The 72,089-nt window shown below is 31.3% G+C and overlaps 3 protein-coding genes across 4 annotated transcripts; 1 reads left to right on the top strand and 2 right to left on the bottom strand.

The window, feature by feature from the left end:
* Positions 1-13,375: 13,375 nt before the first annotated feature.
* LOC124920980 (cycloeucalenol cycloisomerase) lies at positions 13,376-19,084 on the top strand. Its single transcript, XM_047461572.1, has 8 exons — positions 13,376-13,454; positions 13,530-13,657; positions 15,055-15,138; positions 15,652-15,693; positions 16,660-16,770; positions 16,872-17,063; positions 17,767-17,864; positions 18,661-19,084. The coding sequence occupies exons 1-8, from the start codon at positions 13,448-13,450 to the stop codon at positions 18,842-18,844; spliced, it is 846 nt and encodes a 281-aa protein (XP_047317528.1). The 5' UTR covers positions 13,376-13,447; the 3' UTR covers positions 18,845-19,084.
* A 3,798-nt stretch (positions 19,085-22,882) lies between these two features.
* Positions 22,883-27,447, bottom strand: LOC124913839. Its single transcript, XM_047454272.1, has 6 exons — positions 27,236-27,447; positions 26,061-26,106; positions 24,437-24,563; positions 24,253-24,332; positions 23,442-23,551; positions 22,883-23,231 (listed from the first exon to the last, which is right to left on the bottom strand). Exons 1-6 carry the CDS (start codon positions 27,347-27,349, stop codon positions 23,190-23,192), a joined length of 519 nt encoding a protein of 172 aa, XP_047310228.1. The 5' UTR covers positions 27,350-27,447; the 3' UTR covers positions 22,883-23,189.
* Positions 27,448-49,670: 22,223 nt separating this feature from the next.
* LOC124913974 (probable inactive purple acid phosphatase 27) lies at positions 49,671-54,296 on the bottom strand. 2 transcript variants are annotated; one of them, XM_047454437.1, is made up of 13 exons: positions 54,173-54,296; positions 53,840-54,074; positions 53,643-53,734; positions 53,484-53,553; positions 53,257-53,379; positions 53,075-53,167; positions 52,670-52,799; positions 51,833-51,914; positions 51,621-51,753; positions 50,927-51,132; positions 50,708-50,833; positions 50,292-50,601; positions 49,671-50,138 (listed from the first exon to the last, which is right to left on the bottom strand). In XM_047454437.1, the coding sequence occupies exons 2-13, from the start codon at positions 54,041-54,043 to the stop codon at positions 49,833-49,835; spliced, it is 1,875 nt and encodes a 624-aa protein (XP_047310393.1). In that variant the 5' UTR covers positions 54,044-54,074; positions 54,173-54,296; the 3' UTR covers positions 49,671-49,832. The 2 variants fall into 2 exon arrangements, with proteins under 2 accessions (XP_047310393.1, XP_047310384.1); XM_047454428.1 differs by lacking the exon at positions 54,173-54,296 and having other exon boundaries at positions 53,840-54,094.
* Between the last annotated feature and the right edge of the window lie 17,793 nt (positions 54,297-72,089).

The following is a 72,089-nucleotide window of genomic DNA, read 5'->3' on the forward strand; positions in this document are numbered from 1 at the left end:
TACCATCTAGGTTTAGGGCTTGTGTTATGCTCGTGCTAGTGGTAGAAATACAATGAGAACTGATCAACTGAAGAAGATGATTGGAGGAGTTGGAGAAAATGATTGATGAAAAGAAGAAGGCATTGATAGAAGAAGGTGAAGAGAGAAGAAGGCCAGAAAATGAAGATGAAATGGAAAGGAATGAAAATTGGATAACCCCCAAATGAGAGAGGATTAACTGAATCCTTAGAATAACGGAATGATTTTACTATTCCAAACATCACCTATTATTTATATATTATTACCAAACATCACCTATTATTCTTTTTCCCATTACCTAATACAAAACCCTCAAACAAGCTTACCCTTACTAGCTAGAATTTGAGTCGATCTAGCCTAGTATCACACGGGTCGAGTTTCAGCCTGTGACATGTTGTATCAGAGCAAGGTTGTGCTTCCGCATTCAAGCTGCAAGAGATGGATTTAAGTGTTGTTACCATCACTAAGGTTTCGACCGACAAACATAAGGACAAGGGATCCAAGAGGGATAAGTCTGTCGAGAGAGGTGCTTCCATGGAAGCGTGGGTGACCCGACTTGAAGAAGGCACAATGAGCACTAAGAAGCTCTCGAAGCGTTTAGCGTGGTGGTTGCAATGTTCTAAACGGCGGTAGACGGTGGCGGTGCAGTTAGTGACTGCCTATTGTCTCGGGTGCCTAGGCGGTTGAATATATAATATAAATAAATATAAATGTAATAAAGATGTTTTATAATTATCATTTTACCAAAAATCCAAATTCATATTCTCTAGCATAGTAACATTTAAAAAAAAATAAGTATGTAAGCATAATTAATCTTCTAAATCTTCAATGTATGCACCATCAGCTACATTCATAATTCTCTCATCATCGGACTCAAAATCAATATTTTCTTCATGTTCCTGATCTGATGTATCTAAATTCTCGTCAAGTTCTCTAATAGTGATTCTCCTTTCACTCCTCCTTGGTCTAAGTACTTCATCTGCCCCTAAAGCCTCTGCCACCATCTTCCAAGTAAGTCCTGAACCTGGCTCGACCTCATCTTCATCACCACCCTCAACAAGCCAATCTTGAGCTTCACTAGCTTGAGAACATAAAAGCAAATCTCCACCTATTTCTATTTTACTTTTCTTCTTCATAAGATTGGCGTTGAATTTGACATATACTAGATCATTCAACCTTGATGTCTCAAGTCTATTCTTCTTCTTAGTATGTATCTAATCAATTATTAAATTATAAATAAAAATAATAATAGTTAATGAATAGTAAAACTATAATTTATAAAAAATACCTATCCCTTCAAATTAGCTCCAATTTCTTTCATACCCCAATGAACTACTAGTCAATGAAAGAAATCTCATTGCCATTCTTTGCAAATTTAGAGTGTCACCATCATAATTGGACCACCATCCAACTTAAAAAATAAAGAGGAAAAAAATAAATGGTAAAAGTGACCTATATGTTAAGTGTTAATGGATAATAATAAGGATAAGAGATTTACCCGGATCAAAATCATGATACACATTCACCTTCTCATATGCTGCAATCGCCATTTTCCTACTAAAATTTCTAGATTTGTTCTTATACTTCAACAATTCTACATTGGAAATGATAGATTGCATATTCGTATAGGTAGAAAAAACTTTCTCAACACAATTCAAGAACTCATTCATAACATTGACATCATTATGTATACTTGAATCTTTAAAGTAAAAAATTGGATTCAATAAATAAGTAGTGTAATGCAAAGGGCTATCAAGTCTACTCTTGGGCTTTGTATCAACAATCTTCAAAATAGGGATGGCATTTTCTTCTTTTTTGAAGTTTTTTTACCTCTTCCTTGGCTTGTTTAAGTGCTCCAAATAAAAATCTCATTGATGGTTTTTTGTCACCATCAACAAGACGTAGAACTTTCACTAAAAGGGTGAAAACATTCAAAGCCAAATAAACCCCATTCCAAAATGAAATGCTTGTTACTGTAGCCTCCGCCGCTTTACCTTTCACAGTAGTCCGTAATTTTGTTTTGCTCCACTCATCAGATGTAAACATAAGTCTCAATTGATCTTTATTTCTTTTGAGACTTTCCAATGTCAAAAAGGAGGTGGCAAATCTAGTCACCCCAAGCCTCACAATATCCCTTTTCTTAGTATATTTCCTCATAATTGCCAAAGTTCTATGATGTGCATACATAAATATTGTTAGAGCTTTTGCTTTCTCTAGCACTCCACTAAACTTTGATAGTTTTCCTATTGCTTCAAGCATGAGATTAATTGTATGAGTCGTACAAGAAGTCCAAAATATGTGAGGTTGTTTTACCTTCAAAAGCTCAGCTGCTGCCATATTGTTTGTGGCGTTGTCCGTCACTACTTGAACAACGTGTTGAGGTCCAATTTCATTGATATATTTTTCCATATACTCAAAGATGTAAATCCCAGTGTGAGCTTCCATAGATTCTTCAATAGAACCCAAAAGTGAAGTGCCTAATTTGCAATTGACACATAAGCTCATAATACTTCTTCTCTCACGGTCCGTCTATGCATCGGTCATTATTGAACACCCATTTCTCAACCACTATTCTTCATGTATTTTTAGAGATAACTTAGTGTTCTTAACTTCTTGCTTCAAAAGTGGCTCTCTTAGAAGATACTGACTTGGAGTTTTGTAGCCTGGGCCAAATTGTCCAACCGCTTCTACAAATTGTCGAAAATTGAATTGTCAATTGAATGGAAGGGAACCCCTGCCTCATAAACCCATCTAGCAAGATATGCATGCACATCATTTGTAAATTTCAACTTAAGTGCATCATTTATACTTTGTTGCCTTACTTTTGTTGGATCAATGGTGGACGTCCACTTATCAATAGGCCCAAGATGCTTAGACTTTTTCCTTACAAAATTTTTCTCTATTGCCAAATTATCTTCAACATCTATATTAACTTCATCTCTCTCTTCTTTTAGCTCTTCAGTATTTGCACGTTTTTTATCCTTAGTCTTTTCAAGAAAATCTTTGACTCTCCTTTTGTCTTCATCGGATGCTTTAGGACATGCTTCAGCCTGTCCAACAATGCCAACAATATGGTGCTTCATTCTATGAACACCTCCTTTAATAAGTTTTTTACATAACTTGCAACTGATCCAATCCCGCTTCTCTTTGGAAAATAACACTCCATAATCCCAAGCGATATCCTTAGAGTTTCTCTTCAATTCCACTTGAACACTTTCTAACTATTTATCTTTTTCCGCCATTCAAATAACCTAATATAAAGCAAAATCTAGATAAACAAGTATACTACACATATATTCAAATAATTAATAAAATGAAGAAGAGATATTGACCTGAAAAGAGGTAGACAAGCTGAAGAAGAGATAGACTTCCTGAAGAAGAGATAGACGAGTTGAAGAAGAGGTAGACGGGCTGAAGAAGAGATAGATGAGCTGCTGAAGAAGAGATAGACAGGCTGAAGAAGAGATAGATGATTGAAGAAGATGCAAATGATCAAGTGAGGTGAAGAAGACAAGAAACGGAAAAGAAGAAGAGAAATGAATTGGAAATGGTAAAGAAGAGAAATGAATAAGATAAATGAATTGGAATGTAAAGAATCATTTCAAAATTTAAACAAATATTTGGAGTTAAAGAGTTTTTTTATTAAATTCATATATATATATATTAATATTAGTAATTAATTAATTAAAAATAATAAATAATTAAATAATTAAATTATCAGACCGCCTCATGTAAAAGAGGAGCGGTGTTGGACCGCCTACCGCCTAGGCACCGTCTAGGCGGCCGCCTCGGCCGCCATTTATAACACTAGGTGGTTGGTAGAGTGATAGTGTTGGATGAGGTATGTGAAAAGTTGATGAATGAGGTCATGGGGATCATTAACAATTCGAATCATAGCATTGGTGACGAAATACTAGGATCAAATCAAGGGAAGATTAATGATATCCGAAAGGAAGTACTCGAGACAATCCGAGGAGAAGCCCATGCGATGATCAACGCTCTCCAAAGGGAAATGATGGGGAGGTTCGATGCGATGGAAGGTCAGATTGGGTGGAATGGAGGGGAACTTCGAGGTGCGACACCTCATCGAATGGATGTTCTCAAGCCAACTCCGTTCAAAGGCTTAAGGAGTGCAAGGGAAGTTGAGTACTTCCTTTGGAACATGGAACAATATTTTCGGACATCAAGCATACTTAATGATCGTACCAAGTTGTAGACAACCCTTTCTTCCTAATAGAGATAGCGCTATTTTGGTGGAGAAGGAGTGAAACAGACATTGAACGAAGTATGTTGAGGATGGAAACATGGGAAGACTTCAAGACTGAGTTCAAGCACCAATTTTTCCCAAAGAATGCCGACTTTGAGGCACATAAGCGGCTAAGTCAACTTGTGCACAATAGGACCATCAAGGAGCATGTGAAGGAGTTCCAAGAATTGATGCTCAAGTTACCTAGTCTCACATAACAGGAGGCACTGTTCGCATTTGTTAACGGCCTAAAGACATGGGCATAGTTAGAACTACAAAGGGCTAAGATACAGAATGTCTCCGAGGCAATTGCGGTTGCGGAAAGACTAATTGAGCTAAAAGTGTCTATGGATAGACCGAAGTTCAATAGAGACAACAATGAGAAAGGTGGGGGAGACCGCCTACCTAAGAAGTGGCAACCAAACAACAATTCAGAAAGACAAACTGACGAAACGGGTAAGTCAAGAACTTGTCACATTTGTGGTGCTACCAACCACATAAAGTTCATGTGCCCGTTCAAAGGTAAAAATGTTGCAGAAATTTGAGAAACTAAGTCCTCCAATGAGGAAGAAGGGGCTCAACTGGGATCCCTAAAACTTTTTAATGATGTTAAGGCTAGTATCGTTGGGTCAATCAAGGGAACAAAAAGGGGCTCAATGTTCATGGAGGCCTTGATCGGGGGAAAGCATGTCAAAGCACTAGTCGATATTGGAGTTACCCACAACTTCATACCTGAAGGAATGGCTAATGCATTGGGTCTCAGCATCAACCCAATAAGGGGAACTATCAAGTCCGTGAATACGGTAGCCAAACCGATGGTTGGGGAGACTAGAAAGGAAGGGTCTCATTTTCGATAGTCCATTTGGATGATTATGATGTAGTGTTGGGTCTACGATGAATAAATTAGGTACACACTTGTATAATTCCCTATTCTAATTTGCTAGTCATTTGGATCACGAAAAGACTAACGCAATATTAGTAAGAAGGGAACTAGAGGGAATGGGCATGCTCTCGGCAATACAATTCAGTAGAGGCCTCTAGCGTGGTGAAGAGACATTTGTCGCTTTCCCTATGATGGATGATGAGGACAGTTCCAAAGGGGAAAGAGAAGTTCCCCAAGGAAGTCCAAGAATTATTGGAGGAATTTAAAGATATGATGCTCAATGAACTCTTAAAAAGATTGTCGCCAAAACGGGACATGGACCACAAAATCAAGTTGGTGACAGATGCTTTACCACCCTCTCGCACACCCTATAGAATGGCACCACCCGAGCTAAAGGAGTTGTAGAAGCAATTGAAAGTGTTGCTTGATGCTAGAATGAACCAGCCATCCAAATCGCCCTATGGTGCCTCAATTCTTTTCCAAAAGAAGCATGATGGGTCATTAAGGATGTGTGTGGACTATCGAGCGCTGAACAAGATGACAATTCGGAATAAATACTTAATCCCAATCGTTGGTGAGCTATTCGATCAACTTAGAAGAGACAAGTGGTTCTCAAAGATAGACTCGCGGCCCGGATATTGGCAAGTGAGAATAGCAAAAGGGGATGAGTCAGAAACCACCATGGTCACAAGGTATGGGTCTTACAAATTCCTTGTCATGCCTTTTGGCCTTACTAATGTATCGACCACATTTTTCACCCTCATGAACAAGGTTTTTCACCCCTACCTAGATAAATTTGTGGTAGTTTATCTTGATGATATTGTTGTATACTCATTCACGTTGCATGAGCATGTTGAATATTTAAGATTAATTCTTCAAGCTTTGCGGGAGAATGTGTTGTACGCAAAGTGGGAAAAGTGTTCATTTGTCCAAGATTGAGTGATGTTTCTTGGCCATCAAGTGAAGTCTGAATGCCTTATGATGGATGAGGCCAAGGTTAAGGCTATTCGAGAATGGGAACCACCTAAAAATGTGCCTCAACTCCGATCATTTCTTGGTTTAGTAAACTACTACCGGAAGTTAATCACATGGTACTCAAAAATAGCTACTTCCCTAACCAATCTCTTGAAGAAAGATCGATCATGGAAGTGGGATGAAAAGTGTGTGGAGGCCTTTGAGGGGTTTAAGGCCAAAGTTACCGAACAACTAGTATTAGCACTACCGGACCATACCAAGGAGTACGAGGTGCAGACTGATGCATTTAACTTTGTCATCGGAGGTGTGTTGATGCAATATGGACACCCTATTACATACGAAAGTCGAAAGTTAAATGATACGGAACGAAGATACACAATCCATGAGAAAAAGATGATAGCGGTCGTGCATTACCTACGCACATGAATGCATTACTTGCTTGGGAGCAGGATCATGGTTCGGACAGACAACGTAGCCACTATCTACTTCCAAACACAAAAAAGTTAACTCCTAAGTATGCTAGGTGGCAAGAATTCCTAGCTGAGTTCGACTACACATTGGAATACAAGCCGAGGGTTACCAATTGTGTAGCCGACGCATTAAGCTGTAAGGCAAAGCTGGCCGCCATTAGTCAATTAGAGATCAACCTAAGGGAACGCATTTGGGAGGGCCTAGAGAAGGATCCCAATGCACTGAGCCTGATGGAGTTTGCTCGAAGCGGCAAGACTCGAAGGTTTTGGTCGAAGACGGGTTACTCATGACAAAAGGAAATCGAGTGTTCGTACCCAAGTGGGGAAGCTTACGACGAGACGTCTTGAAGGAAAGTCATGATTCAAAATGGGCAGGCCACCTAGGAATGCATCGCACCATGGCGCTGATTGAGGATTCATATTATTGGCCCATAATGTGAGATGAACTGAAAGCTTATGTGCGGACATGTCTTATTTGCCAACAAGACAAGATCGAGCAATAACAACTAGACAGTTTTCTCCAACCATTACTAGTGTCGGAACATCCATTTGAAAGCATCTCGATGGATTACATCACAACACTACCAAAGTCTGAGGGGTACGGGTCGATCATATTGGTGGTTGATCGTTTCTCAAAGTATAACACTTTTTAAGTGGGACCACTCGACGTTACGAGCGTCGATACAACCAAGTTGTTCTTGAAGAACATCATGAATCATTAGGGAGTCCCAAAGACAATTGTGAGTTATAGAGATCCTCGGTTCACCGGAAATTTTTTATTTGAATTGTTCAAATTGATCGGGACCAATCTAGCATTCTCAATGAGCTTCCATCCAAAAACCGATGGGCAGACAGAAAGGATCAATGCCTTGCTAGAGTTATATCTGAGACACTATGTGAGCGACAACCAAAGAGACTAGAGTAGACTTTTAGACACGGCGCAGTTCTCACTTGTAGAGGAGCGAATCGACTGGGCGGAGTTCGTTCGAACTAGCGATATGGAGACAACTAGTGACTCCGCAAAGTTTGGCTACTAGTCACGTTGGACAAAGTCCGTTCGCCTACACTTTTGCCAAATCTTTAGAAGAGGAGGTAGATTTTGCTCGAGCGTCCTTAGACAAAGTCACCAAGAAGATGGAGAAATGAGCAGATCTAAAGAGGCATGCAATCGAGTTCAAGGAATGGGACAAAGTAATGATGAAATTACACCAACAAAAATTCAAATCTCTACGATCTATGCACAAGGGGCTTGTACGTAGATACGAGGGATCGTTTAAAATCGAGCGGCATGTGGGGAATGTCTCATATCAGTTGGAGTTGCCACCCAAACTCAAGATTCATCTAGTATTCCACGTAAGTAAACTTAAGTTGTTTCACGAAGATGTGGAGGATGCGGAAATGGGACAATCCAGTCGGGCAACAACTACCGTCACGACCTCCTTCGGCAAAGACATAACAGAAATCATATCTCATAGGGAGACTAAAAAAAGAGGTGTTTCCCCTTTTACTGAATACTTCGTATGATTGTAAGGTCTACCGATGTCGAGAATAACTGGGAAAGAGAGGATCACTTGTGGCAATTCAGGCAAGAGATTGAAAAGTACGGGTCCAAGGTCGAGCCGAGAACGACCATGACTTAGGTGGTGGAGAATGTTATGACCCATTAGTCAGTGCACTAATCTTCCTAGCCAAGAGGGATGTTCACCCATCTAAAGCAGGTCAACCCAAAGAATCTTCTAAAATCATTGGTAAAAGGCATGCCCTAGAATATTGTATCATTAATGAGGTAGTTTGGAGAATATCATTAATGGGGTAATTGAGCATTATATCATTAATATGGTAGTTGGTTGGTATCATAAATGTAGTAGTTGTAATTAGCCCTAAAAATACCTCAAAAGTATTAGATTGAAAACATCAAGTATTCATTCAATATAATTATTATTGGGAAGAATGTCAATTTTACACACCAAGTTATAAGAAAGTGTCAAATTTACTTATTAAGTATCAAAATTCTATTTATACCTATTAACTTGTAAAAAAGTGTCAAATTTATTTAAAATAACGGAAATGTTAAACACCGTCAATTTTTTTGTCACGTGTAATATTCACTTTTTTTTTTTTAAATTGAGGTTACTTTAATTATTTTTCAATTTAAATAAAACATTAAATATTTTTTTATCCATTTTTTTCTCTCTCTTTATCTCACAATTATCCATTTTCTTCTAACTTTTCTCTCTCCATCTCCATCTGGATCGACTGATTATTTTTCCTAAAATAAACTAATTAATGAAATTGAGGTTTATCTACCTCTATCATATTATCCACTTTTAATTCAAATGGAAAGAGAGATAAATACAATCTCAAAGTAAATTTTTGTCACCCATAATTCATTTTGAATCATGTAATATCATTTTAGTTAAACTTATTGTAGTTCAATTATTAATTTTATAGTTTTTTTGGATAGTTATAAAGACTTAATTTAATATAAATTATTTTTGATTTATAATATAAAGAGATTCTGTTTATATCTTTTTTTTTGGGGGGGGGGGAAACGACTTAGCGTCATTTCATTAAAAATTCCCAAAAACGGGAAAAAAAACCACGAGTTTAAGAGATCATTCTAAACAGGCCTAGAATGATTTTGAAGTCGTAACATTCTGAATAAAAGCTAAAAAGCTAAAAACGTAAATGAATTATTTGTTTACAATGCTTTCAATTTTAGTGAGTTTAAAAAACGGTAAATTCCAGTTCCTGCAGATATTCCAGTTCTGCTCCGTGCTTGGAATTCTTCTCCACGTTCCCGCGAGGGCGCTGCAATCCGATACAATATCTTTCCATAACTCGTCAATGCTCCTGCAGGTTCTGTCATATACCCTTGCATTCCGTTCTTGCCAAATGTTATACACCACTGCTCCAAAACCACACTTGAACACGCTTGTTGCAAATTTATTTCCCTTGGCTTTGAGTAGTGCTGCTTCTTTGATTTTATTCCATTCGCTCGGGAAACTGGTCAGCTCCAGGCTTTTATAGAATCTGTCCCAAAGCTCCGAAACAATACAGCAGCTCCCGAATAGGTGATCTATGGTTTCTTCATTTAATACTCGTATCAGAAGGGACTGCGCAAAAGCGAAAATCAGAGACATCAAAGACGGGAATTAGAATTTGCTCTTGAGAAGAATTTCAGAAGGAAAGAGGATACTTGATCATATAAGTAACATACAACTACACGACATACCGGATATTCATGAATGGAAAGCTGAGGATAATGGGAAGCTGGTATTGAAGAAAATATGGGAGGTAATCCGGGAAAAAGCGCAGAAAGTAGAATGGGCTCCTCTTGTATGGTCAACGAAGATTATCCCTCGACACCAGTTCATTCTATGGCTCGCCTTCTGGGAAAGACTCAGCACTCGTGATCGTATCAGTAAGTATATGAGCATCCCGGACGCGAGCTGTCTTCTATGCATAGGAGATTCTGTTTATATCTTCATTTGAATTAAATTAGGGATAGAAGTTGAATGATCTTATTACAAGGATATGGCTTCAATTTCATTTTAGGAAGGGACTTGTCAATGCAATCCTTATGCATATTAGAGAGGAGATGAAGATATTAAAGAGGAGATGAAGAGGGAAAAATTAAGAAGAAAAATGGATAATTGTGGGATAAAAGAGAGAAAGAATAGATAAAGACAATTTTTAATGTTTTGTTTGAATGAAAAAATAATCAAAGTAATGACAATATAAAAATAAATAAATAAAATATGTGGATATTACATGTGGCAAAAATTTTGACGGTGTTTAACATTTCTGTTATTTCAAATAAATTTGACATTTTTTTACAAGTTAATAGGTATAAATAGAATTTTGATACTTAATAAGTAAATTTGACACCTTCTTACAACTTGGTGGGTAAAATTGGCATTCTTCTCAATTATTATTCTCAAGCTCTCTCTCTAAATTCTTCTTACATTGTCTAAAAGGCTTACTAGCTAGAATTTGAATCGATCTAGCCTAGTGTCACACGGATCGAGTTTCAACCCGTGACAAGATGCTCTTTCATTCAATAAATGTATTGATGAAATAATCCAAGGGGTGACTATGACCAAAACTAAAGAAGGAAATAAGTTCAAGGGTGGTAATAGAAAGAGGTACAAAATAGACAAAGCAGAAAAAAGAAAAGGAAACAAATAGTTTCTTCATCGGGTAATTGTGGTGCCTCCACGTGGTAGCTCCTGGGCCTTTCGATCAAGGTTTAATCAACTATCGTAATAGATTCCTCATCGCAAACGATCGTGGGAGTCCTTTAGATCGCGCAGAAAGGTGTTTGTGGTCGCTTTTGAGCGCAAACGGGCTATGAAGACGTTGAGCGTCTGGTTAGATCGTGCATGTATAATTCATGTTGAAGTTGAATCATGGGCCTCCATTTTATTCATTATAAGTACCTTCTTGGGCTTTGTGGATTTATTTATTAAATATCTTGGCCCATGAGCCTCCATCACACTTGTTTTAGTCTAGTGACATTTCTCCTTAGGTTTTTGTTTGATTTCTTCTTGTTTATCTAGTTGACTAGGTATTTAACTTTGTTGATTAGTTGCTTTATTATTATTTTTTTTAATTCGTATAAAATAAATAAACCAACATTAATTAATAATAGAAAGATAGTTTTCTAATTTATTTATTTTGTTTGATTTATTTAATTTGTCTATTTATCTATATTTTTTTATATTTTATTTAAATGGTTCGTAATTTAATTATTTTAAAATTTGGTTGATACATCACCGTTTTTTAAATTAATTATTTATTTTAATCTCATACAATTAGTCCACATAGAAATTTTGAAAATTAATTTAATTGGCTCAAAATTGTTTTAAAATTATAAATTGGATAAAAATGAGTGTCTACAATATTTTTTATTTTTCTTTATATATATATATATATATATATATTTATATATACTTTATAATTAAAAATTAGTTAATTGATTTCTTCTGTTTATTATTTATTTACAAATTATATAAATAAATTAGTTAATATAAATTATATAAATATATATTTTTAAATTAATAGAAAAAATATAAAAGAGAAACTTAATAGAGGAAAAATGGAAAAAATAATATTTTTAATTTTTAATTAAAATATTAAAAAATTAATATAAAAAAACAAAGAAAGGAGAACATTAGTACAAGTGCCAACTTATTTGATGCAAATGTTGATTCTATCAATATTTTACAAAATTATTCAATGTATAAATTATAAAATAAAAAATTATATTTTTAGAAAATACCAAATATATATTATAAGAAAACTTGTTTGGAGTTATTCAATCAATAAAATATAGAAACTAATAATAAGGTTTTCAGGTTTTAACACAGACTGACACATTATATTATTCCCTCTATCATTTATTGCGGTTGTTTATGATTTGTTTATTAAAATTTATATACTTACCCCCTATCATTTCTTGTGGTTTATGATTTGTTTATTAAAAATTATATATTTACCTCAGTCAAAATAAAATTATTAGTGAGAACCTTTTTAAAAGTTTAATAAATAATTTAACCCTTATAAAAAAAGTAAGTAAATAAAATGAACTTTTTACTTATTATAATCAACTTGTAATAAACAAGTCTCCACTCCCAAAATATGAGATATTTATTTAAATAGATACTGGATCTCTATCATCTGATTTATCATTTAAAAATAGTTGAACAAAAAAAAAGCCCTTAAATTTCATTAGAAGAGCAAATAAACTCTAAACTGTAAGAAATGAATACCTTATAACCTTATTATAAAATAGTTTTTTTGTGTGTATTATAATCATTTAAATTAGAATGTATACTACCAAGTGAAATTGTCACTATAAATTTATTAATGTATTATAAATTGAGTTTAATTTAATTATTAGTATGACTCTCAAGTTTTATTTGTACATACGAAATCAAAACACAATTGTTATAATAAAATATTAATTATTTTTTATAAAATTACTTTTATACAATCTAAATATATTTAGATATTTATATAATTTATTTTAATTATTAATTATAGAATGTCCGGTTCTATCTTAATTTTATTATTTTGTTAAACTCATACATATTCGTATAATAAATAATCTTGATATATAAAGTAAAATAAGTTATTTAAAAAAAAACTGAATTATAAAATAAAAAACAATCTTATATGAAAATAAAAAATTTTGCTAAATTAGGTGTGAACGAGGAAAATTGAGATTTCACAAATATTTTTTCAAATCTTACCATTTGAAATTTTTTATTGTTAAAATTATACTAAACACGATTTTTTCCTTAACGCCTTTAACCTATTATTTAGGTGACATTTATAAATAAATAAAAATTTATTTAACTCGTTTAACTACTGAATTTCAGCTAATTGAGAATATTAACTGCCAATTTTTTAAATTTTTTTAATTTTTTAAATTCGGCCGTCAAAATTTTTAATTCGCTGAGTTCGGTAATTAAATTATAAATTCGAAAAAAATGTCTGAAATTCCAATTAACCCGATAAAGAGCCTGACAATTCGATAATACAAAACATTTGTTTCAATTTTAAATATGGAGATTTACTGATATGGCCTCGTGTAAATTAGATCATGATATTTAAAATTTAAAGGAATTTGCATTTTTCTACATACTTTATTTAGCTTGTATTTTGTAAAGTATTAGAACAAATGTAATTTTTAGATAAAGTTAAAGGTCTAATTTATGATTTACTTGTTCTTTGGTTTCTTTCCATAATTCCATTAACATAAAACTGTCAAACCAGTCCAAGCAATACACTCTCTCTCACGAGATCCATCCAGCGAAGAAGAAGACGACGAGAGCTTCCATTTGCGAAATGAACGGTGAGTTCATCAATCAAATCTCTCTTATCGATATTCAGAATAATCTATCTTTCAACATTCGCATCAACTTCACAGGTTCTAGTTCGAATCTATGGCTGGCTTCAAATCCGAGTAAAAGATGGGGAGAAGTGTTTTTCCTTCTCTATACTCCATTCTGGCTTACTCTCTGCCTCGGAATTGTCGTACCGTATAAGCTTTATGAGGTAACCGTAATTATTTCTTAATTAATCATAAAAACTTGAATCCAAATATTGTATGATGTCCTTAAGCGAATCATTTATTACAATGCTTTGGAAATGCTAACTGCCTGCTTGTTCACTTCGCGGTTTCAAATTGTCTCTGTTTTTTTTGTTTTTTTTGCATTCAGATTTGGTTCAGCTGTGTTTGCTTGCTCTTCATTCTTTTGGCATTGATTTGTTTGATTGATTGTAATATGAATAAGAAGATGAATGTATGAAAGATTACAGTAATTATTGGATTACAAGAGAAGTTTATGATTTTGGAACTATTTACTCTAGTTAATTGTGCAAGGCAGTTCACTTGCTGCACAGGACAAGTCATAAAGTAGTATTTGTCTGACAGGTTCTTGTAAAAACCTGTTCTTCAGATATGAAAATGAGTTCTCAACTGCAGTTGATTTACATACTAATAACTATTGCCTCAAAATGCATTGTTTAGATGTGTGTTTATAAGAAAAACAACCACTGGAAGCAAGAAGGGCAAGCTTACACAAATTTTGTTAAGATTTAACTAGCTTGATTGATATCCTTTATTGATGTTTCATTTACTGACCTACCACAAGAACTGTGCAAAAGTGATGTAATTTTAGTTTGGGCTTTGTCCAACTTCTGGTACTGTTCTTTGTACTTTTTGATGATGACTGCTAGATTGACATCCTTTTAATAAGGTTAAAGTTTATTTGGGAATTTAAATTAGGTTATTTTGCTTCTGTTGGGTTGTTTTGGTATGCATTTTTTATGATCTGGAAAAATCTACCTTTATTTTTTCCAAAAACCATAATGATCTAGAAAATAGTTTGGATCATGATTTAGAAAAAAAAAATCTGTATAACAATTGAAGCAAAAGTTCACACTATAATCTGGATCATGATCCAAGCAATAATTTGGATCATTACTATCATCCTTCTTTGGCTGTTAACCTACTGTTATATCAGGTTGTAGTTTGCTTATACTAGCTTGATATCCTTTATTGATGTTTCATTTACTGACCTACCACAATAAGTATGCAAAAGTCATATAATTTTATCTCAGGCTTTTTCCAACCTCTTGTAAGGTTCTTTGTACTTTTTGGCGATGATAGCTAGATTGACACCTTTAACGAGGTTAACGTTTTGCTTCTATATTCTTCCATGGGGCATTGTTTTAAATTGATGATACAAATAGCAAAGATACCATCTTTTCTCGGACACCAATATGTCTATGCAAGAAAATGCACAAAAATGAAGCCATATGCACATGCATAACCTTGAGTTTGTTCGCTCTATAATGCTAAGAACTCATGCACGGATTTATTGAAATGCTTTCCTGTTTTCCTTATATGTCAATTGTTGTTCATCACTATTTCTTCTGGAAAATGGCAGAATTTCACAGAATTGGAATACTTACTTTTGGGATTAATTTCAGCAGTTCCAACTTTCTTGGTACCAATGGTGTTGGTTGGGAAGGTACTTTCCTAAATTTATATGTTTTCTTTTCAAGCATCCTTGTCTTACCACAAGATAATTTTTTTTTACCAACAATGGGTCCATAACACTAACAACCCAAGGGATGTAAATTATCATTTTCATAGTGTGACAATGTGTAAGATCAGTATGCATCTTCTTTTCATTCCTGAAAATTTTCTTTAGATTGGAGTTACTATCTAACAGCATAAGAAATGGTAGGGGTCTAGAGGCACATAAGTGAAGTGTTATTTGGTTATTATATAAGGCAGTAGATTTGATTGGAAATGACCATATTTACTGTTTTATATTTCTCCTTACTTGAGCTATAGTATTCAGTTTAGCCATGTTTTTGGCCTTAATTCTAGTGTAAGGTCAGATTTCTGCACCAAACCTAGGGGAAAAAAGGAAAGAAGAAAATGATTATATGAGTATGGGTTATTAACTTATTTTACAGTTGCTTATGAACTTCTGTAGTATCCCATTGGTGACATGCTAATCCTGGGGTTTTTGTAGGCTGATAGAAGCTTACCTTGGAAGGACCGTTATTGGGTGAAGGCAAGGACTCTCTATTCATCTCAACCACTTTTCAATTGGGAAAGCTATTTCAATTACAAATTCAACGATCCATGTTACTTTCTATTTCCTAGTCAACTATAATACTCAGCACTGGCATTTGTTTTTGCTAAATTAAGCACTGATTTGCATTGTTCTGAATACCCATTGAATAATGACTTGGTTCTGCAAAAGAAACTAATTTTGGCAACTGGCAAGTATGTATTGCAAAGACCATTTGGATGGGATACTTATCATGCAAATCTGAAAAATGACGAACTTTGCAATTTGATCATTAAATTAAGTAGGTCTTTAAAGTTGCTATTAGAACATTCAGTAGCAAGTTTCATTTGAAAAAACAACAAACAGTTGCAATTTGACTTTTTTCTACAGAAAATATATATGATATTTTCCTGTACTTGCAGTAAATGATTTGTTTTTAATTTGACATCAGACTACGTATCATATGGCACCTTCATGGCATTGTAAAGTCCCAGACTAAAATTAAAGCATAGAAAAGTCTGCTAATATAAGTAACTTTTTCTGTGGTCTTTGGATGTATACAATCTTTAACTTCCTCGTTGCCGCTTTCAACTGGACTCCTAAATTTTATATAGTGTTGTCATTGAGTTGTCTTCAGTAGATGATTAGGATATTTGAAGTTTTTTTCTTTCTTTCTTTTTGCTAGTTGTGTCATATAGATTAAAGAACCTCCCTTCATTACGAGGAAATACCAAGTCTTGAACACGTGATCTGAACATTGTTAATTGAACAACTCAACGTCATGCTATGTTGAATTGGTACATTGGGCTATTATCTGATTTTTTTTTACTGATATTGGTTAGTACTACTAGACTATGTAATTGCAATGGCTAGAGAATGATTTTTATTGCACATGAAAAGAATGGTTCACTGTTATTTCTTAACTTTCTTTTGTTTATCTCTGACTATTAGCCTTGATGGTACCAGGCCAATCTGTGGATACTAATTTTCAGCTACGTCGGAAATTACTTTTGGACACATTATTTCTTCACAGTTTTGGGTGCGTCATATACTTTCCCATCGTGGAAAATGAACAATGTAAGAGCCTGTTAGTCATGCTTAGACAAGCACTACTCTTTAACTTACCCCCAAATTTCTCTTCTTCTTATTTATCATCTGATCATTTGCTTAACATCTAGGTACCACATACGACTTTCCTGCTCACACATGTTTGCTTCCTGTTCTATCACGTTGCATCAAACATGACCCTACGCAGATTGCAACACTTTGTAGCTGACTTGCCAGAAAACACTCAGTGGCTTTTCAAGGCTGCATGGATTCTAGCTCTCTCATATTTTATAGCTTATTTGGAGACTATAGCTATTTCCAATGTAAGTAAAAATAGTCATCACTCCTCTTCTACCTTCCGTACCTTGACATTCCTCTAAACATGACTCATTTGGAAACACTTTTTGTTTCTGTATCTGAATCCGAATTCAGATGAGAAACTATTTATAAATTTCTCAATCTGTGTATGACTAATACTAAGTCTTGTTTCTAAATATGATCTCATTTGGATCCCATCCACATTAGATATATTTTACAAGAAAAGTGTTTCCAAATGATTTAATAACTATTTCTAGAGAATGAAAGATAACAACATTTGACATGGATCACACATGCCAAGAACTTGACGTTTTATGTATTGACTAGTTGTGATTTGTCTTGCCTTCTCGAACTAGTTTGAATCTTGCATAAAGAGTTGTTAGATGACTCGGGCCTGTTTGGTAGTAGTGAGAACGGATTGCTGCCAATGTTAGCTTTTATGTTAAAATCAGAATAAAAAGTAGTTGTAGTGCTCATAGCTTCTTTCAAATAGGGCTATGATAGTTCGCTGTTATATGACTGAATGGATAATCCTCAAGAATGAGATTTATATTGATTTAATTTCTGAACACTCTTTAATCACTCATGATTATAATAGTTTTTTTTATACATAGATTAATTAACAAGATGTGACTTTTTACTTATTTTATTGTAATAGTAGTCAAATTCTTAATATGTCTGATCCATCTTATACAATCTATTTTGCAGTTCCCTTACTATTCGTTTGTGGACCGAGCATCCATGTACACAGTGGGCTCCTTGTTTTATGCAATTTATTTCCTTGTAAGCTTCCCTATGTTTTTGAGGTAAGAAATCATTCAGCCTAGAATATATATACACACATATATATATATATATATATATATATATATTGTTTTTCTGTCCTCAATATATTATATTGGTTGCTATTAGTTATGTAATATTCATGCTTCATTTCAATGAAACTGTGAGGCATGAATTTGTTGCATCATAGATTCCTGTGTACCTAAATCTAGTAGTCTATTTTGTCCATTGCTGGTTTGCTTGATATAGTCTTATGTTTCTTTGTGCAATAACAACTGAAGTATATGTTTAAGACCAATTGCATAATTTTTATTTTTTATTTCTTAAATCTGTCTATTAGAATGAAAGATATTGACTCATTTGAGAGGCAAGGCTAGATGGGTATTAGATTGAGTACTTTTTCAGTTAAGTTGGTTTGATGACTGAATTGAGTAAACCAATTAATTCATTAAGTAGATATAAAAATAGGTACATCAGTGCTATTTGAATTATTTGGGTCAAATTGCCTTGCCCTTAGTTTTGATATTTCATATAAACAATAGAAATTTATAGGATGTTATGGTTGATAATTTGCTGGAATAAACTATGAGTTGTTGAATTATTTGGATTTAAGTCATATAAACAAGATTTATACCTGAAAGTAGATCTACAGTTATTGAATTATTTGGATTTAAGTCACATAAACAAGATTTATACCTGAAAGTAGATCTAAGATTTGCAGTGGTTATGTAGGCTTATCAAACAATCCAAAGCTTTTGTGTTCATGGTTATGTAGGTTTTCATTTTACTTTCTGACTGAAATGAATGCATTTTTTTTAGAATTGACGAGAAACTCGGGGACCTGTGGGACCTACCGAGGGTAGCAATTGATGCATTGGGTGCAGCAATGCTTGTGACAATAATACTAGACTTGTGGAGGATATTTTTGGGTCCGATTGTTCCTATTCAAGATACAAAACAATGTCCTCAACCCGGATTGCCATGGTTTTCGGTTGATTCTTAACCTTATCTTGACCTTTCCTTATCCTCCATAAAGAGAAAGAGGTAAGAAGCTCATGAGTTTTAATGGTAACAAAAGTCTCAAGCTCCCCTCTTGTTTATTTTGTAAAACTTGTAATATCTATTTGTACCAATTTATCTCAATTCCTTTGTTAGTATTTTATTTTTGTGACCATTATTTGTTACTTACTCTAAAAGATTTTGGCTTGATTAATTTTTATACTGGGCATAGTTCTAGCTTAAACAATTCATCGATTTATGTATTGTTCGGTAGAGCTTGGATGCTCAAACCTTTGTATTAAAGGTACCAATGTTGTTTTTTGTATTAAAGGTACCAATGTTTTATATTTTTAATTCCATTTCCAATTTCAACAATCGCATTCTAAATGATTTTTTTCTGAAATATTTTATCTCGTGATTCACTCTCAATGCTAGAATTATAAGAAATCACAAATTGCATCTTCTCTCAATTTTTATATTGAGATTTTTAAAAATAGATCTCATAGTTAAAAAGATTGAAATAAATTTGAAAATGAAAACTACAAATTTGTGATGGATCTTGTCTTAATCATATTATTGAACCATGCATTTGGTGGTCATAGCTTTATTGATAGCCATGTAGAGAAGAAAATTGTGTAGAGAAAGTATGAATGAAATTTAATAACTCAAAATGATTTTGATATAGAATTAGTATACTTATAATTGTATTAAATTTTGTTAAGGCCGGTGAAGGTAGCTGCTCAGTGGTAAGAGTCAGCTTAAAAGTTCAAAAGATCACGAGTTCTTGAAATATCTTTGAATTTAAATAGGGTTATGACGGTGGGGTGTCTGTCCCTTCATAAGTTTTACATTTTTTTTTTCTTCCTATCATAACTTTACATTTGCTTTATTAGTTAATTTGACAGCATATACCCTAAATAACTATTCATACTTTTTCCTTTTATTACAACAATTGTCACTCAATTAGACAATTAATACCCACAATTAAAAACTTTAACTCACCCACTTACTCATCTCCACTCCCTTCTCTCTCTACTAAATTAAAAGTCTCTCTTCTCTAAATATCATTTGTATTCGATATTTTCTCTAAACATACCATCAACGAAGGGGAGACCGATTCATCTGTTATTCTCACTATGAGCGACATCGATTCGTGCTCGCATTTAGGATTGAGTCAAAATCAATCGATTTCTTGCTTGATTCATGCGTCCCTAAGAGTATGTCGGAGTCTTGGTTTCCTACATGGCCGGATTCGATGTCTAGTGGGTTTAACTCGCTTTATTCGCCGGATATAGAAAGTATTTCATCGATGTGGTTGAATTAGAGACTTTGACTCTGATATCCGTTAAATTGGACTCCCCTTTGTCGATGGTGGTTGAATCAGACTCTTTGGCCATAGTACTGGACGGCGATGCAATGGAGAGACGTATGTCAACTGTGGAGACTTTGGCTCCGATATCCGTTAAATAGCCAAAATTTCCACAGTTTACCTACGTCTCTCCATTACATCAGTGTCCAATATTATGACCAAAGAGTCTGATTCAACCATCATCGATGAAGGGAAATCCAATTTAACGGATATCGGAGTCAAAGTCTTTAATTCAACCATCATCGATGAAATACTTTCCATATCCAGCAAATAAAGCGAGTTAAACCCACTAGGCATCGAATCTAGCCTAGCCATGTAGGTAACCAAGACTCTGGCGCCATACTCTTAGGGACCCATGAATCGAGCAAAAAACGAGTGATTCTAGCTCAATCCTAACATGCGAGCACAACTTGATGTCGCTCATAGTGAGAATAACAGATAAATCGGACTCCCATTCGTCGATGGTATATTTTAAGAAGATGTCGAGCAAGAATGATATTTAGAAAAGACTGACTTTTAATTGAGTAAAGAGAGAAGAGTGGGGATGAATAAGTGAGTTACTATTTTTAATTGTGTATTAATTGTTAAATTGAGTGAACTTTTATTATAATAAAATGAAAAAAAATATGGATAATTTACCTCGATTTACTATCCATATTAACTAAATTGACTAATAAAATAAATATAAATTTATGGTGAGAAAAAAAAAAGAGTAACACTTATGAAAGGGAATGAGTATATTTTTTTAATTAAAAATATTTAATCATATGTTTATAAATAATTTAAATTTAAATTTTAAATATTATTTTATTTAATATTTTAATAAATTAATATGACTTATTTTTCTTATTCAAATAACAAGTCATCAATTCAAATAAAATTAATAAATTTATTATTAAATTTATTTTATTAATTAGTATTTTAATTATTTCTTATTAATTAACTTTTTAACTATTTTCTTATTACTCAATTTTATATTATATAAAATATTAAAATTATATATATTATTAATATATACACATAATTTATATATATTTAAAATATATTTATTAATTGATAACTTACAAATTTTAATAATTAGTAAAAAAAACTTATTAATATATATAAAATTATATAATTTTAAAAAAACATTTATTATTTATATAATTTTTTATTTCAAATATATATATATATATTTATCTCAATTTTTTATAATAATTTGGAGTAAATTTATAAATATATAATATAATTTTAAATATATAATTTCTAAATTTTAGGTTGATTTAAATGAGATTTACCTAATTTATTTTTTAAAATATTGAATAAAATAAAAATTAATTTAAATTTAAATAATTTTTAAGTCAAATTATTTTATTTATATTAAAAAATATTATAAACTCATTTTAATATATATATATATAAATAATAGTATGAAGGAGAGAAAAACAATAAATTATAGAAAAATATTATTAAATATATCTATATATATATATATATTAAATGAGTTAATTTTTATTAATATATGCTTAGGTGAGCGTATATATGAAAAAAAAAGTTTTAATTTATTTAAAAATAATTTTTTAATATCTTATTGAGATATTTTATGCACATTAACAAATTTATGAAATTGAAATTTAGTTCCTCAACCTTAGGTGTGTTTTAAATTAGGGGAGTAAACGAGTCGAGTGGAGCTCGAATTAATCCTAACTCGAGTTCGGCTCGACTCGTTTTTATTGGCTCGGCTCGAGCTCGAGCACGATCGAGCTTTCAATATTAAGTTTGAACTTGGCTCGATCATATAATCATAGGCTCGGATTCGGTTCAAAATGCTCGAATTTAAGTATTAATTTCTTATATTAAAAAAACATAATGAAAGACGTTAGTCCATTCATCGGACCATACAACTCAACGCGTACTTTTTTGTTTTACGTCCCGTAACTCTTCCTCAATCAGGACTTGGTTCACATAAGAATGAACGTATTGGTTCGCGTAAGAATACACGTAGAATACCTAATGGAGTTAATTATTCATGTTCAAACAAGTTTAAGAAGAATACTTTCAAGTCGTGTATGTATTGTATTTGAGATGAACTTGAAAACATATTAAATTCTATATTATGTTTATTTTAAAAAATAACATACTTTATAGTAAAATAAAAATAATTTTATATCTTATAAAATATAATATATTGAGATTGTATATATTAAATAATATTATAGTATAATTATATTTTATTTTTATTTTTAAAAATTATGTTTTTATAATTAAATTAATATCAATTTTTTTTTTATAATTTATAAGTATTATAAAATATTTATTTTTTAATTTATAAATATTATTTTGATATATCTTAATAAATCTTTTATAATGAAATAAAAATATTTTTATATCTTATAAAATATAATAAATTAAAATTACATATATTAAATAATATTATATTATAATTATATTTTAATTTAATTTTTATAAATAATTAATATCAAATATTAATAGTCTTACAAGTATATTTCAAATTTTAATTAAAAAGTAATATATAATAAAACAAAATTTATATGATTAGACTTAAAAAATCTTGATCTTGCTGTTCAGTTTATTTACACCCCTATTCCAAACACAATAATATTTAATTGAGTTTATTTCAATTTAGTAACACATTCTCTTCTAGACAAAATATCAATTCAAAAAAGAGAAATAAAATGAGAAGATAAGAGATCATTTCCTCCATTTTCTATTATACCTTTGCATCAAAGCAATACCGGTTTTAAAGCATGATGGCAAAGTTGTTCATGAATGATAGATTCACACTTGTCAATAGTCATGCACAAATAGTCTAAGAAAAGTAACCTAATAATATTCATAATAGACAACAAATGGCCAAATAACAAGAGAAAAACCATAAACATTTTTGCAAAAAAGTTTCACTTCCTCACTTTCTCTTCCCTAACACTAAATTAGAGTTTGTGGCCAGTATTTCTGCTCCAGTATTATAACATGGTTCAGCTCAGCTGTTGTTCGCCGCCCTCAGTCGTGCTATTAGCTCATCCTACAGTGCCCAATTCATCCATCAGTCAAAACATACTTCAAAGATTCTTATGATAAATAAGGGTTTTGTCTTTTATAAAAAATAATTTACCCAGGTGTTTCCACTACATAAAATGGATAACTCGACTAAACAATGGAAAGTAAATGCATTAAATGTGAGGGGAAAAGAAGCAGAAAAAGAATATATATGTGTGGGATTTTGATGACTTGCCTTTCTTCCTTTTTGTGATAGACCTTTCTCCCTCAAGAGTGCGCGAAGTCTCTCCACGGTTAATCTCTGCAAATCCTTATCAACACCACCACCACCGGATTTTGAAACTCCTGGGAATTGTCATAAAGGAATCATCACATGCTCAAAGTGTGAGAGTTTACAGGACAAACACTCCAAAAAAAATTAAGAAAGAGGAACTTGAAGAAAATACTAGAGGACAATTACTATCAAGTCTCAACTAAAACAAGAAAATGAAATACACCAATGGTCCACAGCTTAGAGCCTATACCACAATCTCGGTCTCAGTTAAAAATCAGCAAATTTATTGAAAGTGTTTTTTTGTGCGTTATTTTTAACTTTATTTGGTATACATTATATTTTGGACCGTGAACCTTTCTAGATCAATATGATTTTGGGCAATCATATTTTTTATGCAAAAATATTCGAATCATAAAATGACCCTATTTGGAAATACTTTTTTATTCTCATTTATGTATATGGATCCTGGATCCAGATAGAGAAACATTTGGATACTAAACTTAGCAAGAGATATATTCAAAATTGTATTTCTCCTTTTGTATATGGATCAGGTCCCAGGCACAAAAACAGATTCAAAAGGAGTTAGAAACAGCTCAGTATTCTGAAACTTGGTAAGAGTCATATTAAAAATTCCATTGCTCACTATAGCCTGAAGGGTGACTTGAAGCCACATACTGATAATCGCCCCCACAGAGGAAGGAAATATCAGTATTAGAAAGTTGTTCCAAATTCGATACACGGGACCAATGCAGAGAAATTAAATAGAACTCACCTTCACCAGAAGAAGCTTGGGCATTTGTTATGGACTTCTTTTTAGCTGTTTTATTGTCAGTTTCAACTCTTTCACTAGGCCTGGATACATAAAAAGAGGATTAAATACTATCCAAAGAAGCTAGTGGTCATTGTACATAGCATCAGTTTGTCCCTATGATCGAAAGAAGGCAAGGACATGCTACCTCTTTCTTGAACCTTCAGTTGAAACTGTTCCCTTTGCATCCTTTGAATTGGACTCATTCTTTGTCTTCTTAAGCATAAGAGATCTTATAAGTATGTTCATTTGGTCAGTCTTTATTAGCTGGTTCTCTGGTCATACAACAATAAGAGTCAGGCTACACATTATAGATAACTAACAGTATTAAGTATAACAAATGATAGTTTGAAAAAACTATTGATATTACTAGGGTAACTTTTTTATTGAAGGATTATAGTTCTTTCTCTTTTCCTCTTTTATTTTTCTGTTGCAAAATAAACCCTTTTTGAAACAGTGCCCAATTACACGTCTACACCGAGAACTATTCTCCCTGATAAAAGAATGCCCTTTCCCCACTTTCAACCCACTTCCAAAACCCAGATTGTGATGCTTACAAAGGACTACCGACCTATTACCATAACTCGTATGCATCTTACCAAAAAAGCATGTCGAATATAATCAATGCATGCAATGCAAGTGAGTAACTAGGCTGTCATCATTAAGTTGTTTTCATTATTGTTGAAAATTATCTGTACAATTCATTTATCTAAGATCATTTGGCTTTCAGCTCATCAAGATAAACATTTCAGTAAAACAATGCGTCCATCAATTTCAAGCAAATTGACTAGTCTTCTCAAGAAAAGGTAATTCAAATTCATGTTCAAAAATATGCAAAAATAAAAAACAAATTGAACCCAAGGTCAAGACCACCATCATCATAATATGCTTAAGAAAATCACCACTAGTATGATCTTTGGAGCTCAAACTCTCAAACATTATAATAGAAGTCATCATAGTTGACAAAATTCAATAATTTAGCTACTTCTTTTTTGGGAAAAAATTTAGCTACTTCTGTATTAGAGGAAAAGAGGGAATTGCTAATAATCATTTATAGATAATGGGAAGTGACAATTTATGACTTACTGCAAATCAAAAGAAAAAGTTTATGCCAAAAGAAGTATTGCATGACCTAGAAAAGAACACTGTAGAAGCTTCCATAGATTAGATAAATGTTAGGAAACAGTTCACTATAACTTTTTTTCTATGTTTAGAGACCAGGGAGGAGTTTAGAACAACATGCCACCACCATATGACCTTCCACCTCAAAAAAAAAGTTCCCGATAATAAAGATTGATAGAAGTAATTGATACAAAGTGAAATTAATATATAGGGCACTGATCCGACGGTGAGAGAAGGAACAGATGAGCGGCGATAGTTTGTGAGTGGGGACAGCTGTTAAGCACATAAGTCCTCCAAATCTTAGTTTTTGTTAAGCCAGATCATTTGCTTTTGTTAACAGACCATGAGTATAAATGGTTCTGAATATTTCCTTTATGTTTTTTATGAAAAATTAAAATGAGCATTTGCTCCGTCTTTCTCCTCATCTCTCTCTCTCTCTCTCTCTCTCTCACTGGATCTCTGACTTCTCAACCCCTTCCCGATTAAACCCCCCAAACCCTACAAATAAATCTCTTCTTCATATCAGTAAACTCCATATTCTCCACATTTTCTCACATTTTTACTTCTCACCACAACATATGCTGTAAGGAGAATAATAAAACAGCATAAACTGCTTGTCTAACAACATAGAGTTTAACAGTAGAACCAACCTGGGGGTGATGTATCATGATCACATGTATATACACGCATTCCGCCCTGCAAAAAATATTTGAACGGTAAGGAAAAAATGTTTGATTTATAGAGAGGAGGGGAACATCTAGAAGGATTTATCTAGTCATTTAATTGCTGAAAGCATTTGATGTATAAAAAAAATTGCTTCACAAGTCTATCAGATCACTCCAGCAGCAACTTCCTTTCACAAGAGCAGGCCACTAAGTATACTACATATCGGTAAGACATTCTTCCATTATTAAAAAAAATTGATTAGTCAAATAGTTTATTTTTGGTGGGGGGAACCTAAAGAGAGTGAGGAAGTCTGGGGAAGTTGTAGTAACTCATGAACTCCTAAACGAGAAAGAAGATTCTTAGCTAAGAACAAGAGCTGGGGATAGGGCAAGAGAGTTATAATGGTCATTGAATTAATAGTATTATGGTCCTTTTGGAAAAATTAAATAGTGACTTAACTTCATAACATCAATTTCTGTCCGGACCTTGCATATAGTGCAGATGGAGACAAATAAAGTGTTAGTGTTTTAACTTTGCATTAGAGAATCTGCTAAGAAACCTGGTTGGATCTTTTACATCTTTCTATCTAAAATAACTGCTAGTTAGGGGAGGCAACATGAGACATTCCAGCAGGCCATAACACCAACAAATAAATTTCAAGAGCATCTCAATCATATAAAAACACAGATATTACATAAAACATCATTGACATCCAATCAATGGCATGATGATATTTGTGAATCTTCCATTTTTCAAATAATCCCAATCAAAGCCATTAGAATGGTCAGATGAACAACATGGTTATGAGTTCAAAACACTTGGGACATTCATTCCATTAACATGATTCTAGACAAAACAAATAGGAGTTGCAGTACTCTTTCCAATCCAATTTGATCCAGTTCTAGGAATCTAAAAGACATAATTGAGGTGGTTTTCTTCAACTAGAAACAAATACCCATTTGAGAATAGCGACCTATCAAAATTTCTCAGCTTTTGGGAACAAGATTTACACACAAACAAAACCCAGATCTTCAAGCAATGTGGTATATCTGAAAACCCTAGTGGGACTGAATCAGGCACCCAATACAATCAACGAAAAGAGAAGTGACAACTAGGGTTTATAAGAAGTAAAAGAAGGGTATGCGAGGAGATAGATCACCAGGTTTGAAGACGTGACAGTGGAGGAGAAGAGGCCACGAGAAGGAAGGCCGGCAAGATATTTAGAAACAGCACCGGGCGTCGATTCAGGAGAAGATTTGGAGGAGGAACTCATGGCGCCGCCAAGTGAGAGTCGTCGCAAAGGATTTGACGCTGATAAAGAAAAGTGAGTCTTGAGGAGGAAAGATGGAAAAAAATATAATTTTTTGGGGGATTAGGCTAAACGATGTTTCAGGATATTAGTAGTAGTGAGAAAAAGAATAGCTGTCAACTTTTACCCGCTGATTCTTCCTTCCATCCTCGTAGGAGGGAGATTCAATTATTTTGCTTTTTTTTTTTTTTTTTTTATAACCCAATATATTTTTTTTTTTTTATAAATTTGTTTAAAAATCAATTTTTTATTTATTTTAAATATTAATCTAGATAAATAATGTTTTCAAATTAGGATGTCAATACGGGTTGACGGGTTTGAGTTGACAGGTTACCGGGTTGAGGCATACTAATATGAACCTAATTTGGTTAGTAATTCGGATTAAAATCTCAAACTCGAACGTAACCTGTTTATTTGAAAATTAAATGTGATAACGGTTTAAGTATATAGTCCACAAACATACATAATCATTTAACCAGACGCATAATTTACCGTTTGACGGGCTCGAACCCAAGAACTTAAGGTTAATATTCACCTCTTATTTGTAATTGACCCGAATCTGACCTGATTGATCTGACTTAACTCAAACTAATCAATTTAACCTGATATAATTAATATCACATATCTCTATTTCAGATTAAAATGATATCAACATAAAATAAAAATGAAGCTAATTCACAAAATCGTTTAAAGAAAATACTATAAAAAAATGAGTGAATGAGTAGAAGGGTAAACACAAAACTTTACAAAAGAAAATTATATACGGGTTGGCGGGTCTACTTTGCGCCATTTAAGGTCGACCGATTCTGACTTATTTATTAATTAAGTTAAACATGTCGACTTGATTTCGATCTGAAAAAAAAAATACATGACCCTAACCTAATTTTTTTATATTCGGTTTAGATCATGTTTTTGTGTCGGGTCATAAATTTTCAGACCTATCTCAAATATATCTTAATTATATATATATGGTTCAATTGTAATTTGAGACTCGAACTTGAGTCGTTTTCATCAAATGATGCTCAAACTTTGAATTGTGTCATATAAAACTCTGATTATCAAAATTTTAGCCATTTGATATTTTTTCAAATTGAAAAATGTCCGTTATATTATTTTGACGTATTATTTTTGTTTTTTTAATTAATTTGTCACGTTTTAAATGAAATAATATTTAGGACGTTTTGGACGTAATTTTATATAAATGAGTATTATTTTTTAGATTTACGCATTCTAATTTGTCGAAGTTGGTTTGAGTGATTAAAAGAATATGTAATATAAGAAAATTTTAATAGAGATAGAATTTTCATTTATTTTTCAAAAAACATCATAACGACATAACTTTGTGTAACATCTATCAATTTGGACGTATTTGTATTTTAAATTGAGTATTTTTTTTTCGAGATATACGCGTTCAAAACTGTTAAATACGGGTTGAATGTTTTAAAAATTATATAATTGGTGAAAATAATTGGAAAAATCGAAAATAAAAAGAATTGCAATTTTATTTTTTTTACAAATGTAATAAATTAATTCCAAAAAAATTAATGTTAAAGTACGAAGACATAGCGTCATTCGTTTGTAAAAAAAATTAAATGACTAAATTGTGATAATTTGAGCATCCTATAGTACAATTCAAAGTTCGAGTCTTATTTAATAAAAATAACTCAAGTTTGAGCCTAAATAACAATTGGATTTCGTTTTTCACTCAAGCTTCGTAATATTGAGGAATTTATCTAGGAGTACTGTTTATTTATCAGAATTGATTTATTTCTTGTAAATTTTAAAAAAATATTTATGAAGTTTATACTATTTTTAGCAAAATAATAAAAATCAATTAGGTTTTTTGAAATCAATATAAATAATATTATTTGTTATGTTTCTTATTTTACTCTTATATTAAATTTTTACCTTTTACAATAAAATAAGTTTTAAAACTTGTTCCAAACACATGATAAATATTGACATGAATCTAAACAAAAAAAAGTTCAACGATAAAACTATCCTTATTGACTACGTGGGTTCGTCATCAGCAAGCTATTGTAGGACTGGTTAGAAATCTTGCTTTAATTAAAAGAAAAATATATATACATAATAATGTTACAAAAATAATAATTAAATACAATATATATGAATAACGATATCACCGAATAAGTGATAGATTCGAAGCATGTGCTTAGCATATTTCCCTTAAAATAGTTCAATCGTCTCCTCTTGTTCTGAATTATCATAGATGACTGTTTCTAATGGTACAATAAATTTAATAGTGATTCAACACTAGAATCATTACACAACGAATTTGAAAAGTACTTATCACCGTGTTCAAAAAAAAAGTGTAGAGAATATTTTTTTTTTTGAATTTTTAGAGAGAGAATTGTATAGATGATTTTGTAGAGTGAAATGAATAAAGAATAAGTTTATATTGGTGAGAATTAAACCTTCAAATAAAATAATTCAAACATTTATTTGCAATAAATATTGCTTATTAATTTGTCTATTAATTTATCAATTAAACCATAACTAATTGTTGATTTGTTGAAATGCAATGTTATCCTTCAATTCTAGCTAATGAAAAGTTTATACGTTAGTCAATTGATAATTGATAGACTAATTAAAGTTGAATGTTTACCATAACATTAAACTTTAATTTTCTAATTAGAGATTAAATATTAATTAAACAATTAACATTTAATTATAATTTGGATTAAATTCACGGTTGAACTTAGTGTGAGTTTTATTTTATTTACTAACAATCTTATTTTTATTCTTTAATAAAATTAGTTTAATTCTAACAATCCCCACATTAATGAAAATTGAAAAATTAACTCGGTGAAAGATTCAATAGTTGAATTCTACATAGGATATATATGTGTAACCCTTTGAACATTCTCTTATAAAAGTATATAACTTACTAGTTGATTAGTAGACTTGATGTCTTTGAACTATTCTATCATTTGTGTAAACGATTACACATTTTACATAGAATTCTCCGATAAATTTCAAGCTCTCATGGTTGTGTCCATTTTGGTCATGGAACACGTGCTTGGTTCTATGAGAGGGTCTAGAATTGAGTCATTCAATTTTTTTGAAATGACCCCACTTTTCTCTCACATAGGTGATCTTTTTGCTCACAAAAAATCATTAAAAACAATTTATTTATCCTCGTCAAAATATATATTGTTTTATTATAGGATTAATCATCAAAAATAATTTTCCAAGTCAGTACAATTAGGTTGTCCTATTGAAGTTAGTTCTTAGGATCTCCAATATGCATATGTTGAGTTTTTCTTCATAATAACTTATAGTAGACTAATGTCTTAAAAAGACTTCAAACTAACATTATTCAATAACTAGGAAAATTTTCGTACGATGCACACGGATAAGGATAAAAATAAAATAAATTAAAAAAATTATAATAATATTTATTCAATTTTTAAAATTATTAAAATAAATAATATAACGCTCTCATTTCACATTTAATTCACTTCGATAAAACAACATATTTTCTCACATGTTTCATCACATATTTTTTCCGAATGAATCTCTCATTTTGTGATTTTACACTTTCACTTTCTCAATCAAATATTTGATTCATATTTTTTAATAATTAATATCGTGACCTCACACTTTAGTCAATTAATTAAATATTTGATTCATATTTCTTTAACCACTTTCAAATGATACCGGTCTATTATCCCTCGACAAACCACATCTCAATCAGATTTAGTTAAATGTTGTACTTGTTTTGTTAGGTTGCAAGTTCGAAATCTACAAATAATATTTTTGAATTTATTTTAAACTGTTTTAAGTTTATGGGAGGGTCAACAGACAATTCAACGTCCAAATATCCATTTACTCTCACATAAATATCCAAATTAACCACAACACTCGACCCGGCAATCCGGACACTTTAAAAATTAAGCATCATTATATATATAAATTAGTTATTTAAAAATTTAAACTTTTATTGTTAAAATGTCTCGCGTTCATCAAATTTAGTGTTGAATCTTAAATATAAAGTGTTGTTAGCCTAGTTGATTAAAGGGTTGTACTTGTTTTGTTATGTTGTAAATTCGAAACCTACAAATAACATTTTTAAATTTATTTTTAACCGTTTTAAGTTTATGGGCGGGTCAACCCACAATCCGACTCAAGTATCCATTTACTCTCAAATAAATATTTAAATTAACCACAGTTATCGACTTGGCAATCCGGACACTTTAAAAATTAAGCATTATTATATATATATATAGATTAATTAGTTAAAAATTTGAACTTTTATTGTTAAAATGTCTCGCGTTCATCAAATTTAGTGTTGAATCTTAAATATAAAGTGTTGTTAGCCTAGTTGGTTAAAGAGTTGTACTTGTTTTGTTAGGTTGCAAGTTAGAAACCTACAAATAACATTTTTAAATTTATTTTTAACCGTTTTAAGTTTATGAGCGGGTCAACCCACAATCCGACCCAAGTATCCATTTACTCTCACATAAATATCCAAATTAACCACAGATCTCGACCCCGCAATCCGGACACTTTAAAAATTAAGCATCATTATATATATATATATATTAGTTAGTTAAAAATTTGAACTTTTATTGTTAAAATGTCTCGCGTTCATCAAATTTGGTATTGAATCTTAAATATAAAGCGTTGTTAGTCTAGTTGGTTAAAGGTTGTACTTGTTTTGTTAGGTTACAAGTTCGAAACCTACAAATAACATTTTTAAATTTATTTTTAACCATTTTAAGTTTATGGGCGGGTCAACCCACAATCCAACCCAAAATCCATTTACTCTCATATAAATATCCAAATTAACCACAGCTCTCGACCCGACAATCCGGACTCTTTAAAAATTAAGCATCATTATATATATATATATATATATATATATATATATATATATATATATATAGATTAGTTATTTAAAAATTTAAACTTTTATTGTTAAAATATATCGCGTTCATCAAATTTGGTGTTGAATCTTAAATATAAAGTGTTGTTAGCCTAGTTCATTAAAGGGTTGTACTTGTTTTGTTAGGTTGTAAATTCGAAACCTACAAATAACATTTTTAAATTTATTTTTAACCGTTTTAAGTTTATGGACGGGTCAACCCACAATCCGACCCAAGTATCTATTTACTCTCACATAAATATTCAAATTAACCACAGTTCTTGACCCGACAATCCGGACACTTTAAAAATTAAGCATCATTATATATATATAGATTAGTTAGTTAGAAATTTGAACTTTTATTGTTAAAATGTCTCGCGTTCATCAAATTTGGTTTTGAATCTTAAATATAAAGTGTTGTTAGCCTAGTTGGTTAAAGGGTTGTACTTGTTTTGTTAGGTTGCAAGTTCGAAACCTACAAATAACATTTTTAAATTTATTTTTAACCGTTTTAAGTTTATGGGCGGGTCAACCCACAATCCGACACAAGTATCCATTTACTCTCACATAAATATCCAAATTAACCACAGATCTCGACCCCGCAATCCGGACACTTTAAAAATTAAGCATCATTATATATATATATATTAGTTAGTTAAAAATTTGAACTTTTATTGTTAAAATGTCTCGCGTTCATCAAATTTGGTATTGAATCTTAAATATAAAGCGTTGTTAGTCTAGTTGGTTAAAGGTTGTACTTGTTTTGTTAGGTTGCAAGTTTGAAACCTACAAATAACATTTTTAAATTTATTTTTAACCATTTTAAGTTTATGGGCGGGTCAACCCACAATCCGACCCAATATCCATTTACTCTCATATAAATATCCAAATTAACCACAGCTCTCGATCCGACAATCCGGACTCTTTAAAAATTAAGCATCATTATATATATATATATAGATTAGTTATTTACAAATTTAAACTTTTATTGTTAAAATATATCGCGTTCATCAAATTTGGTGTTGAATCTTAAATATAAAGTGTTGTTAGCCTAGTTCATTAAAGGGTTGTACTTGTTTTATTAGGTTGTAAATTCGAAACCTACAAATAACATTTTTAAATTTATTTTTAACCGTTTTAAGTTTATGGACGGGTCAACCCACAATCCGACCCAAGTATCTATTTACTCTCACATAAATATTCAAATTAACCACAGTTCTTGACCCGGCAATCCGGACACTTTAAAAATTAAGCATCATTATATATATATAGATTAGTTAGTTAGAAATTTGAACTTTTATTGTTAAAATGTCTCGCGTTCATCAAATTTGGTGTTGAATCTTAAATATAAAGTGTTGTTAGCTTAGTTGGTTAAAGGGTTGTACTTGTTTTGTTAGATTGCAAGTTCGAAACCTACAAACAACATTTTTAAATTTATTTTTAACCGTTTTAAGTTTATGGGCGGGTCAACCCACAATCCGACCCAAGTATCCATTTACTCTCACATAAATATCCAAATTAATCACAGATCTCGACCCGGCAATCCGGACACTTTAAAAATTAAGTATCATTATATATATATAGATTAGTTAGTTAAAAATTTGAACTTTTATTGTTAAAATGTCTCGCGTTCATCAAATCTGGGGTTGAATCTTAAATATAAATTGTTCTTAGCCTAGTTGGTTAAAGGGTTGTACTTGTTTTTGTTAGGTTGCAAGTTCGAAACCTACAAATAATATTTTTAAATTTATTTTTAACCATTTTAAGTAATGGGCGGGTCAACTCACAATCCGACCCAAGTATCCATTTACTCACATAAATATCCAAATTAACCACAGCTCTCGACCCGACAATCCGGACACTTTAAAAATCAAGCATCATTATAAATATATAGATTAGTTATTTAAAAATTTAAACTTTTATTGTTAAAATATCTCGCGTTCATCAAATTTGGTGTTGAATCTTAAATATTTGGTGTTGTTAGCCTAGTTGATTAAAAGGTTGTACTTGTTTTGTTAGGTTGTAAATTCGAAACCTACAAATAACATTTTTAAATTTATTTTTAACCGTTTTAAGTTTATGGGCGGGTCAACCCACAATCCGACCCAAGTATTCATTTACTCTCACATAAATATTCAAATTAACCACAGTTTTCGACACGGCAATCCAAACACTTTAAAAATTAAACATCATTATATATATATAGATTAATTAGTTAAAAATTTGAACTTTTATTGTTAAAATCTCTTGCGTTCATCAAATTTGGGGTTGAATCTTAAATATAAAGTGTTTTTAGCTTAGTTGGTTAAAGGGTTGTACTTGTTTTGTTAGGTTGCAAATTCGAAACCTACAAATAACATTTTTAAATTTATTTTTAACCATTTTAAGTTTATGGGCAGGTCAACCCACAATCCGACCCAAGTATCCATTTACTCTCACATAAATATCCAAATTAACCACAGCTCTCGACCCGCAATCCGGACTTTTTAAAAATTAAGCATCATTATATATATATATATATAGATTTATTGTTAAAATGTCTCGCGTTCATCAAATTTGGTATTGAATCTTAAATATAAAGCGTTGTTAGTCTAGTTGGTTAAAGGTTGTACTTGTTTTGTTAGGTTGCAAGTTCGAAACCTACAAATAATATTTTTAAATTTATTTTTAACCGTTTTAAGTTTATGGGCGGGTCAACCCACAATCCGACCCAAGTATCCATTTACTCTCACATAAATATCCAAATTAACCACAACTCTCGTCCCGGCAATCCGGACACTTTAAAAATTAAGCATCATTATATATATATATAGATTAGTTAGTTAAAAATTTGAACATTTATTGTTAAAATCTCTTGCGTTCATCAAATTTGGTGTTGAATCTTAAATATAAAGTGTTGTTAGCCTAGTTGATTAAAAGGTTGTACTTGTTTTGTTAGGTTGCAAATTCGAAACCTACAAATAACATTTTTAAATTTATTTTTAACCATTTTAAGTTTATGGGCGGGTCAACCCACAATCCGACCCAAGTATCCATTTACTCTCACATAAATATCCAAATTAACCACAGCTCTCGACCCGCAATCCGGACTTTTTAAAAATTAAGCATCATTATATATATATATATATATTTATTGTTAAAATGTCTCGCGTTCATCATATTTGGTGTTGAATCTTAAATATAAAGTGTTGTTAGCCTAGTTGTTTATAGGGTTGTACTTGTTTTGTTAAGTTGCAAGTTCGAAACCTACAAATAACATTTTTAAATTTATTTTTAACCGTTTTAAGTTTATGGGCGGGTCAACCCACAATCCGACCCAAGTATCCATTTACTCTCACATAAATATCCAAATTAATCACAGATCTCGACCCGGCAATCCGGACACTTTAAAAATTAAGTATCATTATATATATATAGATTAGTTAGTTAAAAATTTGAACTTTTATTGTTAAAATGTCTTGCGTTCATCACATTTGGTGTTGAATTTTAAATATAAAGTGTTGTTATCCTAGTTGGTTAAATGGTTGCACTTGTTTTTGTTAGGTTGCAAGTTCGATACCTACAAATAACATTTTTAAATTTATTTTTAATCGTTTTAAGTTTATGGGCGGGTCAACCCACAATCCGACCAAAGTATCCATTTACTCTCAAATAAATATCCAAATTAACTACAGATCTCGACCCGGCAATCCGGACATTTTAAAAATTAAGCATCATTATATATATATATATATATATATATATATATATATATATATATATATATATATAGATTAGTTAGTTAAAAATTTGAAGTTTTAATGTCTTGCGTTTATCAAATTTAATATTGAATCTTAAATGTAAAGTGTTGATAGCCTAGCTGGTTAAAGAGTTGTACTTGTTTTGTTAGGTTGCAAGTTCGAAACCTATAAATAACATTTTTAAATTTATTTTTAACCGTTTTAAGTTTATGGGCGGGTCAACCCACTATCCGACCCAAGTATCCATTTACTCTCACATAAATATTCAAATTAACCACAGCTCTCGATCCGACAATCCGGACACTTTAAAAATTAAGTATCAATAATATATATATATATATATATATATATATATATATATATATATATATATATATATATATATATATATATATATATATAGATAGATTTGGTTAGTGGATCTATAATGTTATCTTTGACTTACATAGTCAAATTTGATAACTCAATTAGAGAGTATAATCTAATGACATTATGTCTAAAACATTATGTCTAGACTTATCATTGACTCTAAGTTTGTCCAATTTTAAATTACTATTACAATAGTTAAAAATTTCCGTTGGTACATTTTTAGATAATCTTGGAATATCTTCTAATAAGAAGTATAATCATTTGTACATGCTTATCATTTAATTTTTTTTATGAAAATATTGTTTACTTGGCTAACTAATAGACACAATGTCTTTGAACTATTTTGCATTCGTGTAAACAATTACATATTTTTCATAAAAATATTTTATTTTTCGACATAAGTTAAAAATATAGATTATAACGTTTAATCTATCAATCATAATTTTCATAAAAGATTTTCATACGTAGATTTCACTTCTTAGTGTAAACATATTCACTTTTAGATATAAAGTCTTTTATTTAATGATATCAATATATCATTTGATAATAACATGATATTTCATGTAATGCAATTCACATCCTTAATGAATTTAATCATTTTTATTGTAATTTTCAACGATAAAAATATTATACAAAATATACATAATGAAATAATTTTCATTGTCTTCGTGATATATATATAATTATTATATTCACTTTTTAATCAAAGTAGGATGAAAATTTTATATTTTTATAAAATTTGTTATAAGTCATATTAATACTTTATTTTTTTCATTTATTTCATAATATTTGTTTTAAGACATTGGTTCTTCAATTTTTATGAAAATAATGTCAAAATATGCCACGTTTTTTTTTTATTTCAAAATCCTCAAATTTAAAATATCGAATTTGAGCACCAACTCAGCAAATATAAACAATATATTTTCTTGTTTTTTTAAAGTTACACAACTTTATCTTTTAAAGAAAACATATTTCTGTAACAATAAATTGTCTTTTTTATTTATCATAATATACATAATATTTTTTGTGTTATTATTAATAAAAATATTTGCCCCCACATTCGTATTGATACCTTTTTTAAATCACACGTTTATATAATTTAAATAAATGATTTTTTAATAAAGAAATTGTCACACACAATTCTTTTACAAATTTCTTTTGTTATATATTTATCATACAATATAATGAATAAAATAACTATATTATAAATATTTAATTGAATAAAACATAATTTCTATACAAGTGATTAAAATGTTTATTCATATAAATAAATCATTCTTCATATAATCTCTACATAAGAAATTATAATATATAACCAGTTAAAATATTTATTTTATCATATTATTCTATAAAAGAAATTAGAATATTTAATCGAACAAATAATCACCATGTCACATGATTTTTACAAAAAATCATAATGTTTCAAACATCTTTGCCCGAAGCGCTTACACATTTATATTGGTTGCACGTTTTCATCTCATAATATCGCTACATTTGCCATAATATTTCTCAAATCAAACAATAACTTTTTTTTTGTAATTATTTGATTTCAAAAATATCAAATTAGTTAAGTCTTTAGGATGAAATTGAACTATATATCAAGTATATTATATGAAACCAAAATAAATATATTCATATATGATATTATATATTATTGCTTCCTTAATTTCAGTCACAAATTAATAGACATTCATAAGAGATTTGACTAATATGAATTTCTTTATACTCCTCATCATTTGACTTAAATTACCTTCAACAACAAATATATGCACATACATAATCAAACTACTTTATATATATCATTAAATAATTATTACAATTAATTAGACTATTGACAATTTATTTTAATCAAATACAAAACTAACTAATTATTAAAATAATTAATTATTAATGTCATCAATTCGTCCGTTTCTTAATTAATTAAATGACTTTTTATTTTTAAAATATTAGACCAAAATACACCTAATTTCATGACAAAATTTTGAAATTATAAATTAAAACAAATAGATATACAATAAGTTTTTAAATACGTATGTATACAATTAAATAGTTAATCGTATTTATTATGAATTAACACGAACTATCATATTATTAGCTAATATGCATGTTATATTTATAAACAATCACTTAGCAACACAATATATAACTACAATCACTTAATGTCTTAATCGAAACACTTACATTGCCATGTTTTGAACAATAATCGATGTGAAGTGATTGTGCATGCTCAAAACAATTGATATATTATAAGTTTAAGAGCTCAAAATATTGTTATCATTTCCAAATATATCTGTATCAATCTCGTCCATCAATTATATCAACATAGGATTAAAGCAATTTGTATTACATTAGTTCGTAACTAAACCTTCAATAGTCACATATGTCAATACACTCAAATAACATAGATTAAACATGGGTGTGTAGTGTGGATTAATATGTAGTGTGATCTTTAATATGTCTAATACTAATTGGTCTTCCTTTATTCCTTATAGAGATCAATTTGAATAATTTTATATCTTGATTTCTTTAAAACTAAATCTTTAATTGTGAACATAAATTTCAAATTATATCTATACAAGCATCACAATACAAACTCCCACTAAAATGATATATAATATAAATATGCAATATCCATATGAACAATATGTTCATGAAAGACCTCAGATAACAAATATTTAGAGAATTGATCCGTAATTTAATAGTTTGTCCAAGAATTCTTTATTTTCCAAATAGTTCGACTTAGTCGAACTCATGTTACTCTTAAAGTAAAAGAACGGTAGATTATTATCACATAATATCTGTAGTGGTCTTTCTATATCTTTTATAATTTGCAACCCCATGACAAAATTTTGCAGTAAGATTCTTTAACTAGATGTCGCAAAACACAAAATAAATTCTGCCATCATGTTGAAATAATTTGAGTGTATGCTTAACAATCTTATAAAAATTAATTCTTTCAACTAATAATTAAACTAAAATTATGTGGCACAAATTTCTGACTATTTTGGTATCCAACAAAATTCGAATCAAAATACCAAAGGATCTCTATCAGATTCGATTTTACTATATGAGTATGTAATGTTTTGTTCTTAAAATGTTACATTACTTTTTCGGTTGCTTTCTAATGATCCAAACAGGATCCCTTAAGTATTTGTCCAACATCATAAATATACTTAATTTCTTGATGCATATAATCTTAAGCATACATTAGATTCTTGTTTAAGGAGTCTTTTGTATTTATTTATTTTCAAGGCAAATCTAGAAATACTTATGATATTAAATTTGTCTCTAAATTCTTTTAAAATATCCAAAAATTAACATTTAACAATTCTTTAGTCCAATTTATTTTCTTTGGACCTATAAGGTCTAACCTTAACTGTTCAATCCCAAAAGAATTTATTAGTTGTTTTAGTTGAAACATTATTTTGTATATAAGTTGTAGTTCTTAATTCTTCTCTCCAAATAAATTTATTATATGGAGATATGTCCTAAATGTTTGTCATGGATTTTCCATAGCCGTGGGAAAATCACAAACCATCGATAACATTTCATTACCACTCAATCTTTGTTGAAATTCCGTCTTATCTCAATTCTGTCTTTGATGAAATTTTTCTTATCTCGTCTAAACTGATGTTGTTCTGATAAAAATTGTATGACAATCAAAGTAGCAATGCTTCATACCAAACTTAAGTCTGAAGGATTTTGATTTTTTCATACAAATTGGACATTCATCAATTCTGGCAGTACTCCGACCAGATAGCATTGCATAAGCTGGAAAATTATTAATGGTCCATAAAAGAGCTGCTTTCATATTGAATGTTTGTCCACTTGATATGTCAAATATTGAAACACCTTCGACCCACAGTTATTTTATCACTTTTATTAATGATTGCATGTAAATATCAATATTTTTCTTTGGATTTTCTAGACCGGACACAATTAAAGAAAGAAATAGGTATGGTGTTTTCATACACATACCTGGTGGAAGATAGTATGGAGTCACAATCACCGGCCAACAAATTTTTTTTTCCAGACATACCAAAATGTGCAAATCCATCAGCGCACAATCATAAACGAATATTACGATGCTCTACTGGAAATTCTAGATATGTACGATCACATGATTTCCACGCTTCTCCATCTAAAGGATGACACATCACATCATTTTCAATATCATGTTGTGCATGCCATTTCATATGTTCTGTTGTTACATGTGATGCATATAATCTCTACAATCTCGACGTCAAAGACAAATTTATTAATTGTTTACAAAGCTTTTTCCTTTTAGATTTTCCATCATTTTGCTCGTATCTTGGTTGTAAGAAAACTTATAATATTTAGATAGATTCTCATTTTTCCAGAAAACCATACACCCTTTATTGCTCGCATTAATCTTTACAACCAGTAAACCTAAATCTTTAAGAAATTTCTTCGCATTATAATAATTTGTAGGCAAGTTGTTGTCATGTGGCATTAGGTCGCGCATTAAATTGATAATATCATCCATTGCGCTTTCAGATAAATTATGATCAGATTTGAGGCTGATAAGTCTCGCAGTTACTGATAATTGTGTTTCACTTAGGTGACCTTTCCAAATAGGTTGATCTGCAACATTTAACATTTCCCAAAACTTGTCTCCTTCAGCAAGATCATCTAAAGGAACGTGTGAGGAAGAACTTTTATCTTCATTTTGTATTGGCGGATCAAAACTAACAGCAGCATTGAAGATCATTTTACAATAAAAATTAGTGTCATCAACACTAAATTTTGGTTCAACATTAACTTGTCTACCCTAAAATTGCAAAAAACAAGTTGCTGGTTCCATCTTCTAAAAATTTCTGAATCTTGAAATTTATGATTTCTATATTTTCTACATGGGTAAAAAATATGTCATGAATTCATAAATTTAGTATTATGTGTAGAAAAAATGTATAAACTCTTTAGTCCCTTTAATGAACTTATCACTTAATCCTCTAAAATCTAACAAATTTTTGTTGTACATCCACAGTCGATCTCCTCTCATATTTATAATATACACCCTGATAATATATATATATATATATTAGTTCAGATCTAAATAGATTGAGAAAAAGTCAATATGAGCAATTAAAATTTGTGTTTTTAATTCTACATACATATTAAAATTATGGATTCGAAGAACATATGGACTGATACGAGCGTATTGTCACGGGCTAAAATTCGACCCGTGCGGCACTAAGCTAAATCGACCCTGATTCTAGCTTAGAAAGCCTTTCTAAACACAATGCAAGAAGAACTCAAACGCAAGAAAAAACTTAGAGAGAGAAAACTCTTGAGAATAAGAATATATTGAAAGAATGCTTGATAATTACAATGGAATACCTTCAGGCTATTTATAGGACTTACACGTATTAAATTATGAATTACGTCTAATTACAATTTAATTACACTAATTTAGGATATTCCTTCCATAGCAAGAATATCCCTACCTAATTTAGAATATCCCTTGTAATCTCTTCCTTAATTAGAATATATATTATAATCCTTTCCTTGATTAGAATATATCTTCCAATCCCTTCCTTAATTAGATTATCTTCCAATCTCTTCCTTGATTAGAAGATTCGCTGGGCCCACGTAGGTAACTGGGCCTCTCCTTGGCTAAGAAGATTAACGCACTATCAGGCCAAGACTTTAATGAGCCTCGACATCCCCCGGGATTGAGTCGTGACTCTAATGGGCCGTGACATACTCTCCCACCTTAGTCGTGACCGTCCTCAGTTCGACCTTGGCATGATACTCTTCAACCTCTTCCTTAAAACATTCCCCACACGGTCCCTCGTATCTGTGCACAAGTCCCTTGAGCACAAATTACATAGACTTGCATTCTGGAATATCATGGAAGTACACCTCGTGGCTCGATGTTTGCACCCCATAAAAATGGGACGTGACATACTCCCCCACCTAAGTCGTGGTCGTCCTCGGCACGACCCTAGACCGGTGCATGGTGATCTTCTTTCTGGCGTCCCCTGAGCGCTCTTCCTCCCCCTTTGCACGTCACGGCATTGGGTGCACTTATGGTCGTCAGCCTTAACCGATATAAGACGTTTCCCACACATCTCTCGATTGAACACGGTCCCTTAAATCTGCGCACAAGCCCCTTGAGCACATACCGCATAGACTTCAACAGTTGCGGGGGAAACTTCCCTCTTTCCATCGTCCCCTTCCTTAACTGCACACCCTTTTAGATTTGCCCTTCTCTTCATATTCTTGGTGTCTCCCTCTAAATATGCCTGAGCACGATCTACTTTTTTCCCACGGACTTGGTGCGAGTGAAGGCAGACTGACTTTGGCCCACGTTGTCTGTGGCCAAACCTTGTGGATCTAATGGTTGTGTGTTGTCTTTGGCCTTGAGCCCCTCAAAGGCTTCAACACACGCTATCTGGACTTCCTCGAGTACTTCCTCTTTTCCCTTGGACCCGTCCCCATCATCCATCTTGGCAAAAGTGGCAAATGTCTCTTTACCACGTTTGCGACCTCGAACGAATCGCATCGCTGAGAACCTGCTTATTCCCTCTGATTCTCTCCTTATTGGAATCACGCTAGTCTTCCCGTGATCCAAAATGATTAAAGAATCGGAATAAGGCATTATGCAAGCGCGTACCTGATCGCACCATTCTAGTCCCAACACTACGTCGTAGTCTTCCATTGGGACCAAGGTAAATGAGACTATCCCATTCCAGCCTCCGATCCTGGTGTGCACTCTCCTAGCCTCCCCATTTATCGGCTTGGCTACATCGAAGGACTTCACCGTCCCTCTTGTTGGGTTGATCCGCAGACCCAACGCATTGGCTACTCCTTCTCGCATGAAGTTGTGCGTAGCTCCTGTGTCTACTAGTGCCTTGATGCGTTTTTCCCCGATCCAAGCTTCCACAAACAAAGAGTCCCTCCTTTTTCCCTTGTCCGGCTTCGCAACACTAGTCTTCACAGCATTGAGCAGTCTTAAGGATCCTATTTGAGTCTCTTCTTCCTCATCAGAGGACTTAGTTCCTTTAACTGCTGCAACCTTTTCCCCCTTAAACGGGCACATAAACTTTATGTGATTTTGAGCACCACAAATATAACAGGTTATTGGCTTACCCGATTCATCGGCTTGCCTCCCTGAGTTTTTATGTGCATGCCCCTTCTGAGATGGGCGGTCTCCCCCACCTTTCTCCTAGTCATGTGGGCGGTCTCCCCCACCTTCTTCCTCATCATACCTGATGAACTTTGGCCTGTCCACAGACACTTTGAGCTATATCAGTCTTTCTGCAACCACTATTGCCTCGGAAACGTCCCGCACCTTGGCCCTTTGCAGCTCCAACTGTGCCCAAGTCTTTAGGCCATTAACAAACGCGAACAGTGCCTCCTGTTCCGTTAGACTGGGTAACTCGAGCATCAACTCCTGGAATTCCTTCACATACTCCTTGATGGTCCATTTGTGCACAAGTTGACTCAACCTTTTCCTAGCTTCGTACTCGGCATTCTCTAGGAAGAATTGGCGTTTGAACTCGGTCTTGAAGTCTTCCCATATTTCCATCCTCAAGGTCCCTCGTTCAATATCTCCTTCTCGCCTCCTCCACCACAGCAATGCCATCTCTTGTAGGAAGAAAGGTGTTGTCTCCAACTTGTCACGATCATCAAGTATGCTTGATGCTCGAAAGTACCTCTCCATGTTCCAAAGGAAGTCCTCCACTTCCATTGCACTCCTCGATCCTTTGAATGGAGTTGGCTTAGGAACATCCATCTGTTGAGGTGCCGCACCTCTATGTTCCCCTCCATTCCTCGCAATCCGTCTTTCCATCGATTCTAGCCTCTCCAAGATCTCCCTCTTGAGAGTCTCAACCATTGCATGGACTTCTCCCCGGATTGGATCAAGCACCTTCTGGCAGATGTCATTAACCTCCCCTCGAACCAATCCTAGCACTTTGTCACGAATGCTACGATTCGAACCGTTAATGATCCCCATTAACCCATTCTCCAACTTTTCAGCACCATCGTCCAACATCGTCACCTTCTCGGCCACCGCGCTAAACACTTCGAGAGCTTCTTGGTGATCACTCATGCCTTCTTCAAGCCGAGTCACCCGCGCTTCCATGGCAGCACCTCTCTCGACGGACTTATCCCTCTTGGATCCCTTGTCCTTATGTTGGCCGGTCGGAACCTTAGTGACAGTAGTTCGTGAATCCATTTCTTGCAGCTTGAATGCGGAAATACAACCTTGCTATGATACCATTTGTCACGGGCTAAAATTCGACCCGTGCGGCACTAAGCTAAATCGACCCTGATTCTAGCTTAGAAAGTCTTTCTAAACACAATGCAAGAAGAACTCAAACGCAAGAAAGAACTTAGAGAGAGAAAACTCTTGAGAATAAGAATATATTGAAAGAATGCTTGATAATTACAATGGAATACCTTCAGGGTATTTATAGGACTTACACGTATTAAATTATGAATTACGTCTAATTACAATTTAATTACACTAATTTAGGATATTCCTTCCATAGCAAAAATATCCCTACCTAATTTAGAATATCCCTTGTAATCTCTTCCTTAATTAGAATATATATTATAATCCTTTCCTTGATTAGAATATATCTTCCAATCCCTTCCTTAATTAGATTATCTTCCAATCTCTTCCTTGATTAGAAGATTCGCTGGGCCCACGTAGGTAACTGGGCCTCTCCTTGGCTAAGAAGATTAGCGCACTATCAGGCCAAGACTTTAATGAGCCTCGACATCCCCCGGGATTGAGTCGTGACTCTAATGAGCCGTGACAGTATGGTCAATTTCGAAAGAAGAATATCTTTGTTGCATAATCAAGTATTTCTTCTAGTGTCATGTTCTTTACACAAATAACTTTTTGGTTATTATTCTTTACACAATGCACATATAGAGTAAAAATCCAAAAAAATCCTTAAGAAAAAGTATCTTTTATTAACATAACAAATAACATTTCATAACTAAAAAAATCCCAATCATACAAATTTCAGCTTCTGTTATGGAAATCTTTATATTTCATTAGCTTTAACTTAACTAATTTAACCATGAACAATGGAGAATCCAGTGAATATCATCTATATCATCTGAGAATATTGCAATAATAGTTCAATGAATTGAATGTTCTAACACAAGGTTAGATTTCAAATAGAATTTGCATGATTAACTTTTTTTTTTTGCTTCAAGAGTAATGTATATTAATCAGTTTGCCGTTCAAATATCATTTTTTAGAAAAAAACCCAGATAAATTCAATACTATCATCACATAATCAAGATAAATTTAAAATAAAGCTGGATGATTGGTGGCAACTCGTACTTCTTTGATAGGTGAGACATGAAGTTCATATATTGGCAACAAAAGGGGGACAATGAATGTTAGATACTAATTCATTTTGAATAAACAACCAAGTCAAATCAAAATTGAAGATATTGGAAAAAAGAAAACTAAAGATTGGATGTGATTCAAAAAAAATGACAAATTCCATTCAAGACTTCAGAATTTGGAAATCACTAACCATGAAAAATGTCATATTGGGTAGTAGGACCAAGTCATATGATTCAGAATGATAATACATTTCTCATATGATTCTATTAAAGGTAAATTTACCGCTAACTGATATACTATTTCAGCATTTGAGTCAATGTGTCAATCTGGTTCAAGCTGTCAAACAAAAGATGTACGTGTACTGCAAAAGAGAACCTGCACCAACATTTTAACTTATATAATAAACCCTGTCCCAAGCAATTATTCATGCATTAGCTTCTTACATTGTCTTTCACCAAGCATTCAGATGTGAATATCTAGCATTTTTTTAAAGTCATAAGAACATTTTTCTGCTTGGATTGTAATGAGAATAATGAATTAGACTAGATTTGTTGTGCTGCCACTACTGGAAATCTTTTGTTATAGAGAGGAGGAGAAATGAGAGATTTTCTTACTAATCAAATGTGGATGTTGGCTGTTAATGAGCTATGTTACCACTTCCAGTTGAGGGTTGCTCTCTTTAAAACTTTTCAATAAGTTCTTAATTACATAAAGGGGTAAACAATCAACACATTGTTCATGGTTGTAGATTACCAGCGGTGAAATTTGCATAAGAATGAGCAACGTCTGATTTCACGAGATTGTAGAGTAATAGGTTGATGAAGTTTGTGACGTAAACTTTCATCACAAATTCCGTGACGTAAACTTTCATCGCAAATTCCGTCAAAACATTTTGGTCAAAAAAAATATATCAAAAATTCCTTTTCTACACTTTTTCCTATTTTTATTAATTTTTCTGACAATTATTATTTTTGTCACAAATGACGTAGGTAAAATTGTTGGAACATTCTAATAATTTTTTTTTGTAGTGTATGTATTGTTTTTGGATTGTCCTGAGCTTTCTTTGTTGAGTGGCGACTTTCGCGATCACGTGAACCATCGAAGAACTTTACATTTTCATAAAAAAATAAATGTCCAAATATGATTTAATAGGCATTGAATTGAACTTAAAAGTATATAAGATAATATAAATCCTGAAGTTTCATAAAGAAATGTGTATTTTATTGTTAATTATTTTTTAACCACAAAAAACACAAAAATGGCTTAGACAATATTGATGATGGATTTATGTTCTTGCTAAAAGAGAAGACATAAATTATGTCCTTAGATGTAGTTTGAGAATGAAGGAGTGCCAAATATATTCTTTTGTAGATCAGAGAGTCTTCAAATAAAGATAAATTAGATTATAAGGTGTTAAAAAAAATAAAGAAAACTGTTTTTCTCCTATCGTGTAATTCGTATTAAAAAAAAATTGTTCTAAAAAATCACATTCAATTTATAATGAGTTTTGATTTTTATGACTTCAAATCCATATTTTTTTTCAAAAGAAAACTGATTTTCAAGTCCGAGATTCCATCTATTCTTAATCCTAAATGGAACATAGGGATATCATCCGTAGGGCATGAGGTAAGACAACTTATGTATTCAGTTGCGTTTTCAATATATTAAATAATATTATTAATTATATATTATAATATTATTTTCTTTTTCTTTTATATTAAATATATTATATATATAACTTTTTATCTGTATTATAATATAAAACATTTTTATAACTTTATTTATATAATTTTTTTTTATCTCTTTCTATGTTATATATTTAATTCGGATATATATATAAATTATAAAATTTATAATTATTAATTTTAAAAAAAAATAAATTAAAAAAATTATTTTAAATTTTAAGAGTTATAAAATTTGAATTTACATTTGCCTCCAATCCTAAAAACATAGATTGTCTATCCAGTTATAATTTTTTCATTATTTTAGTAGTTCTTTACGTGAAGGTAATGAAAGTAGAAATCTTTTCATTCCAAATTCTACTTGGAACATTCAAATTTTAGTCAAAAACATCTTTTAATAGAGTTAAACAAAAATAGGAAATAGGGCCACAACCAGACTAATTATAAGGTAAGACAAGATACGACCGAATGGCCTCATTTTTTAAATATTTAATAATAGAAAAATGATAGAGAGCGCGACTTGAGACAGCGACTGGGAGCGCGATGCCTATGTGGTGTGCCTACGTGGGTTGACAGGTAGAATATTCTCTCCTTTTATTAATTATTTTCTCTCTCCTATTATTAATAATTAGTTACTGGAGAGAAAATAATTAATCGTGAAAATAGAAATATTAGATAAACATTTATTTATAATATTTATAAGTAATAAAACTAAAAAAATATTAATAAGTCAATATAAAACAAATAATAAAAAAAAGAAAAAAGAGGCCATAAAAAATATTTAATAAATAAAAGAATTGAAAAGTCATAAAAATAAAATAAAAATAAAAGAGATAAATTCATAATTCAACTAATCATTGATATTAATTAGGGTTTAGAGTTTAGAATTTAGTATTTAGGTTTTAGAGTTTAGGATTTAGAGTTTAGGGTTTAAGGTTTAGGGTTTATAATTTATTTAAACATATTATTAAAATATTTAATGTGAGAATTTGTTGTAAATTATTGATTTATTTTAACCTTTAAATGAGAGATAATAAATATCAAATAAATGAGTAAAATAATAATCGTGGGAATATGGATAAATGAGATAAATTAATTTGCAGAGATAGAGAAAAAAATTATTTAATAAGAGGAGAGAGAAATTAATTAATAAGAAGAGAGATAAAATAATTAATAAAAAGAGAATATTCTACCTGTCAACCCACGTAGCACACCACGTAGGCATCGCGCTCCCAGTAGCTGTCTCAGAGTCGCGCTCTCTATCATTCCTCTTAATAATATTATATGATTAATTTTTTTTTCCTTTAATATTAAATATATATTATACAATATATATATATATATATAAATAAATTTTTTTATCTTTTTTTTTAATCTGAATTATAATATATTAATTATTTATATCTAATTTTATATTATTAAAATTTAATTTATTTTTTATTATTTTAAAGTCCCAAATTTAAATTTTTATTAAACCTCAAATTCTCAGAATTTGCCCTGACCACAACTTATGCATCTATTTTAGAAGTGCTCTTTAACAAAAGTTAAAATAGATTTGTACTAAGTTTGAATACTAAACATATAATCATTTTATAAATAAAGATAATAACGGACCAATTAAATTAGATTAATTTTATTAAATTTATATTAATTTATTATATTTAAAAAAAAAATAAAAGAAATAAAAGTTACATAAACCCCATAAATATCAAACCTTTGGTACTGGTCCATGTTAGTACAATCTTTAGAAAATTTTATAGCCGATTACTCAAGAAACAAGAATGAAAGATTGACCAAAATTCGATTATGAAATAATAACGAAACGTACATATTGTTTTAAAAGCGTAAGACGATACAAGAGAGACATAAATTATTAAATGATTGAGACTGAACAATTTATCATATTGAAAACATTTACCTTTCAATTCAGACATTTCTAGATTAAAGCAATGAAAAGTAATATGAAATTCACAATGAGTTAATTATAATAAAAATAGACTTAAAATAAACTTTACAAAGAAGTCAATGCAATCCTCCGGATCATCGATGTTCCGATCTCCTTTCTAGCTCTTGTCATTGATAGTTATTTATTTAGTTTATTTTTGCAAATCACATATGTCATTTCATTTTATTTTTTATATTTTGAGTTGGTCTATGAAAAGAATCATATTATAACTTGTACTGAACTAATTTCACCATTTACTATCTTCATCAACAATGAATTAATGAAATGGTTTCCATTAAACATAAAATAAAAGAGAAATACATAAATGACTCAATGAGTATCAATAGACAAATTTTAAGAACCTTATAATTTATTTATATATATATATATAGCACATTTTAAATGCTAAGAAGCTAGCCAGTCTTAATTAAAATCACACAAGAATCATATATGGGATTTTCCCAACAATGATGAATTCTCAATTCAAGTTGCAAATGTGGTAGGTTCACAACTATCATGCACACATGCTAGCACATCTCTATAGTCCCTCGAGATGGTGAATGAATCATACACTTTACCGTCACTACTCTTCTTGTACTCGAAAAGAAGCGAGGATTGATTAAATGCAGTTAGTTTCACAAACCCGTAATCGTAATCTTTGTACAGGCTCCAACTCGTCTTCACTTCACTGAATCCCGACAAATGGCTTCCTCCACCACCCACAACCACATGTATGGTTCCGTTTACAGTACCAGAATAGTGCGAGGTTTCTGAGTTAACACAATGGTTCTGCATCAAAAGACAAAAGGAACAAGGACAATTTAGAGACACTTGTTGTTTCTGTTTTCTGTATATGAACCCGTTGTTTGTATCTAGAAACGGTTTCATATATAAAAAGGGAAAGATTTTGGCCAATGAAAAGCAAGTTTTATTTAATATTACCTGGTAAATTGGACAAGTTCTCTCATAGTTGTGTACATGGCCATAAAATGCAATGTCCACCTTATACTTCTGCCAGAGTTTCTGCATACTGTCACGACCCATGGGCTCTGCGAATGAGCCTTCGAGCGCATAATATTCGCCCGACGAATATCCAAGGACTCGATGAGCGGTAAAGATCAGCCATGGCTGTTTCTTCCTGTCTACTGATGCAAGACATTTCTCAATAAACTGGTATTGTTCAGAACCCTCTCTCCAGTCATGTTCAGTATCAGCAACGCAGAAATGGAACATGCCATAATCCGCCGCATACCTGTCCAATCAACAATTAAATGAAGTTTACAAATCAAATTTGAGCAGACTTCATCCAAAAATCTAAAGATATGAAAAGAAAATTTGAATTAATGTTCTTTATTTACCAAAACTTAGCTCTGTTCTCAGCTGGAACATAGAACATCGTCTCAGCTAGTACACCACATTCCCCACCTGAGTCTGGGGTGTCATAAAAAGAACCCGACCCCGGCCAATCACGTTCGTGATTACCACTTCCAAAAGAAAAACAAAATTCAAACGCATTTTAATAATTTCATCTAGCAAGTGGATCAAAGTAAAACAAACCAACTTCAAATAAATAGAACCTTGAAACCATGTATGGTACAGCTGAGGCAATGGGTTCAACCAGTGAAGTAAATTGATCCCATTGAGATAAATAACCATTAGCATATGTTATATCTCCAATATGGAAAACTATATCTATGTTCTTCAAGTCCTTTATTAGTTGGTCAGTTGTATTGAGAGAGCCAGGCTGGTAATTGCTATACTCGTTTGATCCATCCCGCTCAGCCTGAAAATAGAAGACACAAGTAACAGATTGTAAGCTAACCTTTTTGAAATTTAAATGTACAGGGAAAGAAAATTATCAACTAAAAGAAGAACTTCATATCTCCAATTAATCTACAAAAAAAATATCAATAAAAAAAGAAGTGATAATTCAAAATTGCCTCTGCAATTCATCATAGAACCTATAAATCCAAAATTCCATATTATTTATGTACCTTCATACATATGATTCAATGTGGTATTTATTAGTAGCTATGCAAGTTTGAAATTGCAAAAACTAATGCAATTTGATACTTTGGATGAAAACAGTTTAAAAACTAAGAATTTAATATTGCTAGCATATATTGCTCATTTGTCAAAGAAATTTGGGATTTGTTATGAAGCATTCTCAACCTTAGCTGAGTTATGTCTTAAAAAATTAGTTTAATGAAATTGAACATATTTCCAGAAACAGTTTGTTGCAAGTTTGGGAAAAAATGAGGTTGAAGATACCTTTCCCATATCACCAAATATTATGATCTGTTGTAATGACTCCTGGCCTGGATATGGAGATGCTTTGAAGGAATAAGGTTTGCTCCAAACATATGAACCATCGGACAAAAGGTGACCCATCTTGTAAGTGTACCTGAAAATGTTAGCATAAAGGTTTCAGATGAAAGTTTGAGCATAAAATACTCTCTATGCTTCAATCTCTAAAGACATACAAAGTATTTGGCCATAAATCATTCAAAAAACTTGTGTGAATGAAACCAGGATCACGCCATCCAACTGTCCGAGCAGGTGCTCCTGCAGAAAACAGAAGATGTGTCATGTGATGCATCTATGATACATTAGAAAAATGATTATAAAGATTATATAGGAAGAGGTAAAATAGAGAGACTAGTTTGCAATAAAGAAAAACTCAAGAGGACAATGATTTACATAAAAAATAATGTGGAAAATGTTAAATCATTTCACTTCTTTAATTATTTATGTTGCTTCGTTTGATATTAATAATTGGAAAGAAACGTGTTTTGTTTCCTTAACTTTCATAAAAAAACTCTTGTATCAGACTTGTTTTGCTTCCTGAACTTACGAAAAGGCTTAAATTACATTCCGTCATCATTATTGATTAAACTCCATTAATACGTTGATATGCACTTTATAAAAATATATAAGAATGAAATTAAGGAGTTGAAGAAATTGTATAAATAAGATTTAAGAACTTAACAGAATTAAACAAGAAATGACATGTAATTTGAGCTATTTTTAAAAGTAAAAGAACAAGCCCCACACAAGTTGATGAAGCAAAAGCCTTTAATGTGAGTTTCAGGAAGCAAAACTAACTTGTTTTTCTATAGAACTTTGTGGTATATAATACCAAATGGTCTTTATCTACTTCTTAAAATCGACTTTGATCTCAACTGACCACACTTTTATATTAAATGAAAAAACAGGCGAGAGATCGCATTCCCAACTGGTCAATTTGCAAGTATATTTTTCATATTGTGCCTTAAGAAGCTATCAAACAAAATTTAGCTGATGAAGTGATTCATACTTACCACACATGCTATTCCTATGAAATGTCAATGTTCCTGCAGGTGATCGCTTCCTTGGGCCTCTGGTTAGACCCCATTCAACAAAAGGAACAGCTTCATCCAAATTATATCCGCTTGTCCAAGTTACTGTCATCTGTATATGGAGAAGTTAAAAACCGATGAGGGAAAAAAGCAAAAAATTATTGAAATCTCAAAGGACTAGCAAATTAAATTCAAGAAAGACTAATCAATGGATAGCATAACACTACACATGCTTTCAGTGAGAATCGAACTGAGACCTCGAGGTGGTAAGCCCCTTAGTCCAAGTCTGATGACAGTGAGTTATTGAGTTTTTATAACTCTAAAAAGCATTATTAAGGCTTCCTTCAAAATAAACTAAACATGATTGTTATGAAAGAGGCAACTTACTTCATTCCAAGATTTTCCTAGAGCAAGGCGTGGATACAGTGGTGCCTTAGGCTTATGAAATGTAATTGAATTCGAGACCGATATCAATTTAGGCTGCAAAACCAATGACCAAGTAAGATGATCAAATACAGTTCCATTAAGATCAACATGTGAACAATTTACTAAAGAGTTTCTTAACAGACATTTGATAGGCCTCCAGTAAACAATGCAAAGGAGAAATCGGCTCGTTGATTAATCAACAGGAATTTCAGAGTATTTTTCCCTGTCTTTGTGTAGCCAGGATTGGAGAAATTCGCATACGTATACTGCAATGACAATCCAAATAACACAACACTGGATTAGACAAGTGCCAATGAGAGTAAGAAATTCTCTCTTGAAATAATAATAGAAGATAATTAAGCAATCAAACCTTTATGGGGGATGTACATATATAGGGCTTCTGATCTTTAAAATCATCAGCCGAGTAACAATTTGATGAGCTGCCAAAGTAAACATCTTTGTTAACACTCTATATTCTAGTTAAGATCAAAAGAACAGTAATGATCAACAGTCTTTCAAGAGGACATACTTGAAATTTGCAGGTGAAAAAACCGCAACCCAATCATCCTTAGATGGATTTGCATATTTAATAACTACCTTAACCCATTCAGTATCCCTTCCCTGTATGTAACCATAAAAGGAAAACAATAACATCGTGATCTGATGACGCACAGAACCCGTTTGTAAAAATGCCAAATAGAAGAAGTAACATAATAAAAAACCTACATTCAAGCCAAGAACAAGTGGGAAAGCCTTCACAGAAGCCGAATTGTGAAGCGAAACTGTAGCTTTATGAATGGCGATTTTCGAAAGAGGCTGTTCACCACCACTGATCGAACCCTTTTGAGCTGAAACTAAGAAGGAGGAGGAGAGAAAAAGCAAAAATAATAATATCGTCGGCAGAGCACTGATAAGCTTGAAACTACCCATTGTTGTGGAGTCAAAGAAAGGTCGAAGAAGACTGTAAAAACAAGAAAATTAACAGGATTTATAAAGAGGGCGATAGGATTAAGAGCGAAAAAGACGATTTTTATGCCGCAAAGATTCAAATAAAGATACCAATTTGACTTGATTTCAAATAATTTAAAATCCGATTTAGTAGTAGAGCTCGTCCATGCATATCTTCATCCCGGTATCTCTCTCTATATATATCTATCTCATGTAGATGATGAAGTAAGAACACTATTTGAAAATTACTTTTCTCCTTTTAACTAGGAAATTTGAACAAAAACAGTTTGTTTGTTTTTTGTTTTTTTTTTTTAATTTAAGGATCTGATTGTTGAACTAGCTTTAAAAAAAAATTGTTAAAGGTATTTTTAAATGATTATAAAAATAATTTTTAAGTCATTATTTAAATTATTAAATAACTTTTTACTTTATTATAATTTATATGACTATTTAAATTATTAATTATAATAAGAATATAATATTTTTAATAACAAATCACTATCTTAATGGATTTTCTATTTGATAAAAAAAAAAAAAAAGGAAAAAATCTATTTGCTTTGGGAATAGATCACCTTTTGTAAGTTATAATATCTAAGTTTATGAATAAAGTTTGTATGGGTATATAAAAGATAAAATATTACACACTTTTTTTTTTTTTTTAAAGAGTACGTTAAAGCTTATTTTTTGGTCTGGAAATTAATGTTTTATGCTTGTTTTTAATTGGGATGATATTTTGAATAAGAAAAAAATGCAACTTCAAATCAAAAACTAAAGGACAAACGCAACCTAAGGTTTATTAATGTGATTATGACCTTGCATAGTTGCATTATATATAATAATAATTATAATATAAATAGTCAAGTTGCTTAAATATAAAATAATCTTAGGCCATGTTTGATTCCGCGTTAATAAGTCGTGTATGGGCGTCTGCATAATAAGCTACTACAGTAACTTTACTTAATAAGTTCACGCAAAAAATTACAATCAAACACACTTTTACGTTTAAACTCAAATTTCTCTTTACCTCCCTCCTTAGAGTTTAAGATTATAATCTCATATTATAATCTCAGCGTTTTTCTCTTTCATCACTTTAAAATATTTTTTTATTCATTCTCTTTCATCTATTTCTAATCATTTTATTCATTTTCTCTCATCTATTTAATCTCTATCTAATTATTTTATTCATTCTCTCTCATCTATTTAATTTTTATAATCATTTTATTCATTCTCTATCATCTATTTTATATATTTATAATATTTTTATATATTTATATAAAATTATTATAATAAAAAAACATACATTTAAATATATTTTTATTTTTTATTTATAATATATATATATCTTAATATATACAATATAAATACATTATAATTTTTTTTATTTATAATTATAATTTTAGAAATTAAATTAACCTTAATTATCCAAAAGTATCAAATTACATTTAAAATAAATTATAATACGAATAAATGAGAGAGCTTGAAAATAAATGAACAATTGAAAAATTAGATCAAAGGTAGAGGTAGAAATATGAAAAATATATATAATAATAAATTTTTTTTTTTCATCATTTATTTTAGAATATATTATTTTTTAGTTTAATCCATTTATTAAAATTTAAAATTATATATTAATAATTTTTTTTTATAAAAATTAATATATTAATATAATTTATTTTGAAATATATATTATTTTTTAATTTAAATAATCTATTAATATTTAAAATTAAATAAATAAATAAATATATATATCATTATATATATAATATTAATTATTAAATAATATTATAATTATAAAAAAATAAATAAGTTGGACATATAAGCTAATCAAACATACCCAAGATTAACGATTGAATAAACTAAAATTATTATATAAACGTACTTGAGAACAAGCTGACGTCAATAAGATGAGAATAAACTGAATCAAATTAGCCCTAATATTATATAGTTATATAAGAAAGTAATATTATTAACATATTTATATTAAAAAAAAAATTAGTGTATACGTAGTTATCTTTAAAAAAAAAGTTTGATTTTTTTTAATAACTAAAAAGAAAATTATAAGTTAATTGTTTATATTTAGTTATTGATTTATATTTCAAAAAAAATAATAATATAAAAAAATATTTAAAATTAATTTATAAAAAAAATGTCACATCATTTAAATTGATAAAATTATTAATAGGATAAATATAATTTAAAATTTTATTATATTTTTTTAAATTCAAGCGTTTCAAATTTGATATAGGAGTCAACAAAAATTCATATTATTTTGAATTCAAGATATAAAATTTATATTTTAAGTGACAAGTTATATATATATATATATATATATATATATATATATATATATATATATATATATATATATATATATTATTTTTTAAATTTTATCGTTTCAAATTTATATGTGCGTCAACCCACAAATTAACAAATCGACCCGTTATTTTAATAAAACGGTTCATGCATTGTGATGCGAGGACTCAATAAACGGCATTTATTTATGTATTATATATATATTAAAATTGACTGTATAAGCCGCTAAATCGAACTCAACTATTAAACTCTAAAACTTTGCACCGACCAATTATGATTAAAATATAAAAAGATATACATAATGTTATACCTAAGTTTTCAACCCCATTTAAAGCTACCCTCATCATTTTCGCTTCAATCTAAGGCCTTCTAAAAGATCGGATCTGCTAAAATGATGATGCAAAATAGAATGGATATGCAAAATAGAAGAATAAAATGAGGGCGTTTTCAATTGTAGGACACCAAATTACTGTCCACATATGGGACAACACATTCAGACATAGGAATGACAATGGGCTATTCGGAATCGGTTTGAGAAATTATATTACTATTTTCGTTCCGAATTTACCAGCCTTGTCTCGATTCCTTCCCCGATCATGACACAGAAATTTTAAATATAATCAATTATCTCCTGATCGGGGACGAGATTTTCCAGCAAGGCACAGAAATCGAAAATAATTTAAATTTAAAATATAAATTAAAATAATTCATATAATTATAAATTATGAAAATATCAATTCTAATTATTATATTAATTAAATAAGAGAAAATAAATAGTTTTTTTAGTGAAAAATGTAATAATTGTAATAAATAAATATGTATATTAATTATTTTAAACAACTATCGTTCAAAAAATAATTGTATATTTTCGCTTGGGGATCGGTGCGGGGCATGTAAATACTATCCCGCCCCGAACTCCAGTCAACATATTTCGGGTTTTTCCCGATTCCCGGTCAAAATAGAGAAAAATTGCACCAATTAGTTCGATTACCGCGAGACGGTTTCAAATTATCATCCTTATCCTGATTTCTTCTAAAAATATTTTTTTTATTTAATATTAATTTTTTTTATGTATTAGGTTATTAATTAGATATTTTTGGCAAACGAATAAAACCAGTCGAAATGATTAAACCGATAAAATCGAAACGACTATTTAAATTTTTTTTAAACTGACTTGAACAATTTGATTATGCATTTCAGTTTACAAATAGAGCGAATCGATCTTCTAACCGACGATTTAAAATTTTCTTAAACCGACTTGAACAATTTGATCATGCATTTCAGTTTACAAATCGACCAAAACCACCTACCACCCTTTTTCAAATACAATTGCAAATCGCACCAATATCATAAGAGTTTGTTTGATGTTAGATTATTTGAGTTTCTTTTGTTGAGTTTTATTTTAAAATTATTTGCTAAAAAAAAGTTAGTTATTTAGGTAAGTAATTGATTGAATTAATTAAATGTCATTTTATATATAAAAATTAAATTTCATAAAATAATGTATTTTTTTTTATTAAATTATAAAAGCATATCAAACTAGTTCTAATTGTAGATATTTTGAAGGGTGAGTTTCAGTCTATTTCAGCTCTAGTATCTTTGGTCCATTGTCTTCTATGTGGTCCATCATCTCCAATACGTAATTTAAAAGAACTTATTTAAAATATTTTAATTCCTTGATTTTAGCTCTTGAGTAACTCTTAGTTTCCTTATTAAGATATTAATTTAGGAGATTTAGTTTAAGATATTTTATTTTTAAATATTTTAAATTGCTTGATTGTAGCTTGTTAGTTACTCTTAATTTTTCTATTAAAATATGAAAGTAATTTAAGGGGAGCATAAAATATAACTAAAATTTGTATGAATTTAATCAGAAAAGTAAAACATTTGATCTACTACCTTTATATATATGATTTGATACAATCAAATCAAGGTATGAGGTTCGGATATGAGTTTAATCAAATAAAGTATACTCAAAATAAATAAATTAATAATGTATAATATAATTTTTTTTAAATATAAAAAGGTGTATATAAATAAAAAAATGTAAGTTTATTATTATTACTTTAATTATTGTTTTAAAATTATTTTTGGATTTTATATTTTTGTTAAGTAATTAAAAAAAATAAATAATAATTTCTATTTATTTTTAATTACTTAACAATGACTCCGCATAATATGGTTAAATAATCATATTCATTAAAACACATCTTATAGAATTTTATGATTTAATCGATGATGGTGAATTGATTTTTTATATCTCTTATTCTAGTTTAGCGGTAATAAGAGGTGGATACTCACCATAAGTTCCTAAGTTATAGCCCGTCATGCGATAAGTTTTGTGCCTGATTAACTGTGTTTGCGGGCTACATACTTAATTTTTTTTTGTTTGTTTTTATCATAACAATCATGTCAAACATTGAAATAATATTTTGAATAGCAGAAACATACCCCAATATGTAATTATGAAGACGTTCTTTGAATCTCTATTCTGGATCTATATTGGAGTCATTGTCGACTGTGATCAAAATATGTATGTGCCTCTTATGCCCCTCATAATGGGGTTAAAATTGTATTTCTTTAAATCATTACAACCCTTTATTGAGGGGCACTTACATATTTTGGTCACATATGACCTTAGACTCTCTAGATCGGTGGTAATGAAGCAATCTTTCTGAATTGCTTTGAAATTAAATATTACAACTTTTTATTGATAACTTGAGTGTTTTTAAAGTGAACAAGTCTCTACTCTATTGCGATGAGGTATACATAATAGGTATGTAGACACTTGATTTTTGCACCTGATTCTTATAATTTTAAAAGATATCAAGTTAACAAAAAAAAAAAATTATTTTTCAAAATTAATAAAATGGTTTATTGCAAAGATTAAAATAAATAATTAATTTAAAAATTGTGTCGAATTCGTCGAATTTCATATTAATTAAATTCCAAACATTTTAAACAAAAACAAAAATAGTCTAAGTAAACAAATATATAAAAAATAAACCAAAATTTATTTAAAATAAGTATTACTATTGTTTATAGAAAAAAATAATAATAATTGAATTTTGGCCGAAAACAGCCTGAGGCGGAGGAGCAACACCCAGGCTCGGCCAGGACCGAACCTAGACGTACCCAGGCGCCCAAGCAAGGAAAGGGTTAGTCAAACGGGAAGTTTAATGCCTTGGACGGAGACTTTTGTCCATGCCAACGATCAAGTCAGCGTCAACTGCTCGCACGCATTCAACGTGTTGTAACTTCATATTCCTCTACGTCGAACATCTAGAAACTTCAGATATTTGAAATACTAAACAATTTCGCGCCAGAAAATCTTTACATGCTTGGAGTTAACAAAGAGCGTCATGAGATTAGCTTTGAAGGCTATTAATGATCGAACAACTCGAATCCAGGCTAGAAAAAAATTAGGAAAAAAAACAAGATTTTTAAAAATTAAAAGCCTATATTTAAAAGAATAATGATAAAGAGAGCGACGATGAGACAACGATCCACCACTTGGCAACAACGTGGAAAAAATAAGGCACGGTGAAAAAAAATTGAAGAGAAAAAAAAATTATCATGTAAAAAGTTAGAGAGAAAAAGTTATGAAGGTAAAAAATTAGAGAAAGAAACATTATGTCTGAACATGCCCATATTCGGGAGCATTCTGTCAAGAACATGACCATGTTTGGGAGCATTATGTCAAGAACACGGTTATGTTCATGCTCAGGAGCATTCTATTAAGAACATGGCCATGTTCGGGACAATTCTGTCAAAATATGGCCATATTCGAGAGTATTCTATCAAAAATATTGCCATGTTCGGGGGAGCATTCTGTCAAGAACATGGTCATGTTTGGGACAATTCTGTCGTGTCAAGAACATGAGTGGTCTCAAATATGACATTATCATTTGATAACTTTCTCTCTTTAACTTTTAACTTTTAACTTTTTAGATGATCAATTTGTTTTTCGCCGTGGCTTATTTTTTCCACGTGACCCAGCGTCACTCCCTCTGTCGTTACTCTATATAGAATTAGTCTATAGGGTTAGTTAGAAAAACAAGAGAGAATCCCTTAGTGAAACTGAAAGAGAATCCTCCATTAACGACCAAACTTGAGCTCTTAGTTTTTTAGAAGTTTTCGGTCAAGGGTTCTAAGCCTAATTCAAGTCCACACAATAGCGACTAAGAACTTCTAGGAACATTCTCGAGTCCATTGTAAGTCTTAATTCTTAAGTCCGACCGGCGATAAGTTTCACTCGCCTAATTAAATGATTAAGTATGTTTAATCACACTCACTCTGAAGAAGAAGCGGAACCTAGCATTTAAAAAAAATCATAATTCTCTTAATAAATAATATGTGTTCTCCATCGACATTGATTTTGAACTACATTAATATTTTACAATTTCTTGATTGAATTGCATGATTATGTTCTAAATGTAATTTCCCAACTATCTACCAAGGTAGATTTCACTAATTCAATACAAATAAGATTCTCCAAAATTCTGAAAGTAATTTTTAAAAAGGGGCATAGTTCTCGGGCCTTTGGTCCGAAAGCAATAACCCAGAAATGACCCACGTATGATTTAGAATTTGTCTGAGTTGATTGTATCGAAAATCATGTTTATGCAATTTCATAAAATAGTGAAAATTGGGATAATCATATTTTTAGAACATGGAGAGGCCTAGCGTGTGTAATATAGGTTTGGATGGTGTCATTCATATTCTAAATGGTTCAAAAAGATCCCGATTATTTTAGAATCTAATTCTAATCCTTAATTCGCTAATTGAGATTTTTTCGATCCTATTCTTTTTTTCCCAACGAGCCACAGACGAAAGCCTTCCCTACTGAATGACGATGTTAGACTTGGGTGGGTGAGTTCTAAATAGTGTATATAACATGTGGGTGACGATGTTACTTCTCTCCCATTTTAAAGATTTTTTTAAATTTTCTAAAATTCTAAAGGCTTAGACACCAGTTGAGGCTCGAACTTGAGATGATTTAACCATGTGGGGCTCGAACTTTTAAATGATCCATATAGGGTTCGGACTTTCACATATTTAACCATTTGAGGCTTTTTCGTCTCAAACAGACCAAACATCCGTCTATTTTTTTTAACCTGTTACATAAATCTTTAATTTCAACGTATTAAAAATAAATAAATAAAATTAAAATCCCCTAAATTAAAAACCGACAATATCGTCAAATCTCTTTTTCTCTCATTTATCATCTTCTTCATCTAGGGTTTTCTTCATCTCTCAATGTTGTGATTCTCATTATCGAAGCTTGGGCGAGTTCATCATCGAAGCTTGGGTGTAGTTCATCGAAGCCTTGGGCCGAGTTCATCGAAGCTTGGGCGCAGTTCATCGAAGCCTTGGGCGCATTTCATCTCGACAAAATGACCGACCGACTGAAAGGTATGTTTTTGTACATAGATGAAAGACATGTTTTGTTATGTTTAATTTGTTATGCTCTATCCTCACTTTTTCCTTTAAAGTCACACCTGAACCAGTTTAGGGTTTATTTCAATTCTCAAATTTCTTCTGTTGGATGATTTGGATAATTAAGTACATTGTTAATTAATAATTTTATTTGTTATTTTTCATTTTTCAAATCATACCGTAAGGTTGAGATCTATAAATAATGTAAATTATTTTTATAGAGAAAGCTACAGAGAAACTGGTTTCTTGATCATTCAACTGGAAAGAATTTTGGGAGTTTTAACCTCTATGACACAAGAGGTATGTTTTTCTCATACTGATATTATTTTGTTCTTTAACTAAACTGATATACTCTGAATGGTTGGTTACGTCTGGTTGTCAAGTGGAAAATAACGGTTAATTATTTTTTTCAGATTTAAAATATTTGGTTCTGTCTGGTTGTCAAGGTTCTTATATTGGTTTATCTAATATTTATTGTCGATGAGGTGAAATTTGTCCAATTTTGACATCCTTGAAAGAAACACCAAATCTTGGTAGAAGATACCAAGATTTATAGGTTGTCCAAATTATAAGGTAATTAATTTCCTCCTAATGTATATATATGCTGAATATATAATTTAAGCATAATATAGTTTTTATATTTTTTTAAAGAATGGAGGAGGTTGTCGTTTCTTCGAGTGGTTGGATGATCGTTTAACTGGACGAACTCTTGAACTTTTTTGTGAATTGAAAGAGCTGAAATTCCTACATAACAATCTCCAAATGTTTTTGGATAAGAAGTAAGAGAAACTTCAACAATTAGAAGAAGAGTTTGAAATAATGAAGTTGAAGCTTGAAACAATGAAATCCATGTCAAAGAAAATTCAACAATTAGTTGTAAAGATTCGCATAATATTTGTTGTAGTGATTGTCTTTTATTTTTATTTGTATATTATATAATTATTTTAAGCTATATTAGGACAAGAAAATTTATGGACTAGAGTGATAATGACCAAAAATATGATTATGATTGTGTTTGTTTGAGTATAAATTAGTTGTTACCATATCTATATATATATATATATTGATGCTTAATTTTTAAAATGTCCGGATTGTCGGGTCGAGAGCTGTGGTTAATTTGGATATATGTGAGAGTAAATGTATATTTGGGTCGGATTATGAGTTGACCCACCCATAAACTTAAAACGGTTAAAAATAAAATTAAAAATGCTATAGGTATGGTTCGAACTTGCAAAGAGTTATTTCTTGCTTTCTGTTACGGGGGAACAAATGGACTGATTACAGACTCTGGCTCTGTACAGGGCTAAGAGAACGAGAAAAAAGACAAAACAAGTATAATCTTTTAACCAACTAGGCTAATAACACTTTATATTTTAAATTCAATCCAAAATTTGTTAAACGCGTGATATTTTAACAATATAAGTTCAACTTTTTAATTAATTAATCTATATATATAATGATGCTTAATTTTTAAAGTGTCCGGATTGCCGGGTTGAGAGTTGTGGTTAATTTGGATATATGTGAGAGTAAATGGATATTTGGGTCGGATTGTGGTTTGACCGCCCATAAAATTTTTACCGTAATATTTTTTTTACGATTTTTTATATTATTACTCGTGTAAATGCATATGATTTATGTAATTCTGTGAAAGAAAACATAGTGTAGGAAGGGTCGTGACAAACATAACATATTTTCCTTATATAAATTAGACAAACAGAGCAATTAATTAACTATGAAAGTAAACGTGGGAATTGACGGTAAATATTTATGTATTCATTTAGACAAACAAACAATTATGTATTCATTCAGACAAACAGACAAATTATTTCCTTATATAAAACTGAGCAAATATTGAGGAGACGGGGTTGAAAGCTTTCGTTGAAAGGTTGAATTTGATAAAATAAAAATTATAAAAAGTTAATGACGTGTAAAATAAGATAATAAATATTTTAACTGAATCTTACTTAAACTAACGGCAGTTAGTGTGAGTATTAAATATAACAAAATATCGTAAGTAGAGTTCTCAAAACAAAATAAAATTAAAAGAGTCCTATATTTGATAAAATCTTTCTCACTATAGTTCTAAATTTATCATTTATCCCGCAAATATTTATGTATTCATTCAGACAAACAGACAAATTATTTTTTTATATAAAAGAAAGAAAATATTCAGGTATTCATTCATGACAAAAAGACCAACCCTTGTATTTCATGCAAACAAACAAACCAACCCTTAAAGATAATTTAGGCAATTTTATTACTAAGTTTACTACTTCCTTGTAGGTTCCAAATTTAAAAAGTGGAATTTTTTAAATAATTAACATTTTCTATTTCTTAAATAACATTAATATTAATCTAATATTTCTCCCCTTGATATGGATTGCTCCCTTGAGATGAATTGCTCCCTTGAGATTTTCTAAAATTTATCTTTTTCCTTGCAACTATTTCTTGAAATTTTTGACTAGTTATGGCCGATTTTTCCTTGAACATAAGACCCAGTGGTTTAAGTCCATGGCCTGGTTCTATAGCACCGACCTTGAATACACTTGATGATGAGTTGAGTGAAGTTGTTGGTGCTCGAGGTGCGGGACATGGAGGTACTCGAGGTGTAGGACGTGGAGGTACTCGATATTCGGGATGTGGAAGTACTCGATGTTCGGGATGTGAAGGTACTCGATGTTTGAGAAGTGAAGGTACTCGAGGTTCACTTGTACTAAGTGTTGGACCTTCACTTGGATCGCCTATAGTTTCTGATTATGTAAGAAAATGTATTAATCAAACTACTTATAAAATTGAAGTCATATTACTAATAATACTAAAAATATTTGAAAGAAAAGAAAAGTATACTTCTTATTGGAGGTTGAGAAGCAATTCCACTGATTGTAATTTCTTTACAACTCCTTTTATTGTGTCCTTCTTGATCGCATTTACTGCAGATCATGATTCAACCAACTCTCCTTCTAAGTCCACTTGATTTTGTTTCCTCAATACCTCTTTTCTGTTAATCTTTTTCCTACCATTTTTCCTTTGAACATTTGGGGGTTGAATCAAAGGTAATCTGTCACATTGAGGTTTCCAGAATTCTCTTCTCCTCAATTGTTTAATGACCTTTCCATAAGCCTTCTTGAATGCTGCTCGTTTATACCATTTTGAGATATAATCTTTAAGATGTCCACCGAAAAGATAAATGGCACAAGGTATGATTTGCAAAATTTATTAAACTACTAGTTATACTAAAAATATTCGAAAAAAAATAAAATAAAAGTATACCTGTGATTTGCCATAATCTACACGTACAACTTCTTTCTCTAATGTTTATGACATGTCTATGTCTTCCCTTAGTAATCTCGTAACCAAATTCCCCGTTAAAGTCTAATGTGCATCTATGATACCTTGTTTTTCTAAGTTCCAACATCTTCATTGCCACTGGAGAAACGTCTCCAATCCAATTCATCTCTAGTTCTTTCCTTAGTCGACCAACCCTTCTCAATATCATCAATCGAATGTGCTCCAACATATTAATGATAGACATATACCAACTCCTTGTTTGTTATGTTCAAGTACTCTCAAATTTGCATCAAATTGTTCTGAATATGTAGATCGAGCACACCTCCAAAACAACAACTTCATGTATTCCCCCATGTTTGCTTCTCTAGCCCAATTTCTATACCAATGGAGACAACAAAATCTATGTTTCGCATTTCGTAATAATTCAGTAACAACTCTTACGAGTCCCTAAAAATTTAATAAAATTAAAGTCATATTACAAGAAAATATACCAAGATGTATACCAATAACAAAAATAAATACTAAGAACATACCTTTTGCATGTCAGAAATTATGCTAATGGTATCTCCTTCCTCTAAATGAAGATCCTCAATAAGTAGTTTAAAGAACCATTCCCAACTTGTTCGGTTCTCTCCTTCCACCACAGCCCATGCTATCAGGAACATGTGATCATTTGTATCTTGACCAACCGTAGAAAGTAGCTCCCCTTTGCACGCAGTCTTCAAAAAATAGCCATCAACACCAATAATGGGCTACAACCTTTTTTTCCAACCATTCTTACATGCCTCAAAGCACACATACATTCTATGAAAATTTGTTTCACCGTAGTTTCATCTATGATAGATTTTAGAATAAATGTAACATTATTTCTTGAATTCAGTTCTTCCAAATAATTCCATAATTCCCTGAAGTCTTTTTCGATGTCACATTCAACCTTAGCCCAAACTAGTCTTTTGGCTTTATTCATCAATACACGAGTGACATCGCAATTTAATTTCTCTCTACAAAGTTGTTGCAAGGTTTTGTAGAAATGTCTCTTTGTGTTAAAATTTTATTGCGAAATTTTATCGCAACGTACCTTGCGGAGACCAACTTGTTTCTATTATCAGAATAATAACGATATTCGGGATGATATTTCTTTACAATCCACTTCTTTTCAGTATTATCCTTGCTTGTAAAAAAAATACCAAGAGCATCCTTCTTTGGTACACTTTGCCCTCATTCTGTAACAGTCTTGTTTAAGCCATTTCAAACTAACTCTGCAATCACAAGAGTATTGTGTTATAGCATCTTTGATCATTTTCTTGGTTTCAAACACCATACCTACAACAAACCTCCCTACACCCTCAATAGAAGGCTTGAATGATACATTTGAACTTGGTCGTCTCTTTACTTGATGAGATATTACATCATCATCAATCCCTTCCAAAGTACTTTCTTCACTACCACTCTATTTATAACTACCCAGGTCACTTTCTTCAAAATATTTAGAAAGTTCTTCTTCAACTTCATCTTCTACATCATCACCATCTTCATCTTCTATTTCAACATCCTTTTTATAGGTAGTGTAATTTTCTTCATCCCCACTTTGAACCTCACATTCATCATCAACATTAGATTGAATTGGAAAAATCTTCAGTATTACATTGAAATGGAACATCTTCAATTCTTGTTTCAATATCAACATCTTCTTCAAAGTATTATGTACGATCTACCTCTTCATCATCTACCACTTCTTGCTTTACGTCTTCTATCAGATGTACCTTTTCAACTTGTAGTGGTATGGGTGCACTACTAGATTGAATTTCATCCATTTGCATTAGATGGTCATCTCTTACCTCAAGATGAATATCAATCTCAAGAGATGTCTCAAATATTTTTAAGATGTCTAACAAATCTTTATCATTGATAAATGGAAAAGTTTGTTTGGTGGACGATACCATAACCACAATTGTTATTTTCTTTTATATCCTAATGAAATTGAAAAACTTATAATATCCCACAGACAAAATCTATCTAAATCTCTTATTGGCATGAGATGTTCTTTACCATAATGATAAAATTGAACAAATCTAAAAAAAAGAAATTATGAAACTACTAAAATGTACATTTTAATAATGTAAATAAAAGTTAGAAATGTATACCATTATAGATTTTGAGATAGTTTTTCAATACTAAGGATTATTTTACCACTATTGGAGCCTTCTCCCCGAAACATCGACATTTCGCATTCCTTTACCTCAAACTGTTATTCCGATTATCAAAAATAATAAGAGAACATAAGCTGAAAATAAGTAATCAATAAAGGGAAAATACAAACAATAAAAGTTAGACCTATTGAAACTGAATAATTGATCACGTGGGTAATTGAAATGGGCAGCACCAATGTGAGAATTGGATCGACAATATTCGATCCTAGAGAATAGCCAATGAAGAAGTGATGTCTTATATTATATATATGCGTAAAGAAAGGAAATCATACATTAATGTTAATCACTTGTTTCTAAATTGTAAAAGTTGTCATCTTTATTTTGCTACAATAAGAAAATTATATTGAAAATAAAAGAATTATTACATCTTTAATATATGATATCGTAAGCAATATGAGAAAGTTTAATTCAAAAAAATACATTCGTCAAACTAAGCTACATGTTTGGAAATTAGAGATATTATTATAATCTTAATTGTAATCTTAAAATGTGTAGGTTTGAAATAAAACATAATTATGGTAGGCTAATAACAATGAAAAAAATAATGGCTTATAGCTGCTCTTAACCTTAATAACAAAACATTTTCAGTCAGTCGATCGGTCAGTCAATCGAGATGAATTCCAGCCAAGGCTTTCGATGAACAACGCCCAAGCTTCGATGATGAACCTGCCCAAGCTTCGATGATGAGAATCACATCAACATTGAGAGATGAAGAAAACCCTAGATGAAGAAGATGATAAGTGAGAAAAAAAGATTTGACGATATTTAAGGGATTTTAATTTAGGGGATTTTATTTTTATTTATTTATTTTTAGTACGTGGAAATTAAAAATTTACGTGGAAGGTTAAAAAAACACGCGGTAAAATATAGACAGACGTTTGGTCTGTTTGAAACGAAGCCTCAAATGGTTAAATATGTGAAAGTTCGAGCCCCTTATGGATCATTTGAAAGTTCGAGTCCCATATGGTCAAATCGTCTCAAGTTTGAGCCTCAAATGGTATTTAAGCCAAATTCTAAAAGAAATAGAAATAATTTAGAATATTTTTCTGCACAAATTTGGAAGATATTTTTGCATTAAGAATCGTTTAGATCATTTTTCTATTTTGTCAATATTTTTATGTACATAACATGAATTCTATAACTTCAAAAAATATGAGGAATATTCTTAAGTGTTTCTTAGTTGATAATTGGAATAATTTCAGATTTCATCTTTTTTTTTTCCTCTAGAATAAGAGGTATGACTTTATATTATTTTTCTAGCTTTGTCTTACTATGTACAAAATGTAACATAGATGCAGGTTTAGGAACCAATTTGACATTATGCCTTAGACATAGTCTAGAAATAGGCTCTCAACTTAAAAACATGTCTATGTTTAGATTATTACTTAAAGGGTAAAATTGTCATGTTTCGAAAAGGCCAATAGTTTCGGAGTAGAAACCTCCTATTTGGACAGGCACGTGGGGCATAGCGTCGATGCCCTTATCCACATGTAACCAAGCACCGATCCCAAAATTAATTTCTAAAAACAATTTTTTTCCTAATTTTTAAGAAGTAAATTATGTGGCGACTCTCACAAGTCGAAATTGGTGTATAGTCGACTATCTTAAAGATGAGATCAATTTGAGTTTGTCTATTGGCTAGTCAATTCACTTGACATTTCTTGGAAATAAATTCGGACACAAGTCTACCATTTTGGTTCATCATCTCATCACGAGATTTGAGAGAAATATAATCAATGTGGCTAATTGTAATTCGAGTCGATTTCTGGTCATGCGCAATTTTAGACATTATAAGTATAAAAATTTGAGATACCCTAATTTATAAATAATATTTTAAAATTTTAAATTCAAAATAACCCCCAAATAGATTAAAAATCAAATTATGGTTAATTATTGTGACAATTAAACCCTAATTAGAAAAATTAAATAAAAATCCAAAAATAATTTGAGGTTAAAATATTGTTTTTATTTTACCCAAATAAAACTTAAAATCGATAGAAATTTAAGATCGGAGTTCACAAGTCCAAGGGCGTGTTCGAGTATGTCCATTCAGACCTATGAGGTCCTAAGAAAACATTTACACATGGAGGTAACTTGTACTTCTTGTCAATCGTAGATGATTATTCTTGTAAAGTATGGGTTTATCTTCTGAAATACAAAAGTGATGCATTTGAGAAGTTCAAAGCATGGAAGACTTTGGTTGAGAATTTGACAGATAGAAAGTTAACCTAAGAACAAATAATGGGTTAGAGTTTTATAACAACGTGTTTGATAGTCACTATCGTGATCTAGGGGTTCAAAGACATAGAACAGTTTGATCCACACCCTAGAAAATGGAATTGCTAAGCAAATGAATCAAACTTTGATGGATAAGTCTCAGTGCATGCTTTTCGGGCAGGTTTGTTCAAGTCCTTCTGGGGTGAAGTTGTAATGACAACAACATATTTGGTGAATCGATATCCATCGACAACAATTGAGTTCAAAACTCCTAAAGAAATGTGGACTGGTAAGCCTCCAGATCTGTCTCATCTTAGACCATTTGGATGCACAACCTTTACTCATAAAAAAGAAGACAAGTTAGAGCCAAGAAGTGTGAAGTATGTGTTTCTTAGTTATCCTCAAGGAGTGAAAGGTTATAGGTTGTGGTTGAGACAGTCTGATGGTTTTAAAATCATAATCAGTAGAGATATAGTATTCAATGAAGAGGAGTTTGTGTGTCCCTCTCAAAATCAATCTAGAACTAATCATGGTGACTCGGATATAAACGAGCATGGGACAAATGCAGATTCGGTTTCATTATTGTTTCAGCAAGTCAATGGTACTTGTCAAAGAGAGAGTAATATAGGGGATCATGGTCAGCTGAAACCATTGGTTTCAGATCAAGACACTGAAATGGTTGTTGATAATCATGAGAAGTTTACTTTGCACAAGATGAGGAAATTATAACTTAGTTGGAAGCTAGTTATCAACTCACAAGGGATATGGAAAGGAGACAACCAAAACCCATCTAGAGGTATGGATTCTCAACTTATACCGATATGTTGACATATGCATTTATGACAGCAGTTGAGTTAGAAAAAACTAAGCTAGAAGATTTCAAACAGGCTTTGAGTTCTAATGATAGATCCAAGTGGATGGAAGCTATGAAAGAAGAAATGAACTCTCTTTATAAGAATTCAACTTGGGAGATTGTTTTAAGGTCTGTCAAGTAATCTGTGATCAAGTAAAAGTGGATATATAAGATCAAGGAAGGTATTTCGATTTAGCAAGGGGTCAAGTACAAAGAAAGATTAGTTGCTAAGGGGTTCTCTAAAAAAAGGAGTGAATTATAATGATATCTTCTCACCAGTTATCAAGTACAAAACTATTCGGATCATGCTCTCGTTGGTAACTCAGTTCGATCTTAAGTTAGAACAGATGGATGTTAAAACTGTGTTTCTTCATAGAAATCTAAAGGAAACCATCTTCATGGCGTAGCTAAAAAGGTTCAAAGTTCAGCAAGAGAAGAACATGGTGTATTTTCTTAGGAAGTCATTGTATGGATGCAAATAATCACCAAAGAAGTGGTACTTAAGGTTTGATGCATTTATTACTCAACAAGACTTTAGAGGAGCAATTATGATACTTGCTTATACTTCAGAGAGAAGAGTATACTTGAAGTTAATTATCTTCTGCTATGTGTAGATGATATGCTACTAATCAACAAAGAAGTTTCAAGTGAGAAGAAGTTAAGATTGTTCTAAGTTCCTAGTTCGATAGGAAGGATTTAGGCAAAGCTGCTAAGATTATTGGGGATGAGGATTAACAGAGACAAGAAGAATGATGTAATGAATCTCAGCTATTAGGGCTATCTCGAGAAGGTGATTGACAAGTTCGAAATTCGAGGAGCCAAGCCAGCAAAGTTGTTGATCACAAATCAGTATCTGATGTCGTCGGTGAACTCGATAAAAACCAGGTCAGATCAGACTTACATGGAAAATGTTTCATATTAAAGTGTAGATGGGTCTGTGATGTACTCAATGTTCTGTACCAGGCCAGACTTGGCACATGAAATTAGTGTCTTGAGCAGGTTTATGGTGAGTCCAGGCCGTGAACATTGGCTCGCAATTAAGTTTTTATTGAGATACATAGCCTCAACTACTAATGTGGGGATATGTTACAAAAAAGAAGTGTTGCAGAGGTTAGTGTAATTGGTTACGTGGACTCAGACTATGTAGGAGATAAAGACTCAAGGAAATCAACTTCGACTTTCTATTTTTTGGTAAATGGTAATTGTATCAGTTAGAAGATTTAGTTGAAATATGTAGTGGCTTTATGAACAACAAAAGCAGAATATATCGCAACAACTAAAGTTGTAAAGAAAGCAATGTGGATTCAGGGTCTTCTGCAAAAACTGAAGGTGTTTGAAGGACCTGCAACAGTGTTCACTGATAGATAAAGTGCACTACACTTGTGCAAAAATCTCGTGTTCCATGACAGATCGAAATACGTGGATATCAAGAACCATTTCATTCGAGAGAAGATAACACAAGGGTGGTTTCAATCAGCAAGGTTGGAACAGAAAATAACTCAGCTGATGTTGGAACTAAGGTACTACCTCTAAGTAAATTTAGACATTGTTTGGATTTTCTTAGAGTTCAAGAGACGTAGTGCAATAAAAGCTTCAAGCAATTAAGTGATGAACATATTCGATTTTACTAGAACAAGAGAACAACACTTCAACCCAAGGTGGATATTGTTGATATTGAGTTGATGGGTCTGGCCCAAATAAATGAAGT

The sequence above is a fragment of the Impatiens glandulifera genome, chromosome 1 (assembly GCF_907164915.1).
Source record: "Impatiens glandulifera chromosome 1, dImpGla2.1, whole genome shotgun sequence".
Taxonomy (NCBI): domain Eukaryota; kingdom Viridiplantae; phylum Streptophyta; class Magnoliopsida; order Ericales; family Balsaminaceae; genus Impatiens; species Impatiens glandulifera.

What these genes read in the sequence shown, in the direction of transcription:
- LOC124913839 (XM_047454272.1), bottom strand. Translation starts at nt 27,349, where the DNA reads ATGAGTTCCTCCTCCAAATCTTCTCCTGAATCGACGCCCGGTGCTGTT. An exon ending in CTGTCACGTCTTCAAACCTG is followed by an intron (nt 26,107 to 27,235) that starts GTGATCTATCTC and finishes TATTTTTTGCAG; the next exon opens with GGCGGAATGCGTGTATATAC. An exon ending in CCAAGCTTCTTCTGGTGAAG is followed by an intron (nt 23,552 to 24,252) that starts GTGAGTTCTATT and finishes GACAATTCCCAG; the next exon opens with GAGTTTCAAAATCCGGTGGT.
- LOC124913974 (XM_047454437.1), bottom strand. Translation starts at nt 54,043, where the DNA reads ATGGGTAGTTTCAAGCTTATCAGTGCTCTGCCGACGATATTATTATTT. An exon ending in GATTTATGGCCAAATACTTT is followed by an intron (nt 51,754 to 51,832) that starts GTATGTCTTTAG and finishes TAACATTTTCAG; the next exon opens with GTACACTTACAAGATGGGTC. An exon ending in GTACCATACATGGTTTCAAG is followed by an intron (nt 50,834 to 50,926) that starts GTTCTATTTATT and finishes TTCTTTTGGAAG; the next exon opens with TGGTAATCACGAACGTGATT.
- LOC124920980 (XM_047461572.1), top strand. An exon ending in CAATGGTGTTGGTTGGGAAG is followed by an intron (nt 15,139 to 15,651) that starts GTACTTTCCTAA and finishes GGGTTTTTGTAG; the next exon opens with GCTGATAGAAGCTTACCTTG. An exon ending in CATCGTGGAAAATGAACAAT is followed by an intron (nt 16,771 to 16,871) that starts GTAAGAGCCTGT and finishes CTTAACATCTAG; the next exon opens with GTACCACATACGACTTTCCT.